The sequence below is a fragment of the Hemitrygon akajei genome, chromosome 8, assembly GCF_048418815.1.
Source record: "Hemitrygon akajei chromosome 8, sHemAka1.3, whole genome shotgun sequence".
Lineage (NCBI taxonomy): Eukaryota > Metazoa > Chordata > Chondrichthyes > Myliobatiformes > Dasyatidae > Hemitrygon > Hemitrygon akajei.
This window is the reverse complement of record NC_133131.1, coordinates 27,474,981-27,547,069: the sequence shown is the minus strand read 5'-3', so window position 1 is coordinate 27,547,069 and position 72,089 is coordinate 27,474,981. Positions and strand designations below refer to the sequence as shown.

The 72,089-nt window shown below is 40.4% G+C and overlaps 1 protein-coding gene and 1 long non-coding RNA gene across 2 annotated transcripts; one reads left to right on the top strand and one right to left on the bottom strand.

Moving 5' to 3' along the window:
• Positions 1 to 19,717: 19,717 nt before the first annotated feature.
• LOC140731746 (protein ABHD15-like) lies at positions 19,718 to 70,653 on the top strand. The gene is made up of 3 exons (XM_073053496.1): positions 19,718 to 20,861; positions 60,880 to 61,232; positions 64,081 to 70,653. The coding sequence occupies exons 1-3, from the start codon at positions 20,403 to 20,405 to the stop codon at positions 64,613 to 64,615; spliced, it is 1,347 nt and encodes a 448-aa protein (XP_072909597.1). The 5' UTR covers positions 19,718 to 20,402; the 3' UTR covers positions 64,616 to 70,653.
• On the bottom strand, positions 48,722 to 60,163 carry LOC140731749 (uncharacterized). Its single transcript, XR_012099906.1, has 3 exons — positions 60,091 to 60,163; positions 58,684 to 58,768; positions 48,722 to 49,139 (listed from the first exon to the last, which is right to left on the bottom strand). It is a non-coding gene; the product is annotated as an uncharacterized lncRNA (long non-coding RNA).
• Positions 70,654 to 72,089: the final 1,436 nt, after the last annotated feature.

The window sequence follows — 72,089 nt, the reverse complement described above, 5'->3', positions numbered from 1 at the left end:
AAATTCTGCACAGCAGAGCTTTACAAAGCTGGTAGTGTTGATACCAGTTTAAACCAACAGTAAATATGTACTCTTTGTGAAATAATATTTCTCCCAATCTTTGAACACCGAACATCAGTTGTAGACCTACAGACCCATGAAATTTTTTTGCAAAACTACTTTTGTACAATGTATTACTTTGAATTTAATCATACGATTTAAACCTTTGATGGTAGGTGATGTGACTAACATTTCTTTCTTCCACAGCTGAAGTCATAAATAAACTGGCACTCCGGCATGTTAGCTTCTTATTCACCAAACAGTTTGCTATGGAAACTGATAAAGGAGAAAGAGCTGTTGAATGAAAAGTGATCAAGGGATTCTGCGAAAGGAACTTATAATGCAGTACGTCATTCAGTCAGGATGATAATTAGAGAGATGAAACAAGATCAATATTTTCTGTTTTTCATTTACAAGGATAGGCAATAATGTAGATCCTCAGGCAATTTTCTCTTGACTAAAGTCGACTGTCAATGGGTTTTTGCACAACAATCAATAATTGACAAATTTGATGATTTTTAGCACAGCCTCTGAGATCAGGGACGTGCAGTGCACTGAATTGCTATCTGACTTCATGGATCACTGTAAGAACTCATCTGCATGAAGGTTGTAAAATCTAGTGCAGTGCACTACCACATAGGAGTAGTTTTCACTTTGGGTGCAATCAAGAAATTGCATCCTAAATGCTCTTGAAATTTTGATTTGTGGATTACAGATCATTTGCATAATCATTGATAGACAATTTAAAACTGGCAGTACAAATAAAAAGCTAATTGTTATTTTCTCAATTAAAGAATATCCTTTAGAACATTTAAGAGATGTAACCTGGTGCAATTTTAATCTGAAAATGCCTCTCTTCAAAAATAAGTATCTAATTAACATTGTTCTCTGCTTCTGGGCAACTTAATTTAACATCTGTGCAACTAATATTCAAAATTGTACTGGACATCGGCATCCATTAATCAGTTTCTTTGTCAATTATATATTTGTAATAATTGAGTGGTGGAATTGTTGAGACAGCAATAACTACTTGTAGACCAATCTCTATCAAACAACCCCAGGCTTCTCTGCAAATATTTATCACTCAACTGCTTAATCAATTCTCTTTGAAGGATCTGATTGACTGCTTCCATCACCATTTAAAAACAATGGATACCTCAATACAAACATCTCTGGGGAAAGAAGCTTATTATCTGTATACTTTTGCCCATAACTCCATATTTGCAAACAACTTGTCTTTTAGACAAATCCATCATATTCCTGCTCCCGATAGGTCAATCTGCTTTCAATCATTTTGGTTTTAGGAGACACAGCCCCACCTTCTCCAGTCTAATAGCTGAAAATTCATTAAGGCAAAAATCTATTTCATTCTTTCCACCCTCCATTACTAAATGAACAAAATTCAATCAGGTTAGTCAAACGTAACTTATTTTAATAAATCCTTGCTGGTTCTTTTTTTAAAATTAACTCAAACCTCCCCAAGAACCTATGATTTATTTTTCTTCTGACCATTATTTCGCTAAGCTAGCAGAATAAGGTTAAACTGATCAGCCTCTGGTTACCAAGCTATATATATATATACACACACATTTTTGAACAAATATGTCATTTTTAATGGGAAAATGACAAAATGTCCATAAACATTTATGTCACCTATGAAAATGAATGAAACTTTAAAAATATTTCCTTTGCAACTTGCAACAATATGGTCATTTTGTGGCAGGAATTCAATCCGAGAATTTTTTTTTTGGTTAACTCTAAACAGACTACCGAAAACGTGAATACAACTGATCATTTCTTTTGTGTTGTTTCAGCTGATTCTGTTTGGAATAACTTGACATTCTTGCATTTGTAAATGGAAGCTCTATCATTGTCCTGAGACATGCAGACATATGAGAGGAACTAATGTTGACTGTGCTTGAGTTCCAAAAAGCCAAAGAACCAGGGCTGAAGACCTGATCTCAAATTGGAAAGATGTGTCCACAGTAGAGTTAAGAAGATGCTTCTGTGGTTACTATATTAACTGCTCCCCCCCCCCCCCATGAACTATTCATGAACAGTTGCTAATTTATTGTTTCCACCCATTGTGAGCTCAGACATGTTTTTCTCTATTGTACGTAAACAAACTGATAGCAACTTCTACAAGGAACACTATTGAGCTAGATTTCTTTGGAATTGAAGTCTTACCAAAACGTCTTGGAAGCTGAGAAATGGACTATAGTATCTGAAAAGTGGAAAGGGCAGATCCATTACTGAGATTTGGAATCTTCCATCAAAGCTTCAGTTTATTCTGCCGGATGCCCATGTCAACAGATTACTATTGATTTGTAATGGCCTGGTCTGCCTGCACGCAGGTTCTCCAGAATAGTTAAGTGATTCAATACTTTGAAGTCCTTTTATGCAATTAGTAAGAAATACAATTTAATTCCAGTATAACAATATATTGATCTCATTGCCCATTTTCTTCTTGACAATCTTGCATGAGAAAGGAAAGGAGAAATTGGATCAACTAAGTCACTATGATTTTGGTCAAAAAGTTATAAGTTTGACAAAAAGAATTCCATCATAAATAGATCACTTTCCAAAGCCCAATTTGTCAGAGTGTACCCACTGCATGATAAGGCACATTTATTTCAGCATTCCACTTTGTTTGGCATTACTTTGCGATTTCCATGGAACTTGAGAACCCCTTAACCTCTTCCAGTTCACTTGTTTATCGTGAATCTGATAATTTTGTTATTACACCTTATGTTCAGTGACTATTCATTGCTCTACCAACAAGAACAGAACAAATCAATTGATTGTTTCCTTGTCACACAATTCAGACTAACATGCAATTAACACGGGAATTTGAAGGAGACAAAAATGCTCACAAATATATTAAATTATATGCAAATAAACGTAATGTTCTGTAGTGATTGTATATATTAGATCAATAAAGCTCATTTGTTACCAGGGAGTCAATGAGGTTCAAAGAGAAAATTTGACAATGTTATTGTCATGATTGCATACTATTCTATTGACAGCAGGGTACTAAACTGGATTATTAATTGAGAGAACTAGGGCAACTTAGATAAAATAAAATCTGTTTGCTGGTTATGATAGTGGAACGTGTCCAGGAAGTTGCATTCCTATTTATAGTGGGACTTCCAGAAATCTGTATTTTGTTCTGATAAAATCCTAGATGAATCAAACCAGGACCCGCCTTTCCTTTCTGGTAGTTGCATTATTCAACAAGAAAGGAACTTCTGATAATTTATAGGAATCAGTCACCATCAATAAGACTTGCCTATGAGATGAGGAAAACCTCTTGATGAAAAAGTTTGAGAACCTTATCAAATATCATCTACTTCTTTCAAGCATGACTGACCTACTGGATAATAGATCAATCACTGTGCTCTGTTCTCTTTTAATTACCATAGTCATGGAGTTGTGGAGTTGCACAGCACAGAAGAAGGCCCTTCGGTCCATCATTTCTATGCTGATTTTTTGACTATCTACACTAATCCCATCAGACCACAATAGGAACCTATCCTTCTCTGCCTTGTCCACTTAAGTGTCTAAGCGTTTTTTTACAAGTAGTAAATGTATTTTATTGGATCGCCTCCTCTGAAAGAATGTTCCAGATATCGATCAGTTTCTGTGTAAATAATTACTCCACCGTTTCCTTGAAAACTCCTTTCTCTCACCTTAAAGTTATGCCCTTTTGCTTTTGTTGTTCTTAGCATGGGAAGAAGATTTGGACTATATATTCTGATTATTCCTCTCATTATTTTCCAATACTGCGCAAAAGTCTAAGGCACATAGATATAGATCGAGTGCCTAAGTTTTCTGCACAGTACAGTAGTAATTTTAAGTATTGCACTGTATTGTTGCTGCAAAAATAACTCATGACATACGTCAGTGATGATAAACCTGATCCTGATACGGATCTCAGTTGTGGATTGAGAGTGGGAATGGGGCAGGGAGAGGGGGATCATGTTGTGAAAAGGGGAAGGGAGAAGAGAGGGGGCAGGAAGCACCAAAGGGACGTTCTGTGCTGATCAATAAACTAATTGCTAGGCATCAAATAACCTTGCCTGGTGTCTCAGGGCCAGGTGCATCTGCAGCTTCGCCACCCCCCAATCCCTGGCACTCTGTCTCTGCTACCTGTCCCACACCCCTCCCGCAACACTCCACCCTCGCCATTCCCAACAGCCTTTGCTCCCACCAGGGTTACAAACTTGCTCTCGGCTCCACATTGACAAATACGGTGCTGTGCAAAGTCTTAGGCACCCTAGCTATATATATGTGCCTCAGACACTTGCACAGTCCTGTACATTATCTAATCTCTCCCAGTGACTAAAGTTCTTCAATCTAGCACAGAGATTTGTCCTGATACCCTATTAATATTATATATTATTATAAGGCACAAAGCTGCTCCTTTTGCAATACTGTAACGATTTTCAGTTGTTCAAAAGAAATCCCATTTAGGAGCATAGTTTTCCACTCCACTTCTGCCAGACTGGAGCAACAAAGTGATCCGTAATTGCGGGAGGTTAGAGTTCTGATTACAATGGCGTCCCTCTTAGCACTCAGGATGCATTCCCGTTAGTGAGAACGCTAATGGAAGCAGCGCTAAGGCAGATTATCATAACATGTAAGAACAGCAATGTCCTGGAATGGAAAAGGCTACAGCAAGTGGTGGACACTACCCTGTCATCCCCCCCACCACCACTGAGTGCATTTACATGGAGCAGTGCCACTAAAGGGCAGTACCCATCATCAAAGACCCCCACCATCCAGGCGCCTCTTCTTAATACTACCATCAGACAAGCTTTAGGTCCCAAACCACCAGGTTCAGGGACAGTTATTACCCTATGACTATCAGGCTCCTGAACCCCAGTGAAGATACATTAATTTACCACCACACTGAACTGATTCTACCACGCTGGGTGATGGGGGTCTTCAATAATGGACATCACCTTTCTGAGGCACCGCTCCTTGAGGATGTTTTGGATCCTATGGAGGATAGTACCCAAGATGGAGCTGACTAATTTTACAACTTTCTGTATCCTCTTTCGATCCTGTGCAGTAGCCCCATCACCACCCTCCAACCAGACAGTGATGCAGCCTGTCAGAATGCTCTCCACAGTACATACTTAAAAGTTTTCGAGTGTTTTAGGTGACAAATTGCATGCTTTCAAACTCCTAATGGAATATAGTCTCTGTCTTGCCTTCTTTATAACTGCTTTATAGCTGTAAATGTTATTGTATTCCTTTTTTCCAGTGAATGCCTGCAAGAACATGAATCTCAAAGTACTATATGGTAACTGTGGTGAACTACATATACCTGTCTGGACATGCCCCTCTGCTGACTACTCCTGTGGCTCCTCCCACAGACCCCTGTATAAAGGCGATTGGGGACACTGCTCCTCCCTCAGTCTCCAGGATGTTGTGTGGTGGTCTCTTGCTGCTAGTCGTGGTCTCTTGCAGCTAATAAAAGCCTATCGTTCGCCTCCCATCTCCGAGAGTTATTGATGGTGCATCAGCAACATATACGTATTTTGATAATAAATTTACATTGAACTTTGAACATTATTTGTAGACATGTGTTACTGACAGTGTGAGTATGCCCGGGGCCTGGCACAAGCTCTGTCCTCTTCATTGCTGCCATGCCCACCACCTCGCACAAACTCTGAGGCTTGGGTGGGGAAGCTGCCTGCGAGGGTTCACTTTAGGCAAATGAGTCAGGCAGTACAGTTGCTCAGGGTTGAGGTGTGTGACCCAAGTGTGAGCATTGGTTGGCATAGTAACTACAAAGGGTCACATTATGGTTCTCTACTAGGGGACTATATATATGACTATTTGGCATTCCCCCAGATCCTAAATCACTTTCATCTCTTCCTCTTAGTTTTCTCTCCCTCTCTATGTGGGGCTGCATAGTTCTGCCCAGCCCAGGAATTTCTTTGTGGTAGAATCCTCTACAGGGTAGAGTCATAATAAAGGGGTTACTCTTATTCTCCTGAAAATCCTGGTTGTAAACGGGTAGCTTGGATGGTCTATTCCTGATTTTTCAATGGGTTTGTAGGAAATACGGGTTGCAGTGAGCCATTAGGTGCACATCATTAAAATCAACCTCAACAGGAAATTTTCATGCTAAATGACAGAAGATTATTTTTTAGCTAATCAGAACGATAATGTTCTCACCTGTTTGCTAATAAGGACAAGTACAATGAAAGTCATTGCCAGAATGACACAAGAGCATAGGAATAGAAGAGTAGGAATGGACTAACAGCCTGTAATGCCTGCTCCAACATTCACCAATTCATTCAAGGTCTTCTACCTTAACATTATTTTCCTACACTATCCTTCAGCTTTCTTACTATCCAAAAGTCTGCTGATCTCTGTTTCAAATGAACTCAATAACTGCACTCCACAACCTCCTGGGGTAGATTCACAACCCTCTGTGTGAAGAAATTTCTCCTCATCTGACTTGTGAATGATTTGCCCCTTGTTCTGAGAGTGTGACCCCTTGCTTCTGGCTCAGTCCTTGGAAAAAGATCTCCTGCATCTATTCTCTTGAGCCCCATAAAACTTTTGGAAATTTTAATGAGATCTCTTCTCTCTCCAGTGTGCATGGTCCTGCTCTATCAAATTATCTTCATATTAGTCAGTGAATCTCTGCTGCACACTCTCTATGTTAACTACTGCATATCCTTTTTCAGGATTGGTAACCTATATTGTATACAGTATACTGCCTGCTTGCTGCACCTGCATAACTTGTGCACAAGGACACCAGGGTCCATTTCAGCATCAATTCTGCACAATTCTTCACAATTTCTAAAATACTCTGCCTATCTGTCACGTACACCAAAGTGGATGACTTTATATTTACCACATTATAGACTGAGGTGCTTTGGAGTATGCAGGCCTCTCTTTCACATGTTCTACCAGTCTGTTGTCACTAGTTCAACCTTCTATGCAGTGGTGTGCTGGGACAATGGCGTCAACACAGATGATGCCAGCAGTCTCAGTAAACTGATTAGAAAGGCTGGCTCTGCTATAGGAGTCAAACTGGACACACTGGAGGCTGTGGTAGAACAAAGGACAATACGGAAAATCCTGGCAATTCTGGACAATGTTTCTCACCCTCTGAATGCCACCTTGGCTGAACAGAGGAACACTTTTAGTAATAGTCTAAGATAACTGCGCTGCTCCAAGGAGCGCTATATGAGGTCATTCTTACCCTCAGCCATTAGGCTCTATAATGCATCAACCTATAGCCGGGGAAGTGATGACTCCCTCCCGTCAGACTATTTGAGGTATCTCACTATTTTTAATTCTTTCCTACTTCTCTTCTGTTAACAATATTTTTATTCAGAAGAAAAAAACAAGATTTACAGAGTGCAACACATAGATACATCTCAACATAAATTGTGTACATTCATATATTGTAATAAAATTGATCAACATGTTATAGCATGTCACATAAAGGTCACATGTCACATGTCACTCTGTAATCAAAAATTTAAAGATAGGTCATACATCATAAAATAAATTTTTTATATAAAAAAGTCAACCCCCTACCAACTACCAAAGAAAAAAGCTGATAGATGATCATGGATAATTAGAAAGAAAAACATATTCGCTTAAGAAGAGAAGATAGAAATATACATAAAAGTCTGTGCACTGTTAAACTTTATAAATTGGAAAAGTAATTTAGGAAAGGTCCGCAGATATCATAAAAAGATTGCTTCGAATTTAAGACTGAGCAGTGGATCTTCTCTAAATTTAAATAAGACATAATATCACGTAACCATTGAAGATGTGTAGGAGGGGTAGACTCCTTCCATTTAAGCAAGATTGCTCTCCTTGCTAAAAGAGGGGTAAAAACTAAAACCTGTAGGTTAGGAGTATTTAAAGTTATATCTTCATTTGCAATAATACCAAACAAGGCAGTAAGGGGATTTGGGTCAAATTGGACCCTAAAAAGTTGTGAGAAGGTATGAAATACTTCCCGCCAAAACTTTTCAATTTTAGGGCAAAACCAAAACATATGAATTAAAGAGGCATCAGCAGAGTTGCATTTATTACAAAGTGGAGAAATGTTCAGATAAAAACTGGACAGCTTATGTTTAGAAATGTAAGCTCTATGAACCACTTTAAATTGTAGAAGAGAATGACGGGCACAGAAAGATGACTTATTAACCCGTTTAAGAATTTTATTCCATCTTTCATCAGAAATCTGACAATTTAGGTAATCCTCCAAAGCTTTATTTATTTTATCTAAAAAGTCTTGTCTAGAATCAATCAACAAGATATAGATACCGGTAATAGAACCATTAACAAAAGGTTTTAAATTTAAAAGATCGTCCAGTAAATTTTTATCAGGACCTATAGGAAAAGTAGTTAATTGGGAACATAAGAAATCTCTAATTTGAAGGTACCCTACTTCTCTTCTAATATTTGTACATTTGAATATCTGTGCACTTGTAATGATACTCTGACACTGTAATTTCCTTTATTTATCTCTCTGCAGTAGCTCGTGCATACCAGATAGTGATGCAGCCAGTTAGAATGCTTTTCACGGTACATCTGTAGAAAGTTGTAACTGTTTTAGGTGACAAACCAAGAATCCTCAAGCTCCTAATGAAATATAGCCACTGTAATGTCTTCTTTGCATCGATATGTTGGGTCAGGTTAGGTGCTCAAAGATATTGACATCTCCATGATATTACAACTTCTGATTCCTCCATGAAGATTGGTATGTGTTTCCTCGTCTTACCCTTTCTGAAGTCCACAATCAGTTCTTTGGTCTTATTGACATTGAGCGCAAGGTTGTTGCTGCGACACCACTCAACTACAGGTATATCTCATTCCTATACACTCTCTCGTCACCATCTGGGATTCTGCCAACAATAGTTGTGTCATGAGCAAATTTATAGATGGTATTTGAGCTGTGTTTAGCCACACAGTCATGGGTGTAGAGAGAATAGAGCAGTGGGCTAAGCACACACCCCTGAGGTGCGCCAGTGTTGATGATTAGCAAGGTGGAGATCTTATTTCCAATCTGCACAGATTGTAGTCTTCCAGTTAGGAAGTCAAGATCCCTTTGGTTCTCCACTAGTTACACACCCCCAGCCCTACTCCCAGTCTTAGCTTTGAGTACAAACACTATTTATGAATCCCTGCCAGTCAATAGTTCTCAATTCTGTGTGATCTAACCTTGCTGAAAAGCCTCCTGTGCAGAATTTCAACAAAAGCCTTTTAGAAATCTAAATACACTATACCCACTGGCTCCCTCTTATGTACTCTTGTCGTCACATCCTCAAAGAACTCTATACATTATTCAGATATGACTTTTCCTACATAAATCCCTATTAACTATGTTTAATTATATTATCTTTTCAAAGTTTCCTGTTATTTCATCTTTCATTATATATTCCATTTTCTGTACTGCTGACATTGGGTTAATGCAAAATCTATCAAGTCTTTCCAGGAATTGAAAGTCTTGCACCTAATTTGGATTTGCAGAGAAATGTGTACAGTATTTGTGGTCCAACCCCAGCATTGTAAAATCTAAACAAATATTTATACATGATGGGACAGTAACCCAAACTCTGGGTGGTCCATATCTATTGCTTAAGAGATCATAATCAAAAGATTTATTTATGTTGGGTGCATATTCTAATTTATTTTTGCAGCGTATGACTTCACTAGGCCTTCATTAATATGGGAACACATTGACAAGGATTCTGTTTATTCCTTGAAACATTCTGCTCTTATCAGGTAGGTTATTAATTTGAAGGTTTGCTCCATCCACAGACAATGTCTGCCTGGCCTGCTGTGTTTCACAACCTCTTTTGATTTTAATTCAGATTTCCAGCACCCACAATATATTTTGTTTTATGATTTTTAGACATTGTGCCTTTATTTTCATTTGTACTGCTCATAGCATATTTCATAATTATCCCTTTGATTTTTCCCCCTGGGTTTGGACAACTCTCGATGATTTCACTAAGTCAGTCATAGCCCAGTCTTTCACTAACTCAAAGATAATATAAAATAGTGAAATAATGACTGCCTAGAAATCATTTGAATGATCTAAAATATATTTTCATTATAACTGTAAATAAATATATATCAAGTATCAGCACAAGAAAAATAGACCTTTATTGATTTGGTCTCAAGGGTTACTTACTATTCATATCAAGTTCCATATTCAGTAATAATTCTCTCATGAACAAATATCAGATTTGCTTATCTGTTCAAGATGAAGCAAAATCATGATTCCACCTACCCAATCTATTGTTCTGTCTGTCATATATTTCAAAGTTCAAAGTAAAATTTATTACCAGGGTATATACATGTCACCACATACAATCCTGAGGTTCTTTATCTGCGGGAATACTCAACAAATCTGTAGAATAGTAACTGTATCAGGATCAATGAAAGAGCAAGAGCATAGAAGACAACAAACTGTACAAATGCAAATATAAATAAATAGCAATAAATAATGGGAGTATGAAATAACAAGATAAAGAGTCCTTAAAGTGAGATCATTGGTCATCTATCTCAATAGAAGAGTGTATTTATCCCCTTTTGTTCAAGTGAGATCACTGGTCATCTATCTCAATTGAAGAGTGTATTTATCCCCTTTTGTTCAAGAACCTGATGGTTGAGAGGTAGTAACTGATCTTGAACCTGGTGGTTCAAGTAAAGAGCATGGCCTGGGTGGTGAGGATCTTTGATGATAGAGGCTGCTTTCTATGTTTCATGTAGATGTGCTCAGTGGTTGGAAAGACATTTATTGTGGATATTGGCCACTTGGGACAGCAATCCTCATGGAATCTGCCATGACCTTATTAACTGAAGTTGCAAACTCAATAGGGATACGTGGCCTAACCCTAACTCTAATGTGTGTGTTCATAGGGATCATTATTCAATTTAAATCCAAAAGAGAGGGAGGGAAATGAGATGGGAGCAAGGCACTGCTGATCAGAGATAGTGTCACAGCTGCAGTAAAGGAGGAACTCATGGAGGGATTGTCTATTGAGTCTCTGTGGGTGTAAGTTAGAAACAGGAAGGGGTCAATAACTCTATTGGATGCTTTTTATAGAACACCCAACAGTAACAGGGACCTCAAGGAGCAGATAGGGAGACAGATTCTGCAAAGGTGTAATAATAACAGGGTTGTTGAGGTGGGAGATTTTCATTTCCCAAATATTGATTGGCATCTCCCTAGAGTGAGGGGTTGAGATAGGGTAGAATTTGTTAGGTGTGTTCAGGAAGGTTTCCTGACACAATATGTAGATAAACCTACAAAAGGAGAGGCTGTACTTGATCTGGTACTGGGAAATGAACCTGGTCAGGTGTCAGGTCTCTCAGTGGGAGAGCATTTTGGAGATAGTGATCACAATTGTATCTCCGTTACCATTGGAGAGGGATAGGAACAAGACAAGTTAGGAAAGCATTTAATTGGAGTAGAGGGAAATATGAAGTTATCAGGCAGGAACATGGAAGCATAATCAAGGAAATGTATGGAAGAAATGTGGCAAATGTTCAGGAGATATTTACGTGGTGTTCTGTGTAGGTACATTACAATGCGACAGGGAAAGGATGGTAGGGTATAGGAACCGTGGTGTACAAAGGCTGTTGAAAATCTAGTCAAGAAGCAAGCTTGCGAAAGGTTCATAAGGGTTCATAACTAATGATAGAGATAATGACAGAGATCTAGAAGATTATAAGGCATGAAGAAGGAGCTTAATAATTAAATTAGGAGAGCCAGAAGGGGCCATGAGAAGGCCTTAGCAAGCAGGATTAAGGAAAACCCCAAGGCATTCTACAAGTATGTAAAGAGCAAGAGGATAAGACATGAGAGAATAGGACCAATCAAGTTTGACAGTGGAAAAGTGCATATGGAACTGGAGGAGACAGCAGAGATACTTAATGAATATTTTGTTTCAGTATTCACTATGGAAAAGGATCTTGGCAATTGTGGAGATGACTTACAGCGGATTGAAAAGCTTGAGCATAGAGACATTAAGAAAGAGGATGCGCTGAAGCTTTTAGAAAGCATCAAGTTGGATAAATCTCCGGGACCGGATGAGATGTACCCCAGGCTACTGTGGGAGGCAAGGGAGGAGATTGCTGAGCCCCTACAATGATCTTTGTATCTTCAATGGGGACTGGAGAGGTTTCGGAGGATTGGAGGGTTGCAGATGTTATTCCCTTATTCGAGAAAGGGAGTAGAGATAGCCCAGCAATTTATAGACCAGTGAGTCTTACTTCAGTGGTTGGTAAGTTGATGGAAAAGATCCTGAGAGGTAGGATTTATGAACATTTGGAGAGCCATAATATGATTAGGAAGTGTCAGGATGCCTTTGTCAAAGGCAGGTCGTGCTTTACGAGCCTGATTGAATTTTTTGAGGATGTGACTAAATTGATGAAGGTAGAGCAGTAGATATAGTGTATGTGGATTTCAGCAAGGCATTTGATAAGGTACCCACGCAAGGCTTATTGAGAAGGTAAGGAGGCATGGGATCCAATGGGACCTTGCTTTGTGGAACCAGAACTGGCTTGCTCACAGAAGGCAAAGGGTGATTGTAGATGGGTCATATTCTGCATGGAGGTCGGTGACCAGTGGTGTGCCTCAGGGATCTGTTCTGGGACCCCTTCTCTTCGTGATTTTTATAAATGACCTGGATGAGGAAGTGGAGGGATTAGTTAGTAAATTTGCTGATGACACAAAGGTTGGGGGTGTTGTGGATAGTGTGGAGGGCTATCAGAGGTTACAGTGGGGCAGAGAAGTGGCAGATGGAGTTCAACTCAGATATGTATGAGGTGGTTCATTTTAGTACATCAAATATGATGGCAGAATATAGTATTAATGGCAGTGTGGAGAATCAGAGGGATCTTGGGATCCGAGTCCATAGGACACTCAAAGCTGCTGCGTAAGTTGACTCTGTGGTTAAGAAGGCATACGGTGCATTGGCCTTCAATCGTGGGATTGAGTTTAAGAGCCGAGAGGTAATGTTACAGCTATACAGGACCCTGCTCAGACCCCACTTGGAGTACTGTGCTCAGTTCTGGTCATCTCACTACAGGAAGAATGTGGAAACTAGAGAAAGGGTGCAGAGGAGATTTACAAATATGTTGCCTGGTTTGGGGAGCATGCCTTATTGGAACACGTTGAGTTTTCTCCTTGGAGCGTCAGAGGCTGAGAGGTGACTTGATAGAGGTGTATAAGATGATGAGAGGTATTGATCATGTGGATAGTCAGAAGCTTTTTCCCAGGGCTGAAGTGGCTAACACAAGAGGGCACAGTTTTAAGGTGCTTGGAAGTAGGTACAGAGGAGATGTCAGGGGTAAGTTTTTAACGCAGTGAGTGGTGAGTGCGTGGAATGGGCTGCCGGCAACTGTGGTGGAGGCAGATATAATAGGTCTTTTAAGAGACTCCTAGGCAGGTACATGAAGCTTAGAAAAATTGAGGGCTATGGGTAACCTTAGGTAATTTCTAAAATAAGTAGATGTTTGGCACAGCATTGTGGGCCGAAGGGCCTGTATTATGCTGTCGGTTCTCTATGTTTTCTAAAAGATGACCAAGACAATTGACAAAGGCAACGCAGTGGATGCTATTTTCATGGACTTTAAACAAGGTCCCACATGGCAGGCTGGTTGCGAAGGTTAGAATACATGGATCCATGGTAAAATAGCAAATTAGCTCTGTGGAAGGAGTCAGAGGTGGGTAGTGGACAGCTGATTTTCAGAAGCCCTTGATCAGTGATACGCTGCATAGATCAGTCTTGATTCTCATGTTGTGTATTAATAATTTGGAAGATAATGTAAGTGGCAACTAAGATTATCAACTTTGCAGATGACACCAAAGTTAATGGTATAGAGGACAGTGAATAGCATGTCTAAGCTTACAATAGGTTCTAGATTAACAGGATGGACAATGGAATGGATGATGGAATTTAACTCAGAGAAGAGCGAAGGAAAACATTTTGGGCAGTTAAACTAAGGCAGGACATACATAGTGAATGGAAGGGCTCTGGGAAGTGTTTAACAAGAACTAGGGGTAGAAGTGCATTGTTCCCTGAAATTTTCAAAACAGCTAGACAGAGTGGTGAAGGAAACATATACTTTTCTTGCCTTCATCAGCCAAGGCTTTGGGATGCCATGTTACAGTTTCCAAATCATTGGATGGGCCACACTTGAGACTAGAGCGGGTGCAGAAAAACACAAGAATATTGCCTGGTCTGGAGTGCTTGAGTTATCAGGAGGGATTGGATAGGCTTGGACTATTTTCACTGGAATGAAGGAGGCATAGGACTGACTTTAGGGAGGTTTATAAAATTTTGAGAGTTATAGTAGGTTAGATAGTCACAGTCTTTTTTTTCTGGGCGGGGAGTCAAAGGATGAGAAGGCATAGGTTTCAGTTGAGAGGGGAAAGATTTAAAGAATCTAAGGGACAAATTTTTCACACAAAGGGTGGGGGGGGGGGTAAATGGACCAAGGTGGTAGAAACGAGTACAATTACAACATTAAAAAAGAACATTTGGACAGTTACATTGATGGTAAATGTTTAGAGGAATGTAGGTCAAAGGCAGTCAAATGGGATTAGTGCAGACAGGCATCTTAGTTGCCACTGACAAATTGGGTTGAAGGACTGACTATTCCTGTACTGTATAACTCTGTGAATTTATGAATATAATTTTATTGCCACTTTGTTCAATCATTGGCACTACCTGTCTTTTACAGAAACATTTTGGTATTAAAATACACAAATTCTTGAGAGGAGCTAACCTCAGAGTTCTAACAGTATCCATTAATCATCCAAGCTTTGCTGTTGTTATATATGACAAGACAAATTCAGATAAATAAGGTTTAAAAATAAAAGTTCAAAATATTCTGATTTTTGGAAGCAAAGTATATTGATGCTACTGTAAAATTTACTCATTGCCAGTCAATTTCCTGCTATGAAATAGTCACTGTCAAAAATAGAAAAAGAAACAACTGTCTCTCTTTGTGTCTACCTTCTTTTTAATACCTTTGCTCTACCTCCATCTCCCTCCACTGTCTCTCTGTTAGTATGACAGCTTTTATTTTGTTTCTTTCAATGCCTTTTCTTCACTATAAATTTCTATGATTCTTTTCTGTCATTTCAATAGTCTATTGACCATCTTTTTCAAAATCATTTTAATGATTTAAGAACTGTGGTGGATTATAGAATTATTACAGTGTGGAAGGGGGGCATTTTGCCCACTAGTCTACATTAGTTCCTGTTACAGCAATTCCATTAATCCAATTCCCATTCCTTCTCCATTACACTACAAATCATTTTAAGTGCCTATTAAATTCACTTTTCCAGACATCAATTGATTCTGTTTTCACAGGCAATGAATTCCAAATAAATTTTTCCTCCCATCCCCTTGCATTCTTCATCCAGGAATATTAATCTGTCTCTTTTTGGTCCTTGTAGCTGTGTGGACTATCTTGGCAGCTGGAGAATTTAAGTTGAAGTAATTAGGAAAATTTGAATTTGGGGTTAATCTTGATTGCACTAATCGTGAATTGATCATGTTGTTGCAAAAACCTCTTGGGTTCACCACTTCCCTTCAGGGAGGAAGTTTGCCATCTTCACCTGATCGGATCTATAAACAACACTAGACTCACTGATGTGGTTCAGCTCCCTCAGTTCATAGACCATTAAGGATTAACAATAAATGAAAATACCTGCCCTGTATGAATAAATAGGAGATCTATTGCCTTCCCTTTAGTTATGCTATCTAAACCAGTTCAAATTTTGTACAACTCCAACAAATCCCCTCTCTTTGTTCCAAGGTGAACACCACCATCTTCTTTATTGTTACCATAGAGCTTAAGAAAATCCCAATTTTTGGTGTCATTGTAACAAGTGTTTTCTATTTCCTCTCTAGGACGCCTCACGTCTTAATAAGCTGGTAAGGAAGGCGGGCTCTGTCGTGGGCAAAGTACTGGAGGGTTTAACATCGGTAGCTGAGCGAAGGGCGCTGAGTAGGCTACGGTCAATTATGGATAACTCTGAACATCCTCTACATAGCACCATCCAGAGACAGAGAAGCAGTTTCAGCGACAGGTTACTATCGATGCAATGCTCCTCAGACAGGATGAAGAGGTCAATACTCCCCAATGCCATTAGGCTTTACAATTCTACCGCCAGGACTTAAGAACTTTTTAAAAGCTATTATTAATGCTTTTTTGAGATAGTGATTTAGATGCATATCATATTTTTTTACTGAGTTAAGTATTGTATGTAATTAGTTTTGTTACAACAAGTGTATGGGACATTGGAAAAAAAGTTGAATTTCCCCATGGGGATGAATAAAGTATCTATCTATCTATCTATCTATCTATCTATCTATCTATCTATCTATCTATCTATCTATCTATCTATCTACTCTTCCCAAGATATATTGATCACAACTGGGTGTAGGATGCAATATTCTAATTGTGGCTCAACCAGAATGGAAGGTGATGAGTGCAAGGATTAAATGGAACACTAGTCTGTTAGACAAAGAGCAAAGGGAACAGGTGGTGGCCTATTGGAAGAAACCAGATAGACAAAAAAATAGGAATATCATTTGTGGGATTGGAAAAGGTTTGGAGTATTGGGTAACTGAAAGAGTTGACAGTTCTGGAGCAACTTCTGTGATGCAAGACTGATGAGAACCAGAGGGAGAAATTTGAAGAGGCAGTCACTAAAGGAGCATTTCAGATTTTCCCAGTGATACTCAAGTTTTATCTCCAAGGGAACCGCAACCTTGCCATGGTTTGGAGGTTTGATGCCCCAGTGACCCTGGGAGCTATGTTGGCTGGAGCCAGGGCTTTGTGCTTTGGCTGTTGGTAGGGTCACCCATGTCAATTAGGTCAAAGGGTAGAGGCAAGACTAAGAGTGGTCCACTGGTCCTCCAGTTTTGGAGGTTCAGCTCAGGGCTGACAACCCTTACTGGTAAAACAATACCGTTACGGGAACAGCAATAAAGAATTCTTCTGCATCTGAATAGCCAAGGACAGAAAGAAATGGAGGACTTTTATTGCTACCCTAAGTGCTAGCAGCATAACAAGCAATAAGTACTCAAGTTTTATAATAATTTGGACACAAACTTCAGTCACCTCAACACTGAACTGATTCCACAAGCCCATGCTGTGTATGATTGTTGGTGCTGTGTTTTGCACCTTGGTCCTGGTGGAATGCTGTTTCATTTGGCTGTTTCATGTATGGTTGAATGATAATTGAACTGGAACTTGAGACTCAATTTCAAGGGCTCTACGACTTCTTTTCTTAATATTAATCATGTTTGTTTTCATAATTTGTCTTCTTTTGCACATTGGTTGTCTATCAGTCTTTATGTATAATATTTCATAAATTCGATTGTATTTATTTTCCTCTAAATGCCTGCAAGAAAATGAATCTCAAGGTAGTACACGGTGTCATACTGTTTATGTACCTTGATAATAAATTTACTTTGATTTTTGACTATTATAATGAAAATCATTTTGAGAAAATTAACGATGAATAGTTAAAGTACTTGCAGCTTGATACCTCAATAGACTTATGACCATGAAGTTACCATAGCAAATGGTGGGAAGTCACCTTGGACCTGTTGGTAGCAAGGACATTAAATAGAAGGAATGGGGCATAAAAATAGAATGGAATACCCAGAAGATCAGATTTAATGAAAAGTCCTATTGTAACTAACTGCTTTGAGTTTGGATTTCCTGCAAACGTAACATAAACATGAAAAAGTCTGCAGATACTGGAAATCCAAAGCAACACACAGAAAATGCTGGAGGAACTCAGCAGGTCAGGTGCAGCATCTTTGAAAATGAATAAACAGTCGATGTTTTGGCTCGAGACCTTTCTTGGCCTGAGAAGAAAGGGGGAAGATGCCAGAATAAAAAGGTGCTGGGGGGGGGGGGGGGAGTGGCTAGCTGGAAGTTGATAGGTGGCTGGGAAAGGTCAAGGGTTGGAGAGGAAGGAATCTGGTAGAAAAGGAGAGTGGAGCATGGGATAAAGGGAAGGATAAGGGAACCAGGTGGAAGCAATAGGCATGTGTGAAGAGGTAAAAGGTCAGAGTTGGGGAGGCAGTTGATTTACTGGAAGGAGAAATCAATATTCATGCCATCAGGTTGGAGGCTACCTAGATGGAATATAAGATGTTGCTCCTCCACCCTGAGGGTGGTCTCATCTTGGTACAAGACAAGGCCATGGACTGACATGTTGTAACAGGAATGGAAATGAGAATTAAAACGTTTGGCCACTGGGAGCTCCTGCTTGTGGCAGATAGTGTGGAGGTGCTCGACGAAGCAGTCCCCCAATTTGTGACGGATCTCAGCAATGTAGAGGAGGCTGCATCGGGAGCACTGGACACAACAGACAACCCCTAGCAGATTTGCCGTTGGTGTTGCCTCACCTGGAAGGACTGTCTGACGCCCTGAAAGGAGGCGAGGGAGGAGGTGTGTGGGCACTTAGGCCGCTCGCAGGGATAAGAGCCGAGGGGAGATCAGTGGGGAGGGACAATCGGACAAGGGAATCATAGATGGAGCAATTTCTGCAGAAACCTGGGAGGTGGCACGATAAGGATAGCTTTACTGGTAGGATCCCTTTGGAGATGGTGGAAGTGCTTATGATAATGTGTTGGATGTGAAGGCTGATAGTGTGGTAGGTAAGGACAAGAGGGACTATCACGTTTAAGGCAGTGGGAAGATGTGGTGAGTGCGGATGCTTGGGAAATGGAGGAGATGTGGTTGAGGGCAGCTTCAATAGTGGAGGTAGGGAAACGCCGTTCATTAAAGAAGGAGGACATCTCGGAAGTATTTTTTTGTTTTGGTATACATGTATATTGGTTAGTAAATTACTGGACACACCTAGCATCACAAGATGGAAGGGTATAGGGAGGAGCTGGTGAGACAAGGCAGGGGGAGAATTGAAGACAGGTTCTTACAGGCAGTGTTAAAAAGATTTTGTGAACTTGAAGGCAGTGATAACTTGCATGATCTCAAGATCCGGGGGAGATTTTAATTTGAGTGATGGGGAGAAGAGTCTGCATGTGTTGGAAAATAGAGCTGGAAAGGGATGCTTTCAATTTTGCTCTGAGCATCACCTACATTACTTAAACGTCACAAGTGTTTATATATCATTCCCTCTGTAACTGGACAGCTCATAAATCAAATCCGATTCTAAACCAACTTTCCCACTTTTTTTATTGTATCTCTGGATATGTTTATAGAGTTATCCAGTATCTTTGCACTGTATAAAAAAGCAACTTTTAAATAAACTGTCGTTCAAACAGGATTCCTTCCCTATATTTTGCTGTTCCGTGAGGCTAGGATAAAAGCGACTGAAACTTCTACAGAGTTAAGCACACAACTACACCTTACAGCCTGAGAGAGAGAAAAAATAACCATTGCCTAGAAAATGGAGGGACACACTGGAAATTAGCTTACACCCTACAAAGGGACTTGACCTAACATTATCTTTTAAACACGGTAGCAATTTGTGAAGGTTTATTTCTATGAACGTTTTTTTTCCTTTCTCAAGTAAAACTCTTGGTGTTACCTTTGTAACAGAACACCGCCTCCCCTCCACCTCCCACTCCCTTAGTGTAGACTTTATAAGCTACTCTAGATGCGAGCCACTGTGTCGAGCGCTGGTCCGGGCTGCACTTTCCCACACAACTTTAATCAGAAACTGGCAGTCGGGACAAGAGCGAATGTTTGAAGAACAGCGCTTGTATAAACAAATCGCCGGAGCTCGGTTAAAGACAGAATGCAAACAGAAACAGTAAAGGATGGTGGTGGTGTGAAGCTGGGAAGAGACATGGTTTAAGTTGCAGTGAAACCAACGACAGCGGCGAGGCACGGCCAAACGTCACACATGTCAGTGAGTCTCGGCTCTCTCATGGAAAGATATGCAGTTGCATGCGCTTTGCAAAGAGATGAGCCGCACGTCCTGGGGACTGCCAGTGTAAATGTTCGGCTCATCGGCCGGAGAAGTTAATCTGTTTTATGTGGAGGGACGAGACGTCAAGCATCGAATAGGGAAACGGCGCGAACGCAGCAACTTCCTCCTTTATTTAGTGTCTGTGTGCAAAAGGTTGTTTTTTTTTGCTTTTCGTTCTGTGGTCTTTGAGCAGCGCTGATGCATTTTGCAAACATTGGATTGATGCGTCCCAGTTTATGAAGATATATATCTCAACGGATATCTGAAACTTGAAGTCCCTCAATTCCAATTAATGGTTCTGCTCGATTCCACTCCAAGCAGCCGAACGGAAGGAAAATCCAGGGAAGGGACGAAGATTGCTTTATCTGTCTGAGAGTAGTCTGGGCATTTTGCAATGCTGCTGTGGGTTCCCGCAATTTGCATTGTGTCTCTGGCTGTGCTCGGTCTGTTTGCGAGATTGTATTTCGGTCAATATTTCAAAGACCGATTGGACCCGAACAGTCGATGCCACCGGGACGATGAGGTCAACGATGCCCCGAAGATGATCTGCAAACCTTCGGCCCTGGCCAAATACCTGCTCAAAAGCTGCGTGACCGTCAGCGCGGGACCCCGGACCCGCTGGATCTGGAGGAAGTTTCCTGACCTGCAAACGGTCTGGAATGGAATCTGGCCCACAGGCTCGGCGATGCAGTTTACCCGGGATTACCTACAGTTGTCGGACGAGGGTCTAGTGGCACTAGACTGGGCAGTGACAGCCCACGGAGGCAGGAGAAGAGCCTCCAGCAACTCGCCAGCACCCATCGTCCTCGTCATCCCCAACTCCTTCGGGAAGATCACCAGGAATATTATCAAGGTGAGACCCAAGTTCTAAAGCCACGCCTGCGCTCTCCCGAACAGGTACAGAAATGGTGATTAACTGAGCAGGACTGTAGAAAATTGTTCTTTAAATGAGCAAGGACTAGGGCGTTGGGCTGAAGACTCCCCTGTCGCGTTGAGTGTGTGTGTGTGTGTGTGTGTGTGTGTGTGTGTGTGTGTGTGTGTGTGTGTGTGTGTGTGTGTGTGTGTGTGTGTGTGTGTGTGTGTGTGTGTGTGTGTGTGTGTGTGTGTTATACCGTTGCCCGCTCGGTATATTTTCAGCGCTTTCATCTTGGATCGTGCCAAAACAACAGCTTCACCCATCTGTAAACCCGCAAACAGCTCCGCTGTGGAGACTGCGAGAAATCACCTGTAGCCCGGACTTTGTATTGGACTTGCAGCGATGAAGAATCTAATTGAAACCACCCCTCCCTCCCAAAACATTCCACTGCCCTTCAGCCGCGGAACACAGTTACACACATTTACTACGAGCTCGTCCTTATATACCGGGATCAAAACAGGATTTAAGAGCACATATGTTGAAAACAAGTCTATCCCAAATCAATGATAAAGACCAAATCAAAACGGAATGAAATACAGGTAGTTTATATAGTTGCAAAACCCTGCAAAACACTTTCGCCTTGACGCCTGGTTCAGCCCCGGCTTCTGACGGTGGAAAGCCGATCACTCTGCTCAGTAGGAAGATGGATCTTTGACTCCGTGCTATTAAATGCGATGTTCTGGTGTAATTTAAGATTCCACACAGTGCCAGTGTGACAGCGGCTGGTGGTTGTTCCTCCCAGACTTGCTAATCGCCTATCGGAGGGCGTTGCACGGTGACAGGAGCCAGCTCAGCGGTGCAAATATTGATACGCTGAGTTCTCAGAACCAAAGTGAAACGGAAGCGGAGCAAAGCAGTCCTGACCGACAGCGCTGCCCCGTTCATTGAGTCCACTCGGTGGGCCAACAGTTAAGTGAGTGCTAGATCGTAGATCCAAACAGCAGCATCCAATTCCGGAAAAGAAGTTCTGCTCCGGGTGGAAGAACGTTTGGGTTCTGCACACACCTTTTGCCCTCCACGGCGTTAAGAACAGCTTGGTTGGGATTTCCAGTCTTAACCACTTCTGCTTACCGGGGAATTTGACACAATTGTTTTTCTGGCCTTTAAGAAAATTGCTGGCAGGGAGTCTGGAGAACCCCAGTGTCGAGAAGAAGAGATGGAGATTTGGCTCTTCTGGTCTGCGCTATCATTCAACACGATCCCGGGATAGATAGATAGATACTTTATTCATCCCCATGGGGATGATCATCTGTCTCGGCGCTACTTGCCTGCACGGTTGTCCATTTACTTAGGAACTTAGGACAGTGCTCTTCGGTAGAGATAACAAATAGTAACTATCCTGTCGGTTAAGAAAAGTCTTCAAATCTCCAACCATTTTTTGTTTGCTGTCCTTAAAACCATCATTAATTCATTGCCCCCCACCCCCAATATTCATGGGCCTAATTAACTTTATGATCTCTTGTTTGGCACCTTATCAAAGAGCTTCTGACCATCTAAATTCACCATATCCACGGTTCCCCTTTTCTATTCTTGGAAGTCTGACCTTTAAAACTTCTAACAGATTTGTCAAATGTGATTTCTTTTCATGAAACCCCGTTAACTCCCCTCAACCCAATAATTTAGCTGATTGCTCTGTTCTTGTCTTTCATAATAGGTTTAACATTTTCCCTTCATACTGTCTGCAAGTTTAGTTGCCTTTGGCTCTCTCCTTCCTTGCTTAAAATAGCAGGGGTTTACACTAGCTACCTTCCAGTCTGTGGGAACTACTCTATTTAGAATCAAGAAGCTGGAGCACTTATTGTGGTGTTTCAGGCTAACCACACACAAACTTACAACAGTGTTAAAAATTCTTCCTCCCTCAGAGCATAATCACCTGAGGAATGGTTGATTATGTGAGTTATTTTCTGAATGATGACACTTGCAGGCTGCCCCCAGCACACTCTCTGGCACGTTGGTTGTTAAAACGCAAATGACACATTTCACTTATGTTTCAATGTGAGGCCCTACATTGGTCGGGTTCGAGCATAGATGTTGCGTCTCAGCTGTCTATGTGATCCACAAGCCTGGCGAGTATGATATGGAGAGCAAGCTGTTTCTAAGCAGAAGGTTCCTCCTCTCCATGCAGCTGACAAATCTAAAGGAACAGTATGGACCGATACAGTTTGGCACCAGTGGCGCAGGAGTGCCAGTCAGCATTGAACTTAACATAGTACTGTCTTGGGGTCTTCAGCTCTGGACTTTTCTTTGGGGTCTACTCCCAAAGCCTTCACCCAGAGTGGGTATAGCCGCAAGGGAAGTTTGAGATCAGAGTTTATCTCCTCTCTAGATAGGCTGCCAACTACACCTGACAAGCCCCATCTGCCCAAAGCGACTGGTTTTTAAGGCGTCAGAAACCTGTCTTTGGCCCTTCTCCCGCCAGGCTTAGCAGCTAAGCCGCACGTGAAGGCCAGGAGCTGAACTTGGTTGTCAGAGGCTATTTAAGACGCACACCATTGGAAGCATTTAATGAATGGTGGGAGCTTATCCCCATACCAATCCCAGCTACAAAAATCTAAAGGAATCAAGTACCGCGTTTCGATGTACAGGTGATAAATAAATTTGAATCTTGAGTGGCCTCCCTCCATGTCCAGCAGCACAACACTTGCCATCCAACCCATGAGCCTATTAGGGCTGAGTTTTGTGATCAGTAGATCAAATTAGAACTGGCTTTATACTCACGTTATGTTTGAGGCACAGAACATCATGCCCACTAGATATATAACCCACAAGTTTTGTCATTTTTTTGGTGGGGGGGAAGGACTTCTTTGGCAAAGCCAACATGCATCACCCTTTCATGAAGCCCTTGAGAAGGTGGGAGTAAGCTACATATTAAACCACTGTGGTTCTTCCGATGAAGATAACCCATGGCGTTGATAGCTAGTTCCAGTACAGGTGAAGGAGCAGTTATATGTTTCCGAGACTATTGTGCAGCAGCGACTAAAGAGTTAAGGTTCATGTTAATACTACTTCAAACTGCCACCTTGTACAGTTCAGAAAATATTCACATTGGCGTGAATTCTGCTTCTCTTTGCAGGTGGTATAAAATATAACATGAAATAAATAACTTGCTATCACATTTGTCATACCAGCTAGGAGACAGATGGCAGGAAAGCAGGAACATTTTAATGTCTTACTTTGTCAAAGTAAAAACAATGAAATTGACATTGAAATATCTTGATTAAAATGTGATTTTCTTATTTCTTTATGAGATGCTTTCTCACATAATAATTTTTATTGTTACTTGTGGTTCAGTCTCTGAGTTGAAAGGTGATGATCTCTGGTGTGATTGCAACGTTTAAGAGAAGTTTGGGGAAGTACCTGGAGAGGAAGGGTGTGGAGGGATATAGTCCAGCTGTAGGAGATGGGACAACAGTTTAACATGGTCTAGATGGGCCAAAGGGCCTGTTTCTGCACCACAGTGCTCTATAACTCTATGACTACAAGTTGATATCCAGTGATCTGAGCTCAAACATCCAGATTTACACTACAGTCAAAGAGGGGATCTAACACTGTCTTTTGCATTTGATATTAAACCAAGGATTGTCTGCTCTACTAGATGGAGGCAAAGGGTACTTTGGCATTAGATCACAAGGAGAGGATATAACTCTTAACATTATGAAAAGATTATTTGATCATTATCACACTGTTTTGTGAACTGACTATAACTGGGAATAAATTGTCAATGAGTTTTCCTTCCTTTCAGTAATTAATAAGTGAAGGCTGTTCGAGCAGCAACAGGGAAAGTAAAAGATTGCTCTTCCTGATACTGATTATTCTCTGTGGGAAGAAGTGGCTGTTATTGATCCATCATGATAAACAAGTTGTGTTCTAGCTACTCAATGATCTTAGGTGAAACAAATGTAAACCTTACTTACAGACTCAATGCATCAGTTCTGTGAAATATCCTGAGGGCATGAGAGATGTGACATAACTGGAAATCTTTCTTCTGTTCTTCAACATGCTTATGAAGTCCGCTCAGGAAAGCAATTTTTCTTTAAGCTGAATTTGCTTTAGTCAGGTTATCCACTTCCAGAACAGTCAAGGTTAAAAAAAACTTGCATAATGATTCATATTTGGGAAGCTCTGAGTAAGCGTATCCATTTTTAATTTATATGGGAACGGTTCTGTGCCTCTGGATGAAGAAGAAAAGCAGACAGGTCCCCAATTGTATTTCCTCAAGAATGGTGCTAGAAATTTGCATGCGCTTTAGACACCTGACCTGAACTAGGCTGAGCTAATATTCCTTAATGGTTTGTTGATACTTGTACTTGGCATCAAAAGTGGTCATCTTGGTATCAACATTGTTTGCGACACCTGGAAAGTAATATATTAAGATATCAGTGCTTTCAGGAGTATCAGAGAGAAAGTTGCGGAAGAAATTACTATAGCCTTGATTCCACCCAGCAATCTCCATAACAGGTGTGTCTCTCCTTAAAGTATTTTTCTCAAAGGGGGCAATGGTGGCAAGAACTGCATTCAATGCTCATCCCTAGATGCACTTAAGATGCAAGTATTGAGCCCCACTTTTTCAACTTCTTCTATTATTGTGAAGTACACACAGAGTTCTCTTTGATAAAGGCCCAGACTTTGTTAAGTGCTGTAGAAGATTCCAAGACAATTTGTTGATAGATGGTAAAGACTGGAGACTCTGTACCAGTGGCTTAAGGAATGGATGTTTCAGGTAATTGGTTACACAGTCCATATGTGTGTTACCATGGAGAGGTTTGAATTATAATGTTTTTTCTGCTTGCTGAATAAATTCAAAACAAATGAATATCTTTGTGACATAGGAATGGGACTAGACTGGGTAATCACTGGCTTGCTTTACTGTTTAGGAAGATCATGGGTGTTATGTGATCTAAATGCTTGTGTTGGCTTTTGTCATTAAAACCTTTGGTCAATAAAACATATATTAATCTGAAATTTGCAATTACCAAATGACTCATTTGTTATTGCAAGAGTTCCAAACTTCTGCCATGCTCTTCATACATATATGCTAAAAAGGCCAGATTCTAGATTTTAGATTTTGCTTCCCATACACCTGATGTCTTAGACTGCACAAACAGAGAAAACAGTTTTTCTCTGCCTGTTCCATTAGATCCCTAAACATCTTGTAAACTTTACTTCAACTAACTTTTGATTGATGCATCAGGTACAGCCTGGACTGTGTAAAATTAGATTAAATTCTGAATTTCAACCAGATTAAACTGTGGTAATAATCAAATAGGATAATATTAAACTATTTTAAAATTAAAGATAGAAACAACAACAATAACTAATTCTGTACTCTATTTGGTTATGTACGCATGGAGGTAGTGCAGTGGGGCAGTAGATTAACAATTCTAAAACCTGAATGCAGAATAGGTTTAATTAATAATAACCTGGAATTTTTAAAGGAACCGCAGTTTTATAAAGATGAGCAGAAAACTATTAGATTGCCATAAAGCCCATCCCTCATCAGAAGGGAGGAAATGTGTCACCCAGTTTGATATATATACCGTATATAATATTCTGGTATAGCTCATCAAGAAACTGTTCAAGGGCAATAATACTAGCTTTGTCAGTGATAGCCCACATTCTGGAACATGATTAAATAAAAAATAAAGAGCATTGATAAATTGTGTTCTTTTCAGAAGCCCTGCTCACTTCTGCCCTTACCAGAATTATTTTTGCTGAACGTGACACATATACAGTGCCATGCAAAAGTTTGGGTACCCTGGTCAAAATTTCTGTTATTGTGAATAGCTAAGCGAGTAAAAGATGACCTGATTTCCGAAAGGCATAAAGTTAAAGTTAAAGATGACACATTTCTTTAATATTTTAAGCAAGATTACTTTTTTATTTCCATCTTATACAGTTTCAAAATAACAAAAAAGGAAAAGGGCCCAAAGCAAAGGTTTGGGCACCCTGCTTAGTAACACCCCCTTTGACAAGTATCACAGCTTATAAATGCTTTTTGTAGCCAGCTAAATTCTTGTTTGGGGGATTTTCGACTATTCTTCCTTGCAAAAGTTCTGTGAGATTCTTGGGCCGTCTTGCATGCACTGCTCTTTTTAGTTCTATCCACAGATTTTCGATGATGTTTAGGTATGTTTAGGATCATTATCCTGTTGTAGAAGCCATCTTCAGCTTTTTTACAGACAGTGTGATGTTTGCTTCCAGAATTTTCTGGTATTTAATTGAATTCATTCTTCCCTCTACCAGTGAAATGTTCCCTGTGCCACTGGCTGCAACACAAGCCCAAAGCATGATTGATCAATCCCCGTGCTTAACAGTTGAAGAGGTGTTCTTTTCATGAAATTCTGCACCCTTTTTTCTCCAAACATACCTTTGCTCATTGCGACCAAAAAGTTCTATTTTAACTTGATCAATCCAAAATACATCAGGCTTGTTTAGATGTTCCTTTGCAAACTTCTGACGCAGAACTTTGTAGTGAGGATGCAGGAAAGGTTTTCTTCTGATGACTCTTCCATGAAGGTCATATTTGTACAGATGTCACTGCACAGTAGAACAGTGCACTACCACTCCACAGTTTGCTAAATCTTTTGATTTGCCTTTGTAGCAATCCTATGAGCAGTTCTCTTGGAAAGTTTTCTCTCTCATCAGGTTTCCAAGCTCAATTTGACCTCCACCTTTCTTGCTAACTGCCATTTCCTAATTACATTATGAACCGAGGAAATGGCTACCTGAAAATGTTTTGTTATCTTCTTATAGCCTTCTCCTGCTTTGTGGGCATCAATTATTTTAATTTTCAGAGTAATTATAAGCAGCTGCTTAGAGTGGCCCATGGCTGCTGATTGTTGAGACAAGGTTTGAGGAGTCAGGGTATTTATAAAGCTTTGAAATTTGCATAACCTGGCTTTTCCTAATGATGGTTGTGAACAAGCCATAGCCCTAACAAGCTAATTGAGGTCTGAGACCTTAGTAAAAGTTATCTGAAAGTTCAAATTTCTTGGGGTGCCCAAACTTTTTCATGGTGCTCCTTTCCTTTTTTTCCACTCTAAAATTGTACAAAACAAATATAATACACAATCCTGCTTAAAATGTTGAAAAGAATGTTTCATCTTTAACTTTATGATTTTTGGAGATCAGGTCATCTTCTACTCACTTAACGATTCACAGTAACAGAAATTTTGACCAGGGGTGCCCAAACTTTTGCATGCCACTGTACCAGTACAAGGGTGGAGCAGGAGGAGGGCCGGAATGGCCTGTTTCCGTGCTGTGATTGTTATATGGTTATATGGTTATATGTGGCCAGATCTAGCCTTAAGTGTGTTCCAGATTTGCATACTATAGAACTATTCATGAGCCACTGGGGCCTTTTGGCTCATTAAACAAGTTGGAGGAACTAATTGTTGCCCAATGTATTTCTGGGGAGGAAAATCTAGTTAGTTTAATGGATTGGATTTATGTCACTGAAAACTACAACTGCAGTAATGTTAACGTACTTGATCCACAAAGCTCTATATGATTTACAAGTAGCAACTGGTGGCTGCTTTGAGTGGCATAGAAAAAGTTAAAGAAGAAGGCTGTTCCTTATGTTGACAATCCATTGTGGGAGGAAGAACCAGCTGTCACCAACCTATCATTATACACAAGGTGTGAATTAGCTTTTCAACGAATTTAGGTTAAATGCGTGTAAGCGTTACTTTCAGATTCACTGCAGGATTAGTACAGAATTACTCAGTGCCACATAGTGCATCACTCATGGAACATTCCAAGTTTACAAAAGATGCTACATATATATATTAGATTTCCTTCTATTCCTTAGGAAGTCTGCTCATAAAAAGCATTCCTCCTTTAAACTGAATCTGCCTAAACCAGATTAACATTATATTAGGAATCTCAGTAGAAAAATTCATCTGTTTTAGAAATATGTCTTTTGGGATAGGTTAAGTCTGTTATTCAGAGTTCAAGTGACTTGCTATAAAGCATCAACCCAAATAGACTAAACAGATATTGTTGGAATAAAAAGCAAGATTTCATTTGGGAAGAGAGGAACATTTTCATTAGAAATGACCAGAAATGCCAATGACGTTTCTTACTACAAGTTTTCAGTTATTATTTGAGATACCTGGTTTATAATTTAGTTTATCTTTTGTCATATAGAAATATAATTCCTCTCAAGTTGCATGTCCAGAATAATTAATGCCAGAGTAGAAATGGCATTTCCTGAATCTTTCAGGCAGGGGCTGTTTTAGAGAATATTTAAACAATTTCACATTGTTTTTTCAGCTCTTCAGAAATTAATCATCTGTGGGTTTGCACTTACACGCGCGGTATGAATGATGCCCAAATCAATTAGAGCTAAAATCACAAAAGGAAAATAGATTTAATCCAACACAGATATGAATTGAAATCTAGACTCCTCATTACAGTTAGTTTCAATTGACTATTGAATCGTAACAGGGGAGGAAACCTGATTGTTCCTGATTCACAGCTGCATTTATACATTAATATATAAATTCTACTTTCACTTTCATTTACAATGCAGCTTAAACAATGAAAGTGTTTTAGTCACTTAAAAATATTTGGGAAACTTTTCCATTAAAAATAAATTTTGCCCATTGGTGTTCAGAAGAGACCATTACAGAAGGGTTTCTGTGATTTATTTACAATGCCTGTATAAAGTATTCAGTCCCCTTGGAAGTTTGCATGTTTTATTATTTTACAACACTGAATCACTGTGGATTTAATTTGTTTTTTTTTAACACTAATCAACAGAAAAAGACTCTTTCATCTCAAAGTGAAAACAAATTTCAACAAATTGGTCTAAATTTAGCACAATTATAAAACACAGAATAATTGATTGCATAATTGCTCACCCCCTTCAAGTCAGTATTTAGTATATGCACCTTGATTAGAGCCTTGAGTCTGTGTGGATAGGTCTCTATCAGCGTTGCACATCTGGACACTGCAATTTTTCCCCATTCTTCTTTACAAAACTACGCAAACTCTTGTCAGATTGCATGGGGATCATGAGTGAACAGTCCTTTTCAAGTCCAGCCACAAATTCTCAATTGGATTGAGGTCTGGATTCTGACTTGGCCACTCCAGGACATTAACTTTGTTGTTTTTAAGCCATTCCTGTGTAGCTTTGGCTTTATGCTTGGGGTCATTGTCTTGCTGGAAAACAAATCTTCTCCCAAGTTGCACTTCTCTTGCAGACTGCGTCAGGTTTTCCTCAGACTATAGAACCTTCTTCCAGCTGACTTCAGAGTCTCCCACATGCCTTCAGGCACACTCTAGCCAAGATTTCATGTGAGTTTGTTTTAACGGTGGCTTTCTCTTTGCCACTCTCCCATAAAACTGCAACTGGTGAAGCACCCGGGCAACAGTTGTTATATGCGCAGTCTCTTTTATCTCAGCCACTGAAGCTTGTAACTCCTTCAGAGTTGTCATAGGTCTCTTGGTGGCCTCGCTCACTACTCCCCTTCTTGCACGGTCAGTCAGTTTTTGAGGATGGCCTGCTCTAGCCAGAATTACAGCTGTGCCATATTCTTTCCATTTCTTAATGATTGACCTAACTGTACTCTAAGAATATTCAGTGACTCGGAAATGTCCTTGTATCCATTCCCTGGCTCGTGTGTTTCAATAACCTTTTCACAGAGTTACTTCGAGTGCTCTTTTTTCATCATGGTGTGGGTTTTGCTAGAATAATGACTCACCAGCAGTTGGACCTTCCAGATACAGGTGTATTTTCACTACAATCAATTGAAACACCTTGACTGCACGCAGGTCTCTAAAAACAGACCTCCATTTAACTAATTATGTGACTTCTAAAACCAGTTGGCTACACCAGTGATGATTTGGTGTGCCATATTAAAAGGGGTGAATACTAAAGCAATCAATTATTTTGTTTCTATATTTGTAATTAGATCACTTTGTAGAGATCTGTTTTCACTGTGACACAGGAGAGTCTTTTTTCTGTTGATCAAAAAAAGCCAAAAATCCTCTGTGATTCAATGTTGCAAAGCAACAAATCAGGAAAATTTCCGAAGGGGGTGGGGGTGTGAATACTTTTCATAGGCACTGTATGTACAGCCCATGTCAAGTGGATGCAAGTTAAACTGGTGCATAGAACAACAAAACAGATTTTTACAAATTGATTTAAACTATTGAGGGTTAGCTGAAATGGAATACTGTTTTGCATATTTATATAAGTTATATACCTTCACTGCCAAATTTCTCTATAAGTTTTCAAGAATGCGCAATATGAAATATTTCTGAAAATTTGGCGCCCTTATTTACAAAAAAAAGGATTAAATATATAGGTGCTCCGAAGATAAAATTATTGGTTATCTGGGGAAAGAAATAAATATACATACTAAAGCTATTATGAACTCCATGGAGCATGTGGGGATCTTCCGATATCCAGGCATTCTTTCTTACTTTCTTTTTTCTTCTTTTTTTTCTATAGGGATATGTTGGAGGGAGGGGTTAAGGGGAGGGGGGAAGGGCTGATAATTTTTTTTCCTATCAAAAGAATTTTTTTTTAAAAGAATGCGCAAGCAGAATTCTCAGCAGGAAGTTAGCAGACAGACAGTCGGGCCTGAACCCTAGGCACAGACGAGTACTTTTCTTTAAACTTAGACCTCCAAGTCTTCCTTGGTGAAATTGTAATGAAGAAGTTCAGCAGCCAAACTGCAAGGCTGTCACTTGTGCCATCTTGTGGGAGTCGGCGGCGGCACAAAATGCAGTGTAGTAATGCCAAGTTTGCTGACCACAGGAGTTAAACCTGCGCTACAAGAAGTGAACCCGTTGTAACTTCCTCAGTGCCATTATTGACGCACATTTGCACAGCTAAACCTCAAGAGAGCAGCACATGGCCAGCCTTCGGTCTTTGCCTTTGGAGTATCCAGCCAAACATATCCCTAAGCAAATCAAAAGCGCAGGGTAGAGGGAAGGGCACAAAACAACTTTCCGCTTGAAAGCAGCTGCTCTGAGCTAAGGGTTATGTCTTCGTAGAATATAAGCAGCCTACCACCTTATGATCCTGTTGCATTCTGCTGAGACATTGGAATTAGTGAATGGAAGGCACACATGCAAGAACTCAAGGCAGGAATGTTATAAATAGTTCATTCATCATTCATTTCCATAGATGCTGCCTGATCTGGAGCTCCTCCAGAATTCTGTGTGTGTTGTGTGTGTTATAGTTGTTTGCCTTAGGAATGGCATTTCTTGAATCTTTCAAGTTGGGGCGGTTTTTGAGAATTTCGCTTGAGCTTCTGTTGTGAAAGTTAATATGAAATGAAAATGCTCGCAGCTTCACATCTTTGCCCAACAAAAAATAATAAGATCAAGGGGATTTTCAAATTCAGCAAAGGATAACTAAGCCAAAGTTATCAGTGCATTCAGCCCAAACCAAAAAGCAAAGGAGGTCTTAAAAAGACCCAGTTTTGTTGAAAGGGTTAAGACTGATAAATCCTTGGACCTAGGGACATGCACTCCTAGATTTTTAAATGGCAGTACTATAAATTGCACATTGCTCATTTAGACGGAGATGTAACGTAAATATTTTTACTCCTCATGTATGTGAAGGACGTAAGAAATAAAGTCAATTCAATTCAGAATAGTCAGATTTTAGTATATTCTCCAATGAAGACTGCAAATGTAACCCCATCATTCAAGTACAATTGTGATAAGTAATTATTACAGGCTACATTGCCTGATAGTAACAGGAAAATTGGTGGAATATACCATTTACGGTATAGTAGATTATTAAATTACTAGACACTATTATAAAAGGGAATCACATTTCATGAATTTGTTAGAAAGTTCTGAGGAAGTAACTAGCAGAGTTTTTCAAGATGAGAAAGTTATCCAACTAGGGAATTTTGATTATACAATCCCGGAGTTTAGAAGAATGAGAGATGATTTGAAAATAAATTTAATGAAGTGTGACATGGCTGATGTCAAGAAGGTGGTTAGAATCTCAGAATAAAAGATCTTATCACTTAAGGACTGAATTTGGGGAACTGTGTATCTGCCAGATTCTCTTTCCTGAATGCTTGAAGAGCAAAAAAAACCTTGTTGAAAATCTGAAAATAAAAACAGAAAATGCTGCAGATACTCAGCAGGCCAGACAACGTCTGTCTTGAGAGGAACAGAGTAAATTTTCAGGTCAAGGGCCCTTTGAATTGGAAAGTTGAGAGAACTAGATCGCTTCCATTTGTAGAAAAGGCATATAGGGAAGGGAGGGAATAAAGGAATGACAATGATGGAATGGAGACTAAGACCATTAGATATAGGAGCAGAATTAGGCCATTTGGCCCATCGCTTCTGCTGTGCCATTTCATCCTGGCTGATCCAATTTTTCTCTCAGCCCCAAACTCCTGCCTTCTCCCCATATCCCTCAATGCCCTGACCAATCAGGACAACCTCTGCCTTAAATATACGTAAATACTTGACGTGCACAGCTGCCTGTTGCAAAGAATTCCACAGATTCTACACTCTCTGGCTAAAGAGATTCCTCTTCATCTCTGTTCTAAAAAGACACCCCTCTATTCTGAGGCTGTGTCCTCTGGTCCTATACGCTCCCACCATAGGAAACATCCTCTCTGCCTCTCCATCTCCACTCTATCAAGGCCTTTCAGCATTTGACAGGTTTCAATGAGGTCACCCCTCATTCTTCTGAATTCTAGTGAATACAGGCCCAGAGTCATCAAAAGCTCTTCATATGACAAGCCATTCAATCCTGGAATCATTTTCATGAACCTCCTTTTAACCTTCTCCTGCTCCAGCACATCCTTTTTTAAGATAAGGGGCCCAAACCTGCTCACAATACTCCAAGTGAGGCCTCATCAGTGCTTTGTAAGGTCTCAACATTACATCCTTGCTTTTAGCTTCTAGTCCTCTTGAAATGAATGGTAACATTGCATTTACCTTCCTCATCACACACTCAATCTGCCAAGTCTCTTTGCCCCTCAGTCTTTTGTATTTTCTCTCCATTTAGAAAATAGCCAACCCTTTCATTTCTTCTACCAAAGTGCATGACCATACACTTCCCAACACTGTATTCCATCTGATATTTCTTTGCCCGTTCTCCTAATCTGTCTAGGTCCTTCTGTAGCCTCTGTACTTCCTCAAAATTACCTGCCCCTCCACCTATTTTTTATCGTCTGCAAACTTTGCAACAAAGCCATCAATTCCATCATCCAAATCATTGACATATAATGTAAAAAGAAACGGTCCCAACACAGACCCCTGTGGGCCTCCACCAGTCACCGCCGGCAAGCCAGAAAAGGCTCTCTTTATTCCCACTGTTCCCTCCTGCCGATCAGCCACAGCTTTATTCATGCGAGAATCTTTCCTGTAATACTTGTTAAGCAGCCTCATGTGCTGCACCTTGTCAAACCCCTTCTGAAAATCCAAGTACACAACATCAGCCAATTCTCCTTTGTCTATCCTGCTTGTTATTTCTTCAAAGAATTCCAACAGATTTACCAGGCAATATTTTCCCTTGAGGAAACCATGCTGACTATCACCTATTTTATCATGTGCCTCCAAGAGCCCTGAGACCTCATCCTTGGTATTTGACTCCAGCATCTTCTCAACCACTGTGGTCAGTCTGATTGGCCTGTAGTTTCCTTTCTTTTGTTTTTCTCCCTTCTTGAAGAGTGGAGTGACATTGGAAGTTATCCAGCCTTCTGGAACCATTACAGAATCTATGATTCTTGAAAGATCGTTACTAATGCCTCCATGATCTCCTCAGCCACCTCTTTCAGAACCCTGGGTTGTACACCATCTGGCCCAGGTGACTCTTCTCCCTTCAGACCTTTCAGTTTCCCAAGAACTTTTCCTCTAGTTGTGGTAACTTCACGTTCTTCATGTCCCCTGACACCTGGAACCTCCACCTTTCAGCTAGTGTCTTCTACAGTGAAGGCTAATGCAAAATACTTCTTCAGTTTGTCTGCCATTTTGTTGTTCCCCAATACTACTTCTCCAGCATTGTTTTCCAGTGGTCCAATATCCACTCTCACCTCTCTGTTGCACTTAATGTGTCTGAGGAAAGTTTTAGCATCCTCTTTAATATTATCGGCTGGCTTACTTTCGTATTCCATCTTTATCTCCTTAATGACTTTTTTAGTTGCTTTCTGTTGGCTTTTAAAAGCTTCCCAATCCTCTAATTTCCCACTAATTTTTGCTCTAAGGTGAATAACATGCTACGTATGTTAGAGAGAATGAAAACTAATCAAACTAATGGAGCTGTGAATAATGAAGAAGATCAGAGAAGATCTTACTGAAGTTGAACAAGCTGAAAAACCTAATTGCCTGCAGCTGAACCTACTTCTTACAGCCTGTTAATTCTTTGATGGGATGTGGGCATGACTAACTAGGCCAGCATTTAATAGCTATTCCAAGCACTACAGTACCCGTGCTGAAGTTACTCCCTGTGTGCTGATAGTTGCCAAGTTCAAGGATTTTAACGCAGAGACAATGAAAGAACATCTGATGTACTACCAAGTCAGGATGATGTGTGGCATGAAGGAAAAGTGTGGAGACGTTGGTGTTCCCATGTCCCAGTGCTTTCGTCAGAGTTATACAGCTTGGAAATAGGCCTTTTGGCCTAACTTGCCCTTGCCAACCAGTGTTTCTATCTGAGCCGGTCGCATTTGTCTTTATTTGGCCCATATCCTTCTCAACCGTTTCTATCCATATAACCGTCTAAATATCTTTGGTATTTAGGCTGTTAGAATTTGGGAAGAGCTGTCAGACAAGGCTTGGCAAGATGTTGCACTGCATCTTGTAGATGTGCACACTCAAGCCACAGTGGTGGAGGGAGTGCATGTTCAACACACTGTGTGGCGTCAGCCCTTCTCCTAGTTGGCTGCATGTTATTGGAGGGTATTCCTTTGCACCTTGCCCTTATTGAAAAGTTTCTAGGAGCCAGGAAGTGAGTCACTTGCCACAGAATACTTAGTTTTTGACTTGCTGTTGCAGTCAGAATATTTAGAGAGCCAGCCTACTTGAGTTTCTGGTTTATTGCGACCTCCCTAGGATTTCAAAGGTATAGCAGTGGCAGCACTTTGAAATCCAAGGGGGATTGATTGCATTTTCTCTTGCTGAGATGGTCATTACCTGGCACGGCACAGTAGGATTGCAGTTAGCGCAATTGCTTTATGAAGCCACTGATTACTGATCAGGGTTCATTTCCTGCCTCTGACTGTAAGGAGTGTGTACATTTTCCCTTGACTGTGTGGCTATCCTGTAAGTGCTCTGGTTTCCCCCCACAGTCCAAAGCTATACGGTCAGGGTTAGTGAGTGGTAGGCTTGCTATGTTGGCACTGGAAGGGTGGCGATCTTTGTGGGCTGCCCTCCAGTACATCACAGAAAACAAACGATGGCACAAGTGACACATCTCACTGCATGCTTCAAAGTACATGTGACAAATAGAGCTAATCTTATCTCGCACATTACTTGCCACTTATTATTCAGTACCTGGTTGTTGTCTGGATCCTGTTGAATTTGGACTTGATTATTTTGAATAGTTCAGAATGGAAGTAAACATTGCACAATTATCTGCAAATATGCCAATTTGGGCCCAATGACTTTGAAAAGATCATTGATGAAGCAGCTAAAGGGCTTCAGAATTCGTGCTTTGAGATTCCAGAGCTGAGATGATTGCCTACAACCATCTTTTGTGATGGGTATAGTTATAGACAGTGGAGTGTTTCTCCTTTGATTTAAACTGATTTATATTTTAGTATGACTCCTTCATGTTTTACTCAGTGAAATGCTGCCTTGGTGATAATGACAGCCATTATTATCTTGCTTTTGGAATTGTCCATATTCGGACCTGGGTTATAATGAGGTTTCAAGCTGCCATTTCTGCCAGAATATAACGTGAGCATCAGTGAATGGGTTATTGTTAGTGAAGTTCTGATATGCTAGTTTGGTGATGAGTGACTGTTGAGGCAAAAATTAGGCAGAACAGATATTTTCACTTTTAAAAATTATGTTCTTAAGTACGAGATATTGTCTAAATTACTCTGAGTGTGTCATAGATGGAATCATGTAGCTTGCAAACAGACTTTTTGGTTAAGCAAGTCTACACCATCCAAGTCTGCATTAGTTTTACACTGTTCCTATATAAATTTATTTTACTCTCAGATTTCCATCATCTCTTTGTAGTTTCTACACTCTTCCACGCACTCAGGGCAACTTCCAACAGTCAATTAACCAACCAACCCACGATCTTTGGGATGTGAAATGAAACTAGACTCAGATGAGGAGAAACGTCTTTAGCCAGAAGCCGTTGAATTGGTGGAATTCATGGCCGCAGATGACTGTGGAGGTCAAGTCATTGGGTATATCTAAAACAGAAGTTGATTGGTTCTTGATTAGTAAGGTCAAGGGGAGAAGATAGGAGAGTGGGGTTGAGAGGAATATTAAATCAGCCATGATGGAATGGTGGAGATGGCTCAATGGGCTGAATGGCCTAATCTTGCTTCTGTGTCTTATGGCCTATGTGAGTGGGTGGGGTAGAGAGTTTGAACTCAGGTAGTAGTTCTACAAGCTGTACCACTGGGCCATCCAAATGATTGTAAAACCAGGAGGCTCATGGGACCTTAAATGCAACTAGTTCCAAATCAGGCCAGTAGAAATTTGGAAGGATCAGAAAATACAGGGAAACTTGATTACATTATTGGGAACATGTCTGATTTTCCCATGCACTGAAGCGTCAAGCATAATATGCCTCCTGCTGATGAGATTGAAGATTGCGATCTACTGCAAAGTTCAGGTCGCTCATCTGTTCTTCAAATAATCATCAACTCAGTGAAAGACACCCTTTGGTTTGCCCAAAACTTGTCAGTCCGCCAGCACATCGAGATGTCTGTGGAAGAACGCTCCTGACTGGCACATTCCAGGCTGCAGGAGAACGCGCTGAGGGATGCACTGAAACTTGGTGCAGCCAACGCAAGTGCTTAGCAGGGAAGGATCGCTGTGTAGGGTGCTTCTCGTATTGGAGAGGGAGAGGTTGGGTTAGGTGAGGAAGCCCCTCATTTATTTTAGTAACTTATTACCCCAGAGTGCCACATGAGTGAGAGAAGTGCTACTGATGTGTATTAATGCAGTAAAACAATAGTGGAAGCATTGACTATGAATGTAAAGAATGAAAAGGCACTGAAAGTTTATTCTTGTAAATATTTTTTATTATGAGTAAAGTTTATTTCGCTAAAATTCTGTTCTCTATAAAATACAACTACATGATTTAGAGAAGGCAAAAGTATAAAAAGTAGTCAAGAGCAACTTTCACAAACAAGAGAAAATCTGCCGACATTGGAAATCCAAGCAACACACAAAATGCTGGAGGAACTCAGCAGGCCTCGCAGTTTCTGTGGAAAAAAGTACAACCGACGTTTCAGGCCGAAACCCTTCAGCAGGACTGACGAAGGGTCTCGGCCCAAAATGTCGACTGCATTTTTTCCCATAGATGCTGCCTGCCCAGCTGAGTACCTGCAGCATTTTGTGTGTGTTGCAAGAGCAACTTTGAAAATCTTTGCTGCTCTGACATAAATGATTTAAAATCATTTTGGCCTGCACATTATTTGATGCTCAGATTTGATACAGAACTCCCAGTTTGCCTCCAGAATTCTCTGGCACAACACTTACAAATATTGCCTTATACAACAGAGTAGTTAGGCTTTTTAAACTGGAGATGATGGAACGTTAAAAGGTCAAGGCAACTCCAAGAGTTTTATTGTTTCATTGTGCAATTCACACTTTGTTCAGCACAAAACAGGTGAAATAAGAAACTGTTTTCCTTTAATAACTAACTTATATTTTTTTACTAATTACACTGGTAGGTATTAGTGATGAAATGCACCATTGTCCTTGGATCATTTGAGGAAAAGACAGTTTAAAGGTAAAAACCTGAAACCTGGCAGAAATTTGTAGTCCACAGGGCAGCAGGAATCTCTGTCCTACTGAATGCTCCAAAGATCTAGACTAGCTTCATCAGGAACTTCAAAGCACTGGAGAGATACCAATGTTCTCTCTGCAAAAGCTTCCAAATGCACAGACGAAATAAGCCAACCATTGCTTGTGTCCTTCCGCACACCAGCATCTCCAGTATCGGGATCCTGATTACACCCAGCGTCTCCAATGAGTACGCCATGTTGTTCACATGTCTCACACCAAATCTCCGAAACAAGCTCTGTCATGGCAAGTTGATTATCAGGTGGATAGAGGTAACAGTTCAAGGATGTTTTTATAGACTCCTTGTGGGGAAAAAAAATCCCAGTAGGTGCATGGGGATCCTTGGTCATAAGCTTTTTGACTGAAGGAGGAACATTTGCATGGTGCAGAGAACCTTATATTCATTCGGTAGGAACATTCAGAAGTCTAGTGTAAAGTTCTAATGGAGTAGTACCTCTCAAGTAACACCACCAGTCCATCGTATCAAGCACCTCCTGCACCATCCATGGCAATCTGCAGGTCCCATATTGGCCTCCTCAGCCGCTGTAGAATCCACCTCATGGGATTGCCGAAGAGTGAGGAGGAGGAAGAAATGACTATAAAAAGGCTGATAGGGCAGCTCCCAGAGTGTCAAGTGGTGACCTGGATAAATGTTTGAGCGGCGTAATTGAATTTGGTAAATTGGTTTATTATTTTTAAAATCTATTCAGAGATGCCGTGTGGAACGAGCTGCACCACCCAGCAACTTAACTATTTGACATCAGCCGAATCACAGGACAATTTACAATGATCGATTAACTTACTAACCAGTGCATCTTTGGGATGTGGGGAAAAAACTGGAGCTCCCAGAGGAAACCCGCGCAGTTCACGGGGAGTGTGTTCAAACTCCTGACAGATGGTGCCGGAATTGAACTGCAAATTCCGGAACGCCCCAAGCTGCATTAGCGTCACACTAATTGCTGTGCTGTCTGCAGTGCCAGTTGTCACATGTACCGTGGCAGGGTGAAAAGCTTGTCTTGCATATTGTCCATTCAGAGCAACTCATTACAACAGTGTAAAATTGTACAAGGTGAAAAAAGGAATAGTAGAGTGCAGAATAAAGTTTTTCATACAGCGAAAGTGCAATTCAGGTAGACTGCAAGGTGCAAAGTTGCAACGAAGTAGACTTTGAGATTAAGAATCCATCTTATTGTACGTTCAATAGTCTTATAACAGTTCTGGGCCTGGTGGTACATGCTGTCAAGCTTCTGTGTCTTCTGCCTTTTGGGAGGGGAGTGACGAGAGAATGTCTGGGATGGGTGGGACCTTTGCTAATACTGGCTGTTTTGCTGAGGTTGTGGGAAGTGTGGACAGTCTGTGAAGGGGAGGCTGGTTTCCATGATGTGTTGAGCTGTGCCCCGAGCTCCTTCACACACAAAATGCTGGTGGAACACAGCAGGCCAGGCAGCATCTATAGGGAGAAGCACTGTCGACGTTTCGGGCCGAGACCCTTCGTCAGGACTAACTGAAAGGAAAGATACTCTTAGTATCTCCCTATAGATGCTGCCTGGCCTGCTGTGTTCCACCAGCATTTTGTGTGTGTTGTCTGAATTTCCAGCATCTGCAGATTTCCTCGTGTTTACTCCCTTGCTCCTTGCAGTTTTTGTGATCTTGGGCAGAGCAGTTGCCATCCCAAGCCGTAATGCATCAGGATAGGGTGCTTTTTGTGGTGTGTCAATAAAATTTGTGAGGGTCGTAGGAGACATGCCAAATTTCTTTATCCCCCAGGAGAAATAAACGAGTTGGTAACATTTCTTGTTCATGACATCAACGTGGTTAGACTAGGACAGGCCTTTGGTGACGTTCGCTCCTGGAAACTTGAAACTCTCAACTCTCTTGACCGCAGCACTGTTGATATAAGCAGGAGCATGTGAACTGCCCCTTCCTGAAGTCAGTGAGAAGCTCATTTGCGGACAGTGACAGAAAGGTTGTTGTCATGACACCCAGTCAGTAGACGTTCTACCTCCCTGCACCACACTTCCAGCATCTGCAGATTGTCTCATCTTTCTGCTCTGTCTCCTTGGCCATCATCCCAACTCATCATTGAGATCTGGTCCACTACATTGGTTTCGTCTGCAAACTTATAGATGGAGTCAGAGCAGAACCTGACTATGCTGTCATGAGTGTATAGGGAGTCGAGTAGGGGGCTGAGGTTGCAACATTCTGGCGTGCCGGTGCTGAGAATAATTGTGGCAGAGCTATTGGTGCCTATTACAGTACTGAAGCAGAGCTGTTGTCAATAAACAACAGCTAGGCATCATTGATTAGTGAAATAATCATATTAGATGCCACATTTTGACAGGGTGGTGGTTATCAGAGGATGTGCGGTTCATCAGCACTGACAGACAAGTATTTGTAGAATCGGACCCTGTGAAAAGTAAATGTAAATATCATACAATGCAGATGACAGGAAGATAATAACGTTGCTTCGTCTCTCAGCCCTTTCAGTTCTGCAACTTGTACACGAAGCTGTGTGACCTTTTACCTTCAGTTTGATAAGGCAGTCTGAAAGATCCACATCTGGGACGCAATTGCATAAAACCACATCAACTTGAGAAATGACTACCAGGATTACAGCAGATATACACTCAGTGGCCACTTTAATAGGTATCTCCTGTACCTAATTAAGTGGCCACTGAGTGTATGTTCATGGTCTTCTGCTGCTATGGCCTATCCATTTCAAAGCTCAACATGTTGTGTGTTCAGAGTTGCTCTGCTGCACACTACTGTTTTGATGTGTGTTTATTTGAGTTATTGTCACCTACCTATCGGTGTAAATCAGTCTGGCCATTCTCCTCTGTCCTCTCTCATTAACAAGGCATTTTTGCCCACAGAACTGGATGTGCTCACTGGATGATTTTTGGTTTTTGTGGCATTCTCTACAAATTCTAGAGATTGTCATGCATGAAAATCCCAGGATTTCTGCAGTTTCTGAGATACTCAAACCACCCTGTCTGGCACCAACTATCAAAGTTACTGAAGTGACATTTCTTCCCCGTTCTAATGCTCGGTCTGAATAAGTCAACTCTTGACCATGTCTATATGCTTTTGTGCATTGAGTTGCTACCACACAATTGGCTGATTGGATATCTGTACTAAAGAGCACCTCATAGAGTGGCCACTGAGGTGTCGGGAGGTTGCTCTGTGGATAATTAACATTATATATTTTCTTCAGCCCCAAATGACCATAACATATGTTAATACATATATGATTAAAATTACAACCCCAAGCTGGCATTTTGAAAACTCACTAGTTTAATATTTCAGAACATGTAGTTTATCAGTACCACTAAAACATTTGGTATGATGTTTTAAAGTATTACAAGCTACAGAATCTGTAGAAATACATCATTGGTTTGATGTGCTTCAGTGAAATAACCCCATTAGGCGTTAAATTTTGACAGTATGGTGGTTATCAGAGGATGTATAGTACATCATTAATGACAATCAAACAAATACTTGCAGAATCTGACCACATGAAAGCACATTCAATTCAAATGACAGGAAGCTACTGATCTGGGCTCTTTGGTTTTATTTTTCTGGTGCATTTCCATTTTATTAGAAATTTGTCATTTGATGTATTTTTTACTGTTTGCGGCATGAATTTTTTTCTTGAAATCGTTTCACTTTCGTGAAGTTGTGAATTCCTTTGAGTTGTCCCGTTTTTCTTATTTGCAGTCTAGTTTAACTTCCCCAAGTGGCAGATTTAATTAGTATCAAGAAGCTGTTTACGGTAGCCATATTTGAGCCTAATGTATTTTAGGATGGGGTTGTCCAGTTTTGTAAGTGATTTTGTTTCACTTCTCTGCGTTCAGCCTGAATCTGCACAGGTGGGGAAAATCTGGTGAAGGTTCACAGAACAGCACAACCCAGAACTCTAAAATAGTTTAATAAAGCTGAGCAAGACAGCACAGATAGCATACTATAAAGACAAACACTACAAATAATGTGACATGAAACTACTGTTATATGAAATAACTGATCTGATGCAAAACAAGTCAATTGTTGTTTGTTAGTAAGACCTTTGTATTCTGTACCTCCCACAGCTTTGACCATTAACTGTAATCTACGGTATTCAACAGTAACAGGCAGATAAACACTTGTAAAACCAAACCACATGAAAGCTGAATCTAAGCATCATGCAAATCAGGTGACAGGAAATAAAATTAAAAATGCTTATTTCTCAACCCTTTCAATTCTGCAACATTTAACTGAAGCTATACAGTATAACTATGTACCGCATTCTTAGGTGAAGTATTCTTTATCTTTAAGCAATATTCACTCTTTTAAGTTACAGCTGTTCGATTTGCATATCTCTTGCAAGAAGTTGAAACTGTCCTGAACTCTCTTTGTTTTGTGATCCCAATACTGCACTGTGACAGTTTGATTGACATAGCCTTTTTTTTAATTGTCCTACTTTCATCTTGTTTTCCTGCTATAGGGAATGTTTGATGTCCAACCATAAGCACAACAAAGATACTTTGATCAATGTTGTGGTGATATGATGTGTAAGAACGTGATTGGAGAGAGTTCTGAGCATGCGCAGAGATGATAGAAAGATCGAGAAACATGGTATTGTAAAAACGTTGTGGTTGTTAAATAAAAGTTCTATTTGAGACAGAGAAGATGGTTATTAGTACCACATGGTACGTATGAATATAAAGAACACAACATGGTGTCAGAAGTCGGTCTGGAAGAATAATATGTTTCCTAACACAGGAGAATCGAAGATAATTTTCTGAAAAAAGAGTTTGAACTGTTTTGGGGTTTGCTAACAGTTTTACAGATGAAAGGTTTGCAGCCTCCTTTGACACTTCAATTGTCTGGGAACGTAGCTGAGAACTGGAGAAAATTGACACAACGTTTTGAATTGTATTTATCGGCGATTGATGCGGATCAAAAACCCGAAAAAATGAAAGCTGCGCTTCTACTCCATGTAATAGGTGACAACGCAGTTGAGGTATACAATCATTTTTTGAAACTGGAAATAATTTAAAGTTAAAATCTATAATGGACAAATATGAAGCATTTTGTATACCGAAGCATAATGTGACATACGAGCGGCATAGAGACAGAATTGTTTGTGGCATTCTGGATAATGGTCTGAGAGAAAGACTGTTAAGAGAACAAGACTTGGAAAAAGCTTTAATGCTCTGCAAAGCTTCGAAAACTGTGACATCACAGGTTAAAGAACTTTTCATTGAGAGCTGCAACATAGATGCTGTGAGTAAGTACGAACATATTAGAAAAAATAATAAAATGACAACAAAAATGACAGAGAGCAAAATATTGTCTGAGAGAAAAAAGCTATGTGATCACTGTGGGTGGCAGCAGCGGCCAAAAAAGTGTCCAGCGTATGGGAAAATGTGCAACAACTGCGGTACGAGTAATCATTTTTCACGCTGTTGCAGAAGTAGAAAGAAAATAAAACATGTAAATGCAGTGCTTGAAAATGAAGTTTTATATTGATGTGCTTTGTGAAAACAAACAAAGTCAGAATGACTGGACTATGCCATTGCAAGTGAACCAAAACATTATTCTGTTTAAACTGGATACTGGAGCACAAGTAAATGTTCTTGCAGAATCTGAGTTTAATGCATTAAAGCCAAGACCAAAGTTACATCAGACAAATATAAAAGTGACTGGGTATTCAGGTGCAGACATTCCAGTTAAAGGAACGTGTGGCAAAAGCATCACACAAAAGTATTGTGCACACACTTTCATTTGTGGTGGTGCCAAGGAATGTACAGTCAGTACTGGGTTTATCTGCCTGTGAGAGACTGAATTTGGTGAAAAGAGTCTTAGTCCTGGACAGTGACACAGAGTCAGAACACAGTGACTTGATGAAAGAGTATGAGGACTTGTTCAAAGGGCTTGGTTGTCTTCCAGGAGAGCACACGATTAAAATTGACAACACAGTGCCACCCGTAGTGCATCCATGTAGAAAAGTACCTTTTGCATTACACCATCAACTGAAAACAGAGCATGACAGAATGGAACGGCTAGGAGTCATAAAAAAATTGATGAACCAACTGAATGGGTCAATTCGCTTGTCATTGTTAATAAAAAAAATGGAAAACTGAGGATTTGCTTAGATCCGAGACTTGGATCGAGCCTTTAAAAGAGAGCATTTTAAATTGCCTACTCGTGAAGAAATTATGTCACAGTTTGCTAATGCAAAGTACTTTAGTAAATTAGATGTATCCTCTGGATTCTGGCAACTTAAACTAGATGAACCGAGTTCAAAGTTGTGTACCTTTAACACTCCTTTTGCCAGATACTGTTTTCTTTGGCTTCCGTTTGGAACTGCATCAACTCCTGAAGTGTACCATAAAACCATTCACATGCTATATGAGCACATTGAGGGCGTGGATACTTCCATGAATGATATTATTGTTTGGGGATTATCTAAACAAGAGCATGACGCCAGACTCAGAAAAGGCTTTGAGGCAACACACAAGGCAAACCTGAAGTTGAATAAAAGCAAATGTCAGCTAGGAGTGACTGAACTTACCTTTGTGTGTGATATCATCAGCAGAGAGAGTGTGCGTCCTGATCCATTGAAGGTTTCTGCTATTGAGAACATGCCAAGACTGCATTGTAAAAAGGATGTTCAAAGGTTCATGGGAATGGTCAACTACATGGGACAATTCATACCCAATCTTTTGGAACAGCTTGCTCCAATGAGGCAGCGAACAGAAAAGAAAAACGAATGGAGCTGGAATCATGGCAAAATTTCAAGAAAGTGCTCACTAAAGAACCTGTGTTGAAATTCTATGATGCTGAGAGACCCATCAAAATCTCATATGATACATCTCAAGCAGACTTAAGGGCAGAATCAGTCCAGAAACATGATAGGGAATGGCTACCAGTGGCATATGCATCTCATTCATTATCTGATCCAGAAACAAGGTATGCTCAAACTGAAAAAGAATTGCTCAGCATTGTGTTTGCTTGCGAAAGATGTCATCAGTTTGTGTCAGGGCAATCTGTTGATGCTAAACCTGATCATAAGCCTCTGAGTGCATTGTTTCACAAACCTTTAAGCGACTGTCCTTTGCGAATTCTGTGAATGATGATCAAATTGCAAAGATATATATTGAATGTATCATACACACCTGGAAAATTCATGTACACAGCTGACACACTTTCCTCCAGAGCTGTAGATCCAACAACAAAAGACAGTCACAGGGACGCTGTTGATGTTCAGGCATTTGTTGATATGATCATAGACATGGTACCTGTTGCTCCTGAAAAGTTGGAACTGCTGCGTCTTGAGACAGAGAAGGACTGTTACGATTCAGCAACAATGAATATAGAATTGAGACTGGTTTTTTTAATAAACAAATAAAACCTTTATTAAACACTGCTCAAAAAAAACAAAATTAAACAAATGACTAACTTAACTGGAAGTCAGCTGCTATACGGCAGCTCGAACAGTTCTTAAAACGAGAAATGTGAACACAGTTCTTAAAAGTAGTAAATGCAAAAGTCCAAATGATTTACACAGTCAATTAGGAGAGATTTTTCTAGAAGTAACGAATTCTTCGATGACACGACGTTACTGCTGATTCCAGCCGAAATATGCCTTGCCCGAAGGATTTACGACGAAGGAAATAAAATGGCTTAAAGGTACTGACCTTTCCTTGGCGAAACACTACATCCAGCTCTTTCTGCTCTTATAGCAATGCAGGAGCTATCTCGGACACAGGTTAGTAATTCCTTGAACGAAGATTAAATAAAGTCAAACCTGTTTTACCGCTGACGACACCAACTTTTCTCGATCCTTCGGGTTTTCTGTACTTCAATAAATTCTTCACTCTCCAACCAGACTAGACTGGCAGTAATTTTCAGAACTGCCGGCACAACGATTCTTACAGTAGAGATTAAAACTCCACTTTAAAACGTAACTACATCATGAAATCAAATACACAGCAGAACGGAGTCATTGACGAATTAAGCCTGTGTCACAGCGAGGCGTGCTCCTTTTATACCTGTTGAAAGAGGCCATCACATGACCTCTCACTGGCGGGAAAATTACATCACTCCACCATCACAAGACCATTACATTATGCCCAGCAGAGCTTCAATTACATCATGGTCATGTGACAGTCACAAGATACCCACAGGGTATGTAATAGGACAAAATTCTCAGTCAGGTAATACAAGTGGCAATGGATGGATGGCCAGATAATAAGCATGACTGTCCCTTAGAAGTACAAGAGTCAGAACTTTCTGTTGTGGATGGGATATTGTACAAAGGTAGCAGAATTGTGATTCCTAAAAGTCTCCAAAAAGAAATGCTTGGGAAAATTCATGAAGGCCACCTAGGAATTGAAAAGTGTAAGAGAAGGACGTGGGAAGTGATGTTTTGGCCCAGGATGAATCAAGAAATGATTTGGTGTCTTCTTGTCAAATATGCCTTAAATACCAACCTAGCAACCCTAAGGAGCCACTGCATCCACATCCTAGTCCTCAGAGACCTTATCAGAAAGTAGGCGTTGATCTTTTTGTAACTAACAACAAAGATTATCTATTAATAACAGATTACTACTCATTGTATCCTGAAGTGTGTGGTTTGAGCAGAACAACAGCAGAGAACGTAATTACATGCATGAAATCAGTTTTTTCCAGACATGGTGTACCTGATGAAGTTTTCACAGACAATGGTCCACAATTCAATGATGAATGCCTGAGACATTTTGCTCATGAATGGGGCTTTATTCATACAACAGCTAGTCCATTTTTCCCTCAGTCCAATGGATTGGTTGAGAAGTCGGTAGGAATTATCAAGAAACTGATGCATAAAGCAAAAGATAGTGGAGATGATTTTTATAAAGCTTTGTTAGCCTATCACAGTACTCCACTTGAATGTGGATTTTCACCTGCTCAGCTCTTGATGGGATGCCGTTTGAGATCCAATCTGCCAATAGATGAGAGCCTTCTGAGAACAGAGGAAGGTGAACAAGTGAAAAGATGGAAAGATGAACACAAAGCAAAGCAGAAAACGTACTTTGACAGATGTTCTCGTCCATTACCTGAACTGCACCAAGGAGATGAAGTGAGGATACAAGACAAAATGAACACGTGGACACAGAAAGCTACAGTACTTGAAGAAGTACAACCCAGATCAGACATGGTCCAAACAGAAGAAGGAGCTGTGTTGAGAAGAAATCACAAAGACCTCAAGAAAGAGCTAACTCCAGAGTTTCAGTTAACTGTTGCAGACCAGACAAAACATGGAAATAACAACAAAACACAAGAACTGTGTGAACCACTTAAAAGGTCTACTCGTACTTATGAACCCCCAGAGAGTCTGATAGAGACATGTTAAATTATGCATTTGCTCTGGTTAATGTTGCTAATTGTTTTTCTTTTTAAGGAAAGGAAGATGTGGTGATATGACGTGTAAGAACATGATTGGAGAGAGTTCTGAGCATGTGCAGGGATGATAGAAAGATCGAGAAACATGGTATTGTAAAAACGTTGTGGTTGTTAAATAAAAGTTCTATTTGAGACAGAGAAGATGGTTCTTTATTAGTAACCCATGGTATGTATGAATATAAAGAACACAAATGGTTCAATGGTTCTATTTAATATCAGAGAAGCCTGATATTCTTACACTTTGCAGACATCCAGGAAACAGATGAAAAATCCAAAAGATTGAATGACAGATCAATAGCTCAATGGTTCAATTTTATATCAGTATAAAACCTGAAATTCTTACTCTTTGCAGACATCCATGAAACAGAAGAAAAATCTGAAAGAATGAATGACAGAGAAGGTTAGAACCCCAAAGCACCCCCCATGCACAGGCAGCAACAAAAGCATCAACCCTCCCCACACTTGCTTCAGCAAAAGCATCGACCATCTACCACCCACCATGCAAGCAACAGGAAAGGCCCCCAGAGACCCTCATCAAGAGTCCATCAATAAACACTGTTCACCCAACAGTTCAACATGGCACAGGCGTTCTCTCTCACTAATGCTGTCTCGATGCTTCAGTCTCCCGTGATGCTTCAGTTGGCGGCACTGACAAGGAATCGGGTCAGCCACGGGGCTGCACCCCAAAGGTATATCTCTTCCTGGCCGCTCCTGGAGATATTGGAAATGCGAGGTCGCCTGGCGGCCTCCGAGAGCTTTAACCTACCACTACGACGAACCATAGTTTGAGTGCAGCTGTAGATCACGGACTCTGACAGGACCCCAGCCGGTCTGAAAATGAAATAAATTAAACTTTTGTGGATGAACTGGAAGAAGTCACTCTTTGGCACCATCTTTAGCTCTTCTCTTTGAGCTTATCATCACTCTTAAAGGTTGTTGGTTAAAGTCAAAGTCAAGTTTATTGTCATATGCACGTATTTCATTATACCTTACAGGTATAATGAAAATCTTGCAAAAGCGTCATAGGCACATAATATCATAAAAGCAGCATTCATGGGAAAATATAAAACAGACGTAAATTATACACCTTGCTTTTATGTTCTAATTGTGTTATTTTGTAAGATAAAATCAATTTTAGTGCTAGGTGGTCAAAGTGTTTGTAATGTTGTGATTAAGGTTTTAGTGTTTGGTTCAGCAACCAAATGGTTGAGGGAAAGTAGCTGTTTTCGAACCTGCTGGTGTGTACTTCCTGTCACATGCTGGCTGTGAGAAGATGGCTTGGCCAGGCTGGTGGGGACCTTTAGTGATAGATGTTGCCTTCTTGAGGTAGCCCCTCCTGTAAATATTACCAATGGTGGGGAGGAATGTGTCCAGGGTATATGAGGCAGAGTCCACTACCTTCCAGGACCTTTGAGTTGCTATACCAGACCTTGATGCCAACAGTTAGAATACTTCCAATAGCACATGTGTGGCAACTTGTTAGAGTGTTTGATGACAAACAAAACCTCCTTAGCCTCTTAAGAAAGCAAATGCTGGTGTCCTTATGATTACATCTACATACTTGGCCTAGACATGGTATCTAATATGTTAACACCCAGGAATTTAATGCTGCTGACTTCCTCCATTGCTGCTTCCGCAATGTAAACTAGCACGTGTTTGCCCTCCTTCCACATCCTGAAGTTGACAATCGGCTCTTTAGTTTTGATGACGTTGAGCAAGGGATTGTTTCTGCAGCACCACTCAATCAGGTAACCTATCAGCATCTGTGATTCATCGAACAATGGTTGTGCTGTGAGCAAATTTGATAATAGCATTAGAATTGTGCTTAGCCACATGGCTATGTGTGTATACAGAGCAGAGCACACAATCTTGAAGTGCATCTATGTTGATGGTCTATAAGAAGGAGGTGTTACTAATCCTCACTGATTGAGGTCTGCTGATGAAAAGGTTGAGTATCCAGTTGCAGAGTGAGGCACAGAGACCCAGGCCTTGAAGCTTGATGATGAGTTTAGATGTAATCATGGTGTTGAATGTCAAATTGTGGTCAATGAATAGAAGCCTAACATGTGAGTTCCTGTTGTCCAGTTGGTCTAGAGCAGATTGAAGAGACAGAGAAATTGCAGCTGCTGTTGACCTGTTGTGGAGGTAGGCAAATTGGAGTGGGTCCAGGTAGGATCCTGAGGCGGGATTTGTTTTATACCAAAGCCATAACTTTATTATGGTTGATGAACGTAAGTGCTATTGGACTGTAGCCATTGGGACTGGTCACCACACTTTACCTGGGCACTGGTACATCACCTGCCTTTTTGAAGCAGCTGGGAACCTCAGACCACAGAAGCGAGAGTTTCTGTCTATAAATACTACAGTTTGTGTGCACAGATCTTTAGTACTCAGTCTAGTACGCCATATGGATTCACCCTCTTGAAGGATGCCCGGATATTGCCCACAGAGACTGATATTTCAGGGTATTCTGGATATGTGGGGGCTTGTGTAGATGTGTCAAACTCTTCCCATCAAGGCATACATAAAAGGTATTGAGCTGATTCCGGAGCGATGGGCCATTGCCACTTAAGCTACCCGAGCTCGTAGGAGGCCCTGCCATGGCTGTCGGGTATTCATCTGTGTTTCCAGGTTAGTCCATAGGTGCTGCTTTGTACACCCAATGGCTTCCAGAGATCATACCTGGATTTCTTATGTAACACTGGGTTGACAGCCAGCTCAGTCTAACGACGTTTACCACTTTCAAACTTTGCTGGGGCCAGAGAGAGCTGCACCATATCCATTTTGCTGTTTATACCATGGCTTGTCTGTCTTGGTAACATCAACGCAGCAGGGGATCTAGAAGAAAAGCTTGTGCTTAAACAGACAAAAACTCCAACACTTCATTTCAGTTTTGTTTGAAGAATCCTGCACTGGCACTGAGTTTCCCAGAGTATCTTGGGATAGAAATTTTAATTATTTCATCCACCAAGAGTTAAGCATTCCTGCTGAAATCATCTGACAATTCCTCCAGTAATATTTTACAAAATGGCACGGCATGGCATTCAGATCTCAAATGCAATATAATTTCACTGATGCTTTGCAAATTATATTGCTTGGGCTTATTCACACCCTTGGCTCTTGCAAATAATTCCTAACTTAGGTAAGGGCAGGTATCACGGCTTTTCCCTCTGTGTCTGTGTTGCACATTAGAATAGAGAATGCTTAAGTTTTTTTTTGTGGTTTAAACTGTGGAGAGCATCTCTTTTGAAGTTAAACATTGGGGAAATGGAAGTTGAATGCTGATGATCAACATTTGCTGTCTAAGTATGATCCATTTCCTTACAAAAGTTTCAGAACCTACCAAATTAATAACTCGAGTTCAAGCCAAACATCTGTCATTGCTTGACATTTTATATTTTCAGCCTGAAAGCAGCAAAAAGGTGGTAGCTGCTGCACTGTTTTACTGTGCAGAAGGGAGTATCAATTATTGTGAGCAAAATTGTCCTGCTGTGAAGGCTGCATATCTGACTCATAGCTCTCACTAAATAGATTGTGGATCCAAGCAGAGTGTCAAGGGCAGTACTGAGTGAGCTATTCTGATGAAAGGTTAATCCGAGGCCTCGTCTGATAAGTTGAGTGCATGTAAAAGATCTTGTAATATTACCAGGGGAAAAAAGGCAGGAGATTCTGCCACTGGACTTCAGAATGTGATAGATTTATTCTTCTGATGTTCCCTGTGATGTGAAGCTCGCAGCTGAAGTGCAGCACAGGATCTCAGAGGATGCTTCAGCTCAAGGCATCAACTAGTTCGCAATATTCCCTACTGATCATGCCAAGTTTCTCAAGGGAAAGGACTTGTCCCTTTAGTTGAACAGGTCTGTGTAGCCTAGGCACAAACATTGATCAAAGCTGCTACAAGTCATGGAGGAAATGGCTCGCAAATGTCTCCTTTGCATCCCCCTCCCATCAACAGAAAGAGCTTTGACTTCTCTCCTCAGAAGTTTATTGGCTTGCTGAGTTGAGGTTCATCAGCTTGGCATGGACCAGATACACTATTAACCAGTGCCATGCCAGAGCCAATCATATGGGAAGTCTTGAGAATTGGGAGTACCAAACTTATCCAGTAATAATAAAAAAAATCTCAACTGTCCTAAAGCTATTGGCAGTGGCTGACAGGGTGTGATTATATTAAGGTATCACACACAAATTGCTGGAGTAACTCTGCAGGTCGGGCAGCATCCATGGAAACGAATAAACAGTCAGAGTTTTGGGCTGAGACCCTTCAACAGGACTGGAAATGAGGAGGGAAGATGCCAGATAAAGAAAGTGGAGAGAGGGGAAGGAGGACAAGCTAGAAGGTGATAGGAAAAAGAAGGTGGGTGGGGAGAGGTAAAGGGCTGGAGAAGAAGGAATCTGCTAGGAGAGGAGAGTGAGTCATCGGAGAAAGGAAGAGAGTGGGGCACCAGAGGGAAGTGATAGGCAGGTGAGAAGAGATAAGAGGCGAGAGTGGGGAATAGGAGAAGAGAGAAGTAGGAGGAATATTTATTTTTTTAACCTGAAGGAGAAATCAATGTTCATGCTATCAGGTTGGGTCTACCTAGGCAGAATATGAGGTGTTGCTCCTCCACCCTGAGTGTGGCCTCATCATGGCAAAAGAGGAGGCAATGGATCGACATATGAGAATGGGAAAGGGGATAGTTGGCCACCAAGAAATTCTGTATTTGGCAGATAAAGCAGAGCTACTTAACAAAGCGGTCCACCAATTTACGTCACATTTCACCAATGTAGAGGCGGCCACATTGGGAGCACTGGATACAATAGATGACCCCAGCAGATTCGCAGAAGTGTTGCCTCACCTGAAAGGAATGTTTGGGGCCCTGAATGGAGGTGAGGGAGGTAAATGGGCAAGCTTGCATATCTGTTGCTTGCTGAGGTGTGTGCCAGGAGGAAGATTAGTGGGGAGGGACGAATGGACAAGGGGATCGTGGAGGGAGCGATCCTTGTGGAAAGCAGAGAGTGGGTGGGAGGTGAAGACGGATGGGAGAGTTGGTGGTAGGATTTGGTTGCAGATGGCAGCACTTGCGAAGAATGATGTGTTGGATGCGGAGGCTCATGAGGTGGTAGCTGCGGACAAGAGGAACTGTGTCCCTGTTAAGGCAGCGGGAAGATGAGGTCAGCACAGATGTCTGGAAAATGGAGGAGATGTGACTGAGGGCAGCATCAATGGTGGAGGAAGGGAAATCCCATTCTCTGAAGAAGGAGGACATCTCTGATGTCTTGAAAAGGAAAGCCCCATTCTGGGAACAGATGAAGGAATTAAGAAAAGGGTATAGCACTTTTACAGGAACCAGGATGGGAAGTTGTATAGTCAAGATAACCATGGGACAACTAAGCAGGCGCCCAAGCCCAATCCTTGAGCCTGGAGAAAGTGGGAGGAGTTAAAGGAGAAATTGTTGAGCGTGAGAACCAGTTCTGCCAGACGAAGGAGAGTGCTGGTAGAGGGGAACTGGTTGGGTCTTTTGTTAAGAAAAAAGCTGACAGCTTTAAGGGCTTCTTGTTGGGGTATAGAATACTGGGCATCTGTGGTACTTCTATTCCCCATTAAGAAGGCCTTAAAGACTTCTACCCCTTATGAAGAAGGGCTTAAAGCCATGGATGTCTAGTCCCTTTATACTTCTTTGTCTGCTCAAGAGGGTCTTAAAGCAATGGATGTCCAGTACTGCTCTGGATTTTTAGCATCTGCAGAATCTCTTGTGTTAATACTAGGTTATGATTAACCACAGGAAGAAACCCAATGGTTCATGCAGTAGCAATGTGAGAGAGCCTTTATTGACCAATTCTGCATCAAAGGAAGCATTTGAACTCTTCCCATATAAGGATGTGCTAGGTTTACAGAATTTATTAGGAAGGCTGAAATTTAATTGTTGTCAAAGCAACTTGGCAATGTTAGTTTTCAGATAACCAGTTATATTGCATTCTGCCCATCATGGCCCACAAATAAACTTAAACATCACATTTAAAGAGAATAATTTACATTTTGCTTTTCACCAACCATCTGTTATAATGTTAATGTAAAATCTTATGCACTAAGCGTATTTACTAAAGCAACATGTAATCTTATAACGACAGAGGGTCTGTATTTCAATTCACATGTTCACATTTAAATTAAATTGAATTTACTATATCATTTCGTTGCATGCTGTGATTCACAAAATAATCAGAAAAAAAATCTGAAATGCTATGATGTTCCTTCAAAGGCTCCTGAAATGTGCCTGCATTGGTAGTGACTCATTTCCCATCTGCTTTTTGTACACTCTCTTTGATTTGAGATGTTGTAACATGGCGCTTTTTAAGACAGTTAATTAAAATAAAAGGTGGATATTGAAAATAGTCCCTTTTTATTTCTTATTTGTTTTTCTGGACTTTGGCAACATTGCCTATTGAGCTTTCATTGCTCTTCTCTAATTGCCCACATGAGGGCAGCAGTGAGCTATCTTATTGAGATGCTGCAGTCTTTCAGATGAAGTTATTTTCCTAATACTGTTGAGTGGGGAGGGCCAAGATTTACACTGGATACAGTCATAATGAAGGAACAGTTTTATATCTACAGGTTATGAAATTGTACAGCTTGGAGCAGTACCAGCATATATGTGAAACCCTTGTTATTCTTGATGGCAATGGCTGACAGTTTGTGAAGCGTTGTAGGAGTATTTTAAGCAAGTAACTGCTGAGGAATTTTTGGGTGATTCACATCTTACCCAGTTTCTGCCAGTGGAGGAGGGAGTGAATATTGTTGGGTTACACCAGCCAGTTTTGTGGTGCAGGATGTCGAGCTTCTTGATACTTAGTGTAAACTGCACAATTCCAGGTGGAGAACATTCCAGCTTCTAGACTGTGGAAAGGCTTTGGGATGTGAGGAGTGATTTAATCACTGAAGTATAATTTGTGTATGAGCAACAGTAGTAGCTGTGGTATTCATGGGGGCTGGTTCAGTTTGAGTTTCTGGCTCATAACATCAGGGGAATGAATAGCATGGTCATGCAATTGTTAAAGGTTGGTGATGGTGTGACGCACACATTGCTGAGATCTTGCTACGTGTAGGTGTGAACTTTTCTACCTGCTGTGCCATTCAGTAAGAACTTAATTCATTCCTACCCTTAAGTACACTTTCTCACCCAAGCCTTGTGTTCCTTTAAGGGAATTTTAAAAATACTATCGTCAATATCTTGATTGTACTCAATGACAAACCATTCACATCCATCTGGAGAAGAAAACGAAGATTCTCAATCCTATGAGTCACAAAGTATCTCCTCTTCTCTGGTTTTTAAGGCCTACACTTTACCCTGAGACCACGTAACCTAGTTTTGTTTGCAGCACCCAAGATAAGCAGCCTCTCAGTATTTAACTTCTCAAAGCCTCTCAAATGTTACGTTTCAGTGAGATTACTTCTCATTCTTGCAAATTACAAGGCTGTAGGCCTATATCACTTAATATATCTTTGCAGCACAAGTCATTCAGCCCTGGTGTATAGAACTCTGCTCAACACACTAGACATGACAGCCTTAAAGCTAATGGGACAGATATAAAGTATATCCAGTACTTCTCTGCTGAACAACAGATCTGATCTGTTCTTAGTAGTGGCTCCAACGGATGACTAGAAAGACAGACATGCTGTAGCTCGTCTCCAATGCATGTAGAACTCGGGTGGATATTGAGGACTGAATTTGCCTGTAAATTGGCGAGATGTGCAAAAGGCATTCAGGAGTACAGGTGTAGCCTTCATCTCTGACTAAACTCATTGACAGAAGAGACCTGATGGCAAATTCATGTCAGATCAATATAATATAAGCAGATTTATTGAGGTATGGTGCAGATTAGGGCCTTCCAGCCCTTCGAGCCATGTCACCCAGCAATTCCCCAATTTAATCCTAGTTTAATCACAGGACAATTTACAATGACCAGTTAACCTACCAACCAGTAGGTCTTTGGACTGTGGGAGGAAACCAGAACATCCGCAGGAAACCCACGCAGTCATGGGGACAACATACAAACTCCTTACAGGCAGCGGTGGAATTGAACCCTGGTAGCTGGTACTGTGAAGTGTTGTGCTAACCACTCTGCTACTGTGCCACCCCTGATGCAGTACAATACCTGTAGCAGTGGTTTTTGGCAAAATAGAAACAATTTTATTTAAGTTTTTAAAGGTGCCATTCTGCTTAAATATTATATTGAAACATGTCATTGCATTTTTCTTCAACTATAATCATATTATATTCCACACCAAACCAATATAGTCTGTTCCAAAAATCAAAACAATAGCCAATATTCCAGAAAATACTCCTTTATGATTTTTTGTAAACTAAATACTTTAACTGACTAAAATAACTTAAGTTAAATGCAATAATTTTTTTTTAATTTTCACTGTATTGGTAACGCTTAAACTTAGGTCTGCTGCTAGTTTATACAAAATTACTAATATTTATCACATTATATTTAGTAGGTAATGTTATTCTCTCTATGTTGTTTAAAACATGTATATGTTCAACTTTCCACTCTACATTAGTGCCCAGGAGCAAAAACACAACAATATTGTGGAATGCACTTAACACTTTAATGATTTAATTGAGTATCATTTACCGTTTTAGTTAAGAGTTTCTAATACATAAATATGTTCATTATCCTAGAATTCAGATTTGGCAGAATTGTGTCTCATAACAGACAATTTCTCTTAATCAGATCATGGTTAATATTGTTGGCATATGTTGTGAAATTTATCTCCTCAGAGATAATTGCAATCGCTTCAGAGGCCCAAAGGTCAGAAACTTGCATTCATGTGGTGCATCCACGGGTTGTAAATTATACCAGAGGCACATTATCAAACAAAAGTAAACACAACGTCACAAAAAGAGTCACAAGAGTTAATGTTTGCTGAAGAGGCAAAAAAAGCAGATTCTTAAAGGAGATTTTGGATAATAGAGTGCTTAGATTCAGGGGAAAAAACATCAGGTACTCTATAATTAAAGATAGAAGTCATCATTAGTTAGCAATTTAAATTGCTGAATGCGAAAGAACCCAGCACTGAAGGAACATAGATATTTAGGAAAATGATATATCTGGAGATGCTTACTAAGATATTTTGCCAATGTGCCTTTGAGAGCATACAGACTGCATGACGGTATAGCTCACTGCAGCAAGATCGACCAGAAAACACTTCAATGAGAGATCGGGGCTGGACAGAACATCACTGGGGCACAACAGTCAGACACAGAAACCATCCTCAACTCACACTGTCTAAGTGGGTTCACAACTTCGCGATGGACTCAGCCCACCCCAGTGAACTCCTGTTCAATCTCCTACCATCTGGCAGGAGATATAGAAACATCTCTACACAGATATCCAGACTGAAAAATAGCTTTTATCCCAGGGCTGTTGTGCAACTGAAGATGCCCCCCCCCCCGCCCCCCGCACCCAGCCATAGTCTCTAAGTGCAATACCTAGGCAAGTGGGTTTAAAAGGGCAGATAGCTACCAGCTCTTTGTTTTCTTTCATTTCTGATTGTCCCACTATAGGAGGCTTTGAGGCTTTGGAGAAGGTGCAGAAGTGGTTTCCCAGGACTCTGCCCAGTTTGGAGGGCATGTGTTATCACGAGAGACAACCTTGGGTTGTTTTCTCTGGAGCGGTAGAGGCTGAGAGAAGATCTGATAGAGGTTTATAAGAGGCATAGGCAGAGTAGACGGGGAGTAACTGTTTTGCTGGGTTGAAATGGCTAATATCAGAGGGCATGCATTGAAGGTGAGAGGTGGTAAGTTTAAGGGGGATGTAAGGGGTAAGGTTTTTACTCAGAGAGCGGTGGAAGCTTGGAAATGCACTGCCTGGAATGATGGCAGAGGCAAATATATTAGAGGCTTTTAGAGACATTGAGATAGACACATGGATGTAAGGAAGATGGAGGGATATGGACATTGTGTAGATAGGGGGGATTAGTACTTGTGTGTTTTTCATTTGGATTTTTAGCTGATTCGGCATAATGTTGTGGCCCAAAGAGCCTGTTCTTATGTTAATTGTTGATGCTAGTTTATATTTAATGATTGTATTTAATAACATGGGCATGTACAGCACTTAAACCGGATAGCCACTGTTACTTTAAATTGTAGGTATGTTTGTTTTTAATTCAATTGTAACTTACATGTCATTCTAAATAACTCGGATATTATTTTAAATTTAGTCATTGTGTTTTTCGTAACTGAATTGCCAGTATGCTGTTTTGTACTAAATGGAGTCCTCACCATTGACAATAAGGCTCTAACAAGGGTTAAAGATCAGCCTATGAAAGGTTGAAAACAAGGATAAGAACTTTAAAATTGAGGTATTGCTTCATATTGTAAAATCTTACCTTACTTTAACTGTGAACTTGTAATTTTCCAGAAATATGTTGCATGGTTCTTGAAACAGTGAGAGAGATCAGTTCTTTTTATTACCTGTAAAATGCCATTCAATTGTGTTTTGTGAAAAAAATTAAAACACTCTCATTTCTCCATTTAATTGATTACCACATGACTTGGGGTTTAATTATCACTTAAAACACTTACAAATTAAAATGACTAGTATACCAAAAGAATCCTAATAGTAGAATAGTTCTCTTTGCTCTAACACAATTTCAAGATGCCACGTGACTGTGAGGCAGATAGGAAAAATTCGTCCCTTCTTGCTTTGCCATATCAGCCTAGTCAAGTGCTGGCACGTTTTATTAGAGCACAGTTATGCAGAAGAAAGTTAATGAAGATTATGGACAAATAGTTCAGTGACCTGCACTAATGAGCTAGACACCTGGTTCAGATGCCACCACGTCAGCAGGAAGACTGACATCAACTGCTTAGATTTTTTAAAACGGTAGCTATGACTATGAATGTGCCAAATAATCTACAACTCCGATAAACTGGCACAGGAGTTTCCAGACTGACAAAGTTTTTTGATTGTTGGAATACCCCAGCATGCATTTAATTCACTTTTGTCAAATGTTGCACACTAGGTAATATAAATTTTCCAGTGAACTCAGTAGGCATGAGAAACAAGACCCAACTTGCCCAGAAAGACACTTGAGAATTAAGAAGGTGGCATGCAGCATTTTAATAAGGACATTCAAAGATGGCCATTATATAATGTCCTTCATAGCATTGCGCATGTTTGTGAATGAATAATCAGAGAAGTAATGAGTGCAAAATGTGGACCGTGAGGAAAGTATAGGAATGCTCACTTCAAGTAAGATGTTAGTAAATACAGTTGCAAAGCTGTTACTTTGTTAAACCTTCAGAAACAGGTTAGTTTTGGGAATTGTGAAATAGAAAAATTCTGAATGAAAACGAGCATGTGTAAGCTGGCAACACATGAGTGGATGAACCTAACTTTGTTGTTGATGTTTGTCTAACACAATTTCAACTGCCCTTTAAGAGTCCCATCTTGTTGAAATTACCTAATAGCAGAATAATGAATGCGGACCTCTGGTTCTTAATGGTCTCTAACACTTGTGTAAACAGCAAATTAAACTTCTTGACAGTGTTTATTTATTTCTTGACATACAGCCCTTTGAGCCACGCCACCCAGCAATCTGCCAGTTTAATCATGGGACAATTTACAATGACCAATTAACCCTCCAACCAGTAGGTCTTTGGAATGTGGGTGGAAACCAGAGTACCGGAGGAAATCCAAATGGTCACGGGAAGTACATACAAACTCCGTACAGACCGTGGCGGGAAATGAACCGGGGTCCTTGGTACTGTAAAACATTATGCTAACCACTTACCGACTGTGGTGGGAATTGAACCCATACAGGTGGCCCCCGTTTTTCGAACGTCTGCTTTACGACAGCTCGCTGTTACAAAAGAACCTACATTAGTACCTGTTTTCGCTAATCAAAGAGGATTTTCGCTTTTACGAACAAAAGACGCCCGCTTTATACGTATGTTTACCCCGAGAAAGACTACCATGATCATGAAGCCTTGTGCGGGCAGTCGTGTGTGTATGCGTGTACGTGCATGTGTGTGTACGTGCGCATTCGTGTACGTGCCGATATATTTTCTCCAAATCGATTTTGGCTTGCTGCCTTCCCCATTCTGATAAGTAAAACTACACTGTACATACAATATTTCTACTTTATATAGGGTCTCTATTTATCATGTCATTCCTGCTTTTACTATACATTTGTGTTATTTTAGGTTTTATGTGTTATTTGCTTTAATTCGGTAAGTTATTTTTTGGGTCTGGGAACGCTCAAAAATTTTTCCTATATAAATTAATGGCAATTGCTTCTTCGCTTTACAACATTTCGGCTTACAAACAGTTTCATAGGAACACTCTACCTTCGGATAGCGGGGGAAACCTGTACTGTAAAGTGTTGTGCTAACCACTTACAGACTGTGGTGGGAATTGAACCCATACTGTAAAGCGTTGTGCTAACTACTGCGGTACCATGCCACCCGTAATATTCGAAGCAACCTACAGCTCAGCTGCATACACCATCACGCTGATTGTAAACTTCTTGTTTAACTAAATTATATTGTAAATTGTGCTCATTCTTATTTTGTCTTTGAAGCTTTGTGCCTCAGCCCTGGACTGTGGTCATCGGCCAGTGATATTTAACAGAAGATGCCAGAATGGATGTCTTTTAACTACACTGAAGCTGCAGCAGTTTGGTGACCCGTCGGATCTGAGAGAAGCGGTCAGGTACATTCGATACAAACATCCAAATGCCAGGCTGTTCACTGTGAGTGAGAGCACAGGAGCTGGGCTGCTGCTGTCCTATCTCGGCGAGTGTGGATCATCCAGTTACGTGACCTGCGCTGCCTGCATCTCGCCCATCTTCAGGTGCCAGGAATGGTTCGAGACTGGACCTCCCTGGCTGTATCATTGGCTTTTGCTCCTTTATCAAAAAACTTGGCTGAGCAGGTGAGTGTAACCTGACTTGAAAAGTATTTTTTATTTTACAGAGAACTGGTGTGAGATAGACAATGCTACACAATCAATATTCTTTCTTCAATATTGGAATAGTCTGTTGGTTGTTAATACAAATGACACATTTCCCGTGATAAATTAAGTTGAATCTTGGATTTTGTATTTTCTCCTCTGTGGTGGAAGCAGCTTTTCTTTTTTGACTAGGGCAGATTCAGATTAATTTCATTTTATCACATATACATCAAAACATGCCGTGAAATCTGCCATTCGTGTTAACAACCAACACAGCTGAGGATATGCTGGGGGCAGCCCGCAAGTGTCGCTACACACTGCGGCCCCAACGTAGCCTGCTCACAGTGCTCAGCAGAATAACACAGAACACACAACAAGCTGTCCTATTCCTTTATGTCTAGTCTGTGGTGAACAACTTACATATGTGGCAATGGCTCCAGCAAGATGGAAAAGACACTTAACTGCAAATCACAGCCATATGACATGCAAAATGCTGATTATTTTAACTGACTATTGGAATCTCAAAACAAACAGATTAAAGCTTTTGAAAATAAAGTCACAGCCAGTAAAAGGTTTCAGGGAGCAAGTTATTTCGTAGCTTTAAGACCAGATCACACAAGAATGTTTAAAAATTTGTGTGAAAACCTGGACAAAAAGCACACAATATTTTGCTAAATACAGAAATCCAGTGGCTTAACAGAGGAAGAGTTCTCAACAGTGTGCTTGAGCTGAAAGGTGAATTGCAGGAGTACATTCAAGAAAATAGTAGACCAGATTTTGCTGAGTGCTTTGGAGGTGAAGATTGGCTGCAGAAACTAGACTACTTATCAGACATTATTCATCATATGAACCAGTTGAACAAGTCTCTGCAAGGCCCTGGAAAAACATTTTGACTTCAAGTGACAGAATTCTTGGATTTAAAAGGAAACTGAATCTTTGGAAAAATCATGTTGCAAAAGGAAATCTTGAAATGTTTCCACTGCTGCTTGGGCTTGAGAGTGAGGAAGGATACCAGAAAGTCTCAAGTCTTATTGAAAATTACCTAGAGGAACTGCAGAACAAAACTGAACAGTATTTTTCCTCCCTTTAACACAAGTGTATGACTGGGTGAGGGACCCTTTCTCTGAATCTTCTGCTCAGCCTGAGAACGTGACTTTGAGAGAAGAGGAAGAGCTTTGTGAGCTGCACTCTGATCGTGCACTCAAGATGAGATTTACTGACCTGTCCCTGGACAAGTTCTGGAATTCTGTGAAGGAAGAGTATCCTGCCATTCATAGGAAAGCAATGAGCATTTTGCTACAGTTTTCATCTTCTTGCATGTGTGAGCAGGCTCTTTCTTGTTTAACAAGCATCAAGAGCAAGGATAGAAATCGTCTCATTTCAGTTGAAGGTGAAATCTGTATGCTTATCTCAAGTTCGATCTCCAGAATTGAGTATTTTATTATGTTTGCCTTATGGGTTTCTAAAATTTAATAAAGGTAAAGAAAGAGATTAATTTCAAGAAAGGTAAGCTAAAATCATACTCTACTCAAAAGAGCATTGACAATTAATTTTGGATTATTATATCTACAACTTACTGATCACACTAACGTATCGTGAGCTGTAGATATAATTATTTTTACATCTGAAAACTATTTCAAGGTTTCTTCCAGGGCAAAAGGTTGAGAAAGGCCAGATTAGAGTATAAAACTGTTAGTTTTCTTCTAGAAACATACTGTAGAACATAGAAAACCTACAGCGCAATACAGGCCCTTCGGCCCACAAAGCTGTGCCAAAAATGTCCTTACCTTAGAAATTACCTAGGTTTACCCATAGCCCTCTATTTTTCTGAGCTCCATGTTCCTGTCCAGGAGTCTCTTAAAAGACCCTATCATATCCGCCTCCACCACCGTCACCGGCAGCCCATTCCACACACTCACCACTCTCTGCGTAAAAAAACTTACCCCTGGCATCTCCTCTGTACCTACTTCCAAGCACCTTAAAACTGTGCCCTCTCGTGCTAGCCATTTTAGCCCTGGGAAAAAGCCTCTGACTATCCACACAATCAATGCCTCGCATCATCTTATACACTTCTATCAGGTCATCTCTCATCCTCCTTCACTCCAAGGAAAAAAAACTGAGTTCACCCAACCTATTCTCATAAGGCATACTCCCCAATCCAGGCAACATCCTGGTAAATCTCCTCTGCACCCTTTCTATGGTTTCCACATTCTAGTTTCCACATTTTAGTGTGCTTATAAGGATGTGATTACCTATATGTATGGGGTATTTCAGTGAATTTTCAATAATTGTAGTTCAGCCGTCTGTGTGTCAGGCCCCTGAATCTGACAATTTCAAAAGTTGCCTCTTATCATTGCAATGTGCTTTATCTCTCTACTGAGCTAGTCTTTAGTGCAAGATGACCACAACTTCTTTGTTGTTTGACTTTGCCTTGTTCTCCCCCTTCACTTTCAAGCTCTCATACAGTAGAATGAGTTGGTATGTTTTATAGTTATGAGCATCTAATAAAAAAGCTATAATTACAAGATTTATACCTCATTCTTGACATCTGAAGAACCCGTGGATCAATATCACCACGTCCAACACAAGCAAAAAAGGTTGAGTAAATGGGCTGAAGTTTTCTCAGTTGTTTACTCTGTGAATATTAACGTTCAGGGTGATAAGATAGAATTGTGCATTTGATTTAAGATTATTTCTAATTGTCATGCGTATGATATCTAGGTCTTAGTGTAGACATGAGAATATTTCATAACTCTGCAAAGTAATGAAGTTTAAATTAACTGTGGAGTGGTATTAAAAGCCTAAATATGAATTTCCTTACCCTGTCCAGGTACACCACTGTGCTAGGAGAGATCGTTGACATGGAAAAGCTGTTTGCCACTCAGACTTTGAAGGAATTTGAGGAGGTGCTCTTCTGTCAAACAAAGAAGAGCAACTTGTGCTGGGACACGTACTGGGAGAAGAATGACCCTTTACGAGATGTAGATGAGGTTGCAGTGCCAGTGCTGTGTATTTGCAGCCAGGATGACCCCTGCCGAGGGGACCCGGACACAACCGTGCCATTTGAACTCTTTGAAACTAACCCCCATTTTTTTCTACTGCTGACCAAACATGGTGGCCACTGTGGCTTCTTAAAGAGCAGGTCCTCTGTGTGGAGCCACGAGGTATTACTGGAATATTTTAAATCTGTCAGTGAATTCTTTGCGACAGAGGAAAGAACAAAAAGCTTTTCAAAAAGAAAATATGCAGTGGCTCTAAACTCCATGCCTTATAAATGTGGTAGAGGCAACAGCTTCAAAGGTAACTCATTTTGCTCCCACAATATTCATGAAATTTTCAGCTGGCAGAGGTCCTACACCAGATGATTAACAATTAGGACTTTTGATAAGATTATTGTTCTTGTTAATTAATACAGCTTGTTTTTATCCGGACCATAAAATAATATTTCATTAACATGGACATGAGAGCAGCAATTTTAACTGTCCTTGAGGTTTCAACTTTTTACCTGGCAACACAATTTCAAAGGTTCAAAAAGGTTCAGAGTTTGAAAGGTTAGTTTTATTGTCAAAGTATGCATGTACAATACAACTTTGATATTTGTCTTCTCCAGATAGCCATGTAATATGCATGAAAAGACAGAGAAACAAAACTTGCAGGCCCCAGAATCCCCCACCCTCTCCCCGCAGAGAAAAAAACAGCAACTATAACAATTCCCGATCCCCTCGCCTGCTGAAGGAAAACATCGACAATACAATCCCTGACCCCTCACTCACAGAAAAATAAGACAGTGACAAAAGCAACACATCCCTGCAGAAAATAAAACATCAACGATAAGAATCCCCGACCCCTTCACTCGCAAATAAGAACAGCGACAGTAGCATGAAAAAAAAACTTCCCCCCCCCCCACTCACACAAAAATAACTTAACAAATCGCCCACCCGCTAATTGGCCACAAGAAAGAAAGTAATGAAAAACTGAAGGAGGCCAATATAAAGTACAACTTCCAGGCAGCTTGGTAAAGAAGAACTTACCTGTTCTTTTTGATTATTTGATGGAAATGCTGGACAGCATTTCAATACTTTAATTTACAATGTAATTTATATAACTGGGCTAGGATGATTGTAAGTTATAGAACTTGTCAATGTCTTTGTGAGTCTATTCCATAGTTTAAGATTTCTTCCAGGAATGGGATACAGTTTGCTATAGCAACGGCTCCTTGTAAATAGCTTTGACTTTTATATTCCATCCTAGGATGGAAACTGTAGTTGGCAATTAGCCTATTAACCTTCAATGAAACATCAAACAAGACTGCCAAGATCCAAAGGACAAGTTAGCCTTAGTTTTTATATTACCTGCAATCTATTTATTGAAATAAAAGTATCTGTGGGTTACTGATTATTTGTGGCTTATTATAGTTGAGAAAATATGTATGTTTTCAATGATCTATTTGGAGGTTTAACAAATTTAACTGTAAGTTCAAGGCAATGATATTGTTCTTATAAAATAAAGGTGTTATTTATATGAAAAATATGTTTGCTTGTTAGAAACAACACAAGTTTGTACATTTTATCAGTTTTTGTAAAAAAAAATATAGCTCTCTTGTTTCGTACATCTTGTAGTTTTATAACTATATTTGTTCTATCTGTACAATGTGCTTAAACATTAATTTATTTCTAGGCATCAAATGTCCCTCTTTGAGGCAAAGTCTACATGGAAAGAAGTTTCCTTTACCATTTAATTTTCATCCTTGAAATAAAATTCTCAGTACCACCAGCATTCTAGCACTGACTACTTAAGGAAAAACTAACATTCAACTGGCAAAAACTGGCTGAAAATATTCATATTACAAGAGAATTAGTAATATTACTCTAACCCCCGGTTGCCTAAGGTGAACTGCAATGGTGCATTGCTTCGGTGTAAATACGGTGTAATGCCACCCCAGTACACGCTCGCAACACAAATATCAGACAATACACACCAAAAGCGAGTAAATAATTGCAACTTTGTAGTTATTTCTTAAGTGATGGGTTAGTAGAAACATAACCTAAAGTCGCCAAATCAGGTAGTTTATCAGTTTGTGCGCATAATACTTTAATACATTGGAGCTCACGCCTCTGGTTCCATCCACAATGACCTTCCGAGCCTTCGGCCACCGTCTGAACCACCGACGTCTGGTCTCTGTCACCCTGGAACCGCTGTCCACTCCTCACACGTCCATCCTCCTCACTCTCCTCCCGAAAAAGACCACAAACTCCCGCTCAGCTTACACACACAAGATAGCATAACAATTCTCCATTGGTCAGTTCCCCCCTTATCTGCAGTCATAAACCAAACATTCCAGACAGAGAAACACATCACAGCATTAAGTAACATTACAGAGAAGCCATTTCATTGTAACACTACAGAGAAGCCATTTTGTTAGCCTGAACAGTTAACACCACAGTTACTGGTACTGAGAGCCCTACATAAGTAAAAGACAAACACCCAATGTGCAGAGAAAGAGAAAAGAAACACAAATCATGCAAAGTATAGAAGCAAGCACAGCATTCTGAACCAAGTTGAGTCCTTAGATCCGAATCGCCAGAGTAAGCCCAACGCCTTGGTCTCAGTTCATCATATTAAAAGGGCAAATCATCGCAATGATCACAGACATGAAGCACAGCAGCTGGGGCAGTCTCTCAGTCTCAGCATCGCGGAGAGAATAGTGAACATCACGGTAGAGCAATCTTCTGGTCCCGACACCCTGCCTTTCCAGTGCATTTGGGCTAGTGTTTAAATTGTCTGAACAGCGGATTGTGCCTCGCATTAGGACCTCGCCCCCTAAACCCACCAGGCCTAAACCGCACTGCTCCACCTGTAGCTGCGCTTCACCTCTCCAAATTGGCAGAGCTGTCCAAACTCACACCTGGATTAGTTGGACATGCATCAAAACTCCTCTGCCCCAATTTCTCCTCTTTGGATCGCTCTCTTCAACTCCATCTGCGTCAATTTTGCAACGCACCAGCACAGTTCATCCCTCGAATTTGCCTGCCTCTTCATTGCTTGTGGTGATAGTTTACCACAATTTACTTCAGAAAAGGTGCTATTAAGAATGTTTTTAGTCAAATTTCTTGGCTTTCGAACTATCAATAAGCCGTCACCTGCCTTCAGTACCACCATCTTAAATCTTGTTTGTTGCAAATGATGATATATGTCAGTGATAATAAACCTGGTTCTGATTCTGATTCTCAGAGGGGAAGGGAGTGCTTGGGGAGTTTGATATTGGGGTAATGTTATGGAGGATATAGCAAAAAAGGTTGAAATAAAAAAATAGAGAAGAGGAAGTAGGCAAGGAGGGGACAGCATCAGAAACAGGAGAAAGGCAAGATGAAGGAGAAGAGTTGGAATTGGTTAGTAATAACACATAAACTGGCTCGCCAGGTGTCAGTACGAGGAGAAATGCGATTATTATTAAAGATGTAATATCAAGGCATTTAGAAGACTTTCAAAGTGAGCGTGACTTTACCAAAAAAAATTATACATGACATATTTACTAGAATCCTTTGAACTTGTAACCGGTAGAATGCCCGGGGCAGGTGTGGGGTGTGTGGATGTGGTATGTTAGACTTCCAAAAGGCTTTTGACCAGGGTCCTACATGAGAGATTGGTGTGCTAAATTAAAGCAGACGTAATTGAGGTTCCATGAACAGTTGAAGTAAATGGGTCTTTTACCAGGCGACAGGCAGCTAGTAGTTCAACACTGGAAATAAGTACAGTTGACGATTCAGGCTGAAACCTTTCGGCAGGACTGGTTTTGGTCTGAAAAGGGCGACTGTGCTTTTTTCTATGGATGCCACCTGGCCTACTGAGTTCCTGCAGCATTTTGTGTGCGTTGATTAGATATAGTTCTACTATTTTCATGCAGTTTTAAGCCTGTCTAGGTTTGACGTCTGGGGTCTAATTTTATGGTTGTTCCCACAGTAGATATAGTTCCTCTGCCCCTAATTTTTCATCACGTTAATAATCTTCAAAATTTCTAACCCTGAGGATTTTCAAGCCACCTTTTCAGGGAATCCATTTGTAGATTTCCCAGAATGCTATGAGAAACTTAGAGTTAAGTAGTGAGGACTTTATTTTTAAATCCAGAATATCAAGATGAAATTGTTGAAATGTCAGATTAAATTGTGAAGACACAACGATTAAACAGTTCAAACTAATGCAAGGACTGAGCCACGTGAAGAGGAATGGAGACTATATGCTGGAAACAGCAACTTGTAATCAAATCATCATTATTTCCGTAAAGTTATGGGTCACTAATGTCCCTAACCTTCACGGGCTGTGAAATTCATTTTACTATGGCTTACAGAATAGCCGTCTAGACCAGATGTTCACAACCTTTTTTATGCCATGGACTCCTACCATTAGCTGAGGGGTCTGTGGACCCCAGGTTGGGAACCCCTGCTTGAGATGGCTGTGAAAGCTATTCCCTTCATTAAGTTATTCAGTGGGTAGGTTCTCTTTGTATTCCTTTTACAATTTCACTTCTGGAATTACTGAACCTGACTCTCTCCAATCTTAAGTCGAAGAATTAAGTTGTATAGAGATGATTTTAAAAATGTGAAACTGGCAGATGTCAGTTAGAGGCCTAGATAATTAACTTCCCTTAGGAGTTTAATCAGAAGCAACACATATAGTCATTTAGCTTTTAATTATATTAAATCTGGCCTGATGTCCAACAGATGGGCCAAATTACAATGCTGACTTTTTGAAGCTTATAAGTGCATCATTTTAAACAGAAACCTCCTTTTGAACTCAGTGGTGTTTGGTTGGCCATGAGTTTCACAGGAAAGCAAATGAACAATAATATCTTGCCACAGCAACAGAATGGGACATCATGAAGGCCTCATTGATGAATATTGGATGCACATAGCCCTAGGCCTGTTCTACATCTATTCTGCAATGTCAACAGTATGCATAATGGCCACATAACTGAATATGACGCAACAACAATAATTTTGACAGCTTTGATAGGAAACAGTGAGCTGGTTTAAATGGGGGAAAATAGAGATTAAATCATACACCTCTAACAGATATAGTTTAACATGCATATCATAGAATTATAAACACAATGAAGGAGAATGGAGTTGACAGCAACTCAGTAACCAATATTCATTAATATCAACATGGTCCAGTAGTTCAATGTAAAATTATAAATGAGGAAAATGGTATCACCTGGAGCTTCATAATTAATATCAAATAAACTGATCACATTTATGACGCAGTAGACAATAAGACCAGCATTGTCCCTTCAATATCAATAAATAGTTGATGATTATTCATAAAACGATGACACTTGGAGAAAGTATTACACAGAATGAAATGACGAAAACAATTAGTTTTTAATTGGTACTGCTAATATTCCTGGTGGAAAGGGTCTTTGAATGTTGAAAGATACATTAAATCCTGGAATTGCTGTGGTATGCAGAGTGCGCTTGTTTCATCTACAGTAAAGCCTTAGTAAAATTGAGCTGATTAGTAATTGAAACTTGGTTCAGTTACTAATTAATCCGATCAAGTCTGATGTATATTCGCTTCCTGGGCCTGTGACCCTCTTGGTTTTTTTGCCAAGGTTTGTTTTTCTAAACACAGCAGCTGCCACTTGAAAGATCGAACAGTGCAAGTTAAATTTCCAACTATATGCTGGGTGTAAATGGGAGCCAGTTTTCAATTCTTAAAATGTAAATGGAAAGCTGTAATCAGTTTGAAGATCTGTCTAGAGAATAAACTGCTAGCCCACAACATCTAGTTTATTGCTGCTCAAGAGGAGCAGTTTAAGACAACGGCTCTTTAATTTGACTTGTTTCAAAACAGGCATTGCTGGCTAAGCTGTTTAGTACAAGGAAGCTTGCAAAGAGATGGAACCAACTCCTGGCATATTAAATAACCAATGTGCTTATAGTTGGAAGGTCAATGTACTCGTTTGCTTCACATTATTAATTGTGGAAAGCTCAGAATCTAGGTCTCCAAGAGCCTTTTAGATTGCTTGTGTAAAAAGGATATCTGACGAAATATATATGTGTGAAGACACCCAAGTGTCAATGAAACTGGAGAAGTGTGGACAGTATTTCACGCTTATTAGCAATAGGGCAAGGAACATCAAGAAACATGAAAGAAACACGGGGTGAACAAGAATCCATTCCTCTGGCTTGGATTTCTGCGATGGTTGATTCATTTGTCTGCATCGCAGTGTGTCTTTTCGTTTATAGGACTTGTAGCTGAGTTTTGGAAATGCTTTGTGTTTCGGAAATGGTTTGTAATTTGGAAATGTTGAAGATAACCATCCTCTGTGAGTTTTAAATGTGTCTTAGAAATGTTTGGCTTTAAACATGCATCACTGAAAATAAATGAACTGTGTTTTAAACTACCTGGTTAGCTGTAAGTATCTTTTCCTTGGTAGGAAGAGAGGACACACCTCTCAAATAGTGGATATTGGCAGTTAAACTCGCCATGGAGAATAAACAGTGAAGTGAACTAGTCTTTGAAGATTGGGTAGTTGCAGTATAATCTTCCTTTAGTGAGAGTAGTCTTGGCTATTCATATCTGATAGGGCTTAAGATATTTGTTTGAGTTTAGAACTTTGCGGTCAGCAAACCCAATGCCATCAGAGAACTGCAATTCTGAATGAGTCTCTTCAATGGGAAAGCAGGTCATTATTTAAATGTTATTCATATAGTTACCCAACAGCCTATCAATATCTGTCCTTCACCTCTCTGCTTTTAAGAAGTCAGAAGCAACCTGGGACCATGAATTGATGTTGGTTGATGTGACATTATCATATATGTCCATCAAATACATCATTTAAAGAGTAAAAAAAATCATAAATTGCACCTCTCATTCCATAATACCCCTTAATTAAATAAAGGGAAGCATGAGTAGAAGAGCTCTAATCCTAGTGTCAACTAGCAAAGATGATAGTAAACCATTTTGTGGCAATATTAACCATAGTGTCTCAGCAACAGCAGAACCAAGGGCTGGGACTTTGGTCATCCAATCTGAAATTAGAGGGGAAGAGAAAAGAATTTAGAGCAGGTAGCTGGAGTCTCATCTCTACTTCCAGATCTCCTCACATTTGCAGAGCCAGGGTGCAGCAAGCTCCAGCAGGGTAGCTTGCCAACAGTGAGATGGGAAGTCATCTGCTGTGAGTTGTTAGGGGCCTGCAGCAACCTAAAGGAGGGTGTGCGTGCATGACAACGATGAATATCCTTTTACCATGGTTGCAACAGCAAACTGGTGAACAAAAACACAACACATCAGAGCTTTCATCACTACGTGGCACCAAAGATCAAAGTAAATTTAGTGATCACTCTTGGAGTGCTAAAGTAATTTATCTCATCGTGCTGCACAGGCTTCTTCCTCATACCTTTGCCTCAGTCTAAGTAATTAATCCTTTCACAGTTTGTCATGTCATTAGGGGATGCACCCTCAAGAACTCAGACTTCTTTGTGTCACTTCTTAATATCTTTCTTGGCCATATTTTCATCTTCTATTAATCTGGCTAATATGTAACAGGGACTGAAAGCCTTTGTCCAAGTCACATATTAGCTTACACCCTCTAGGAGAACTTGGAACTCAATAGAAGGAAGAAGAAATCATTACTGAGGAAGGCTCTCTGTATTACAAAGAACCCAGTGCTTCATAACTAATACAGCTCAAGTTCAAGTTCAAGTTCAGTTTATTGTCATTCAGTTGTGGACACCAAACAAAACAACGTTCCTCTGGACCAAAGTGTTCAACACAGTACCTAAAACTCACACACGGACAACACTTAAAGTTATCCTACCACAAATAAATTAACAAATA

Bases quoted from the DNA above. Each gene is read 5' to 3' on its own strand.
- LOC140731746 (XM_073053496.1), top strand. From the start codon at position 20,403: ATGCTGCTGTGGGTTCCCGCAATTTGCATTGTGTCTCTGGCTGTGCTC. The intron at 20,862-60,879 runs GTGAGACCCAAG...TTGTCTTTGAAG, and splicing joins TCACCAGGAATATTATCAAG to CTTTGTGCCTCAGCCCTGGA. The intron at 61,233-64,080 runs GTGAGTGTAACC...TACCCTGTCCAG, and splicing joins CAAAAAACTTGGCTGAGCAG to GTACACCACTGTGCTAGGAG.